Source organism: Vipera berus, assembly GCF_964194415.1.
Source record: "Vipera berus genome assembly, chromosome: 16".
Lineage (NCBI taxonomy): Eukaryota > Metazoa > Chordata > Lepidosauria > Squamata > Viperidae > Vipera > Vipera berus.
In genome coordinates this window covers 3426953-3497729 of record NC_138219.1, presented here as the reverse complement: position 1 = coordinate 3497729, position 70777 = coordinate 3426953, and the positions used below count along the sequence as shown (strand labels likewise).

Here is a 70777-nt window from a genome sequence, read left to right as displayed (position 1 = left end):
AATCACGGTCTGGTCTGGCACCGCAACCAAACAGGTCAGGCGCAGACTTCAACAGATAGTTAGGGCTGCTGAAACCCGGCTGGGGTCTGGGCGACGTAGCGCGGGGAACGCTCCCCGGGAGCCCACGGGTGTGTGAAGGGCCATTTGCAGATCTCCTTTTCTCCAAACGCTTTCTGCTTCCCTCCTTCACCCTTCTCTCGCCCTTTCTCCAAAGTCCAAATTCCCGCTGCTTCCCTTGCTCGCCTTCCCAAAGTCCAACCCCGTGCAGACTACTTTCGCCCTGCTCGCCCTTTCTCCAAAGTCCAAAGTCACGACGCTTCGCTTGCTCGCTCGCCCTTTCTCCAAACTCACGGCGCTTGCTCACTGTCCCGACTGCACCGTTGCTTCCACGTGCTCTCGCTCTCTCTCTCTCCCGCCAAAACCTGCTCCTTTTATAGGTTCCCCTCTTCCCGCCCAGCTCTCACGACTGCTCCCAGACCTCTGGTTAGGTTCCCTGCCCTCTCCGGCTCCCACTAGTCAGGTGCGCATGGAGAGGGGGAGGGGAACAGCCCCACCCCACATCCCTCTGGGGCGATGGTGCCCGTGCCCACACAAAGGGGTCTACCTGCCACCAGTGGCACGCATGCCATAGGTTTGCCACCACAGCCATAGGTGGTACCTGGCTCAATAGCAGTAACTATGAGAGGGATCCCGGAGTCCTAGCAAACGGCAATTTATTTTTTTTATTCCATTTATATCCCGCCCTTCTCCGAAGACTCAGGGCGGCTTACAAGCTTAGCAGTAGCCTTCATTCTATGTATATGCCTGCTTGTTAGGGCTTTCACACACAATGTTCTGTGAGAGACTTGAGGAGGCCATTATCATTTTGTGCTCACCGAGAGGAACCTTGGACAGGGGGCAAAATGGCGGGGTCAGCCTGGGGGCTTGCAAGGAAAGAGCCAGTTGGGAAACTTGTCTTTGCCATCTACAGAGAGGGACAATGGGGATACTGGAGTAAGGAAAGAACGGGTGTTGTAACCCTGCTGAAGGATGGATGCTTAGGTTTGGGGGGTGGCCTGACATGATAGCTGAGTTCCAATATTTGAAGGGCTGCCACAAAGAAGAAGGGGTCAGCTTATTCCTCAAAGCACCTGAAGGCAGGACAAGAAACAACGGATGGAAACTAATCAAGATGAGAAGCAACCTGGAACTAAGGAGAGATTTCCTGACAGAATTCCTGGGCCAGCATGAGGGAACTATGGCCCCTTCATGACTGGTGGACTTCAACTCCCAGAATTCCTGAGCCAGCATGGCTCAGCTTGGAAACCTCTCCCTTTCCCCTCAGTGTGGCTGGCTCAGGAATTCTGGGAGTTGAAGTCCACAAGTCATAAAGTGGCCTAGGCTTGGCCAAGGTTAGGCAACCTTGGCTCTTTTATGACTCATGGACTTCAACTCCCAGAATTCCTGAGCCAGCATGGCTCAGCTTGGAAACCTCTCCCTTTCCCCTCAGCATGGCTGGCTGAGGAATTCTGGGAGTTGAAGTCCGTGAGTCATAAAAGAGCCAAGGTTGCCTACCCCTGGTCTAGGCCAACCTTGGCTCTTTTTATGACTTGTGGACTTCAACTCCCAGAATTCCTCAGCCAGCATGGGGGAACTATGGCCCCTTCATGACTTGGGGACTTCAACTCCCAGAATTCCTCAGCCAGCACGGCTCAGCTTGGAAACCTCTCCCTTTCCCCTCAGCGTGGCTGGCTCAGGAATTCTGGGAGTTGAAGTCCACCAGTCATAAAAGACCCCAGCTTGCCTAGCCCTGGTCTAGCGAAACCATACCCACCCCATTGCCGGCAATGGCAAAAAAGTCCCGATATGTTGCGACACGTCATGTGACCATGTTTGACACCCCTGAACTACAAGATCCCTTCCAACTCTTAAAATATTGTCTAAAATCTAATAAAATTAAAAGGAAAAAAATTCCTCTTTTTTTGAATGCCACACAACCCAGGGAGAAACCTAAAGTCACAAGGGAAAAAGGCGAGAGCAGGTTAAATTGAGAGGTCCTCCGAATTGAGCTACAGGGAGTCCTCGACTTACGACCACCACTGAGCCCAAAACGTCTGCTGTTGAGTGAGACATTTGTTAAGTGGGCTTTGCCCCATTTTATGACCTTTCTTGCCCCAGTTGTCAAGTGAATCACTGCAGTTGTTAAGTTAGTAACCTGGTTGTTAAGAGAATCTGGCTCCCCCACTGACTTTGCTTGTCAGAAGGTCACAAAAGGGGATCACGTGACCCCAAGGGACACTGCGACCGTCATAAATGAGTCAGTTGCCAAGCCTCCGAATTTTGATCAAATGACCACAGGGATGCTGCAGTGGTCGTAAGTGTGAAAAAAGGTCCTAAGTCACATTTTCCGGTGCCGTTGTAACTTCCAACGGTCTCTGAGTGAACTTTGCTCGTCAGAAGGCCGCAAGAGCTGATCACATAACAGCAAAGGACATAAATACGAACCAGTTGCCAAGCCATTGAATTGATCATAGGGGTGCTGCAAAGCAGGGGTCCCCAACCTGTGGGCCGTGGCCCACTAGTGGACCATGAGGAGTTTGCAACCGGGCTGCAGAAACGGCCAGCGGCCACACACGCATCCCCACTTGTGCAGGCAATGTGCGAGTACGCCTGTACGCTCCATTTGAGTGAGGAGGAGTTGCCCCTGCACGCCGCTTGCACCAATGGAGCTGTGTGCTTGCCAGCCACTCGTGTGGAACCATCCCCCCCTCCCCCTCCCGCACGGGTCCAAAAAAGCCGGAAATACTCAGGAAAGGTTATAACTATGAAAAACAGTCATAGGTCACATTTTTCAGTGGCACTGTAACTTTGAACGGTCATTAAACGAACTGTTGTAAGTCAAAGGCTACCTGCATTCCAACAATCAGGGCAGCTTACCCCCAAATAAAACAAGATGAAATTCAAATCAAAACCTAAAGCAAGTCAGCAAAACAATGAACAGTTAAAATTTACAGCTAAAAGCCTGCAAAAGAATGGAGACCAGAAGAGAGAGAGAGAGAGAGAGAGAGAAAGAGAGGGGGGAAGGAAGGAAGGAAGGAAGGAAGGAAGGAAGGAAGGAAGGAAGGAAGGAAAGAAAGAAAGAAAGAAAGAAAGAAAGAAAGAAAGAAAGAAAGAAAGAAAGAAAGAAAGAAAGAAAGAAAGAAAGAAAGAAAGAAAGAAAAGAATCACAAGGCCACGGCACGGGCAGATCCCACAGTGGGCAAGGAAAGAGAGGAAGGAAGGATGGAAGGAAGGAAAGAGGAAGGAAGGAAGGAAGGAAGGAAGGAAGGAAGGAAGGAAGGAAGGAAGGAAGAAGGAAGGAAGGATGGAAGGAAGGAAAGAGGAAGGAAGGAAGGAAGGAAAGAAGGAAGGAAAAGAAAGAAAGAAAGAAAGAAAGAAAGAAAGAAAGAAAGAAAGAAAGAAAGAAAGAAAGAAAGAAAGAAAGAAAGAAAGAAAGAAAGAAAGAAAGAAAGAAAGAAAGAAAAGAATCACCAGGCCACGGCACGGGCAGATCCCACAGTGGGCAAGGTGAACCTACCAAGAGCCGAGACTTAAAAAGTCAGCACCATCACAACATGTTCACACAACACCCTTAGCTTGCTTACTTCTTTCACCAAGTTATGGAATCTGCACCATTCATTGAATAATTTTGTGAGTACCAGGGGTAGGCAACCTTAGGTCTTTCATGACTCGTGGACTTCAACTCCCAGAATTCCTGAGCCAGCACAGCTCAGCTTGGAAACCTCTCCCTTTCCCCTCAGCATGGCTGACTCAGGAATCCTGGGAGTTGAAGTCCACGAGTCATAAAAGAGCCAAGGTGGCCTAACCCTGGTATAGGCAATCCTTGACTTACAACAGTTCACTTAGCGACCGTTCAAAAGTTATAACCGCACTGAAAATAGAGACTTATGACCCCTTTTCACTGTGGCAGCAACCCCCGCATAGTCACCTATTCAAAATTCAGATGCTTGGCAACTAGTTCACATTTATGACAGTCGCATTATCACGTGATCCGCTTCTGCGGCCTTCTGACTGGCCAAGTCAATGGGGAAGCCAGATTCACTTAACAACCAGGTTTTACTAACTTAACAAGTGCAGCGATTCCCTTAACAACTGGGGCCAGGAAGGTTGTCAAATGAGGGCAGAACTTACTTAAGAAATGTCTCACTTAGCAGCATAAATTTGGGGCTCAATTGTGATCATAAATAGAGGACTGCCTGTATTAAATCACAACAGTGATCCTATCTCGGCTTAGCCTGTAGAAGCCCTGCAGCCACTGGCTCTTAACCCAGCTTGACGAAGTGGATTGTGTGAACGCAGCCTTTCACGGGGTCAAAACTAAGAATCCTTCCGCTCCATTTTTTTAGACCCCCACCCTTCATATGCGGCCCCTCCCACCTCCTTTCCAGCCTGCCTCAGTCAACCCAGGCAATCATGTTGGCTGAGCACAATGGGCACTGTAGTTTAACTTCCACACATAAAAGAAGCCGGACGCCACAACTTCAACCGTAATTTCTGCCTATGAAAAAAAAACAAACCCAATTAATCCCGACTGCTGAAAACCTCCTTTCCATTCTCAGCCTCCACAGGCTTCCTACAAACTCAAAAGTTTGGGATAAAACGTTTACAAGCAAGGAAACAGAACAAAAAAAACATAATACAGAAAAAATACAAATACCGCCGATCCAGGAAGTTCTCGCAGAAATAAAACACTTGCGTTTGCTCTAATCCTCCATTGCCAGCCGTTCATCCACAACTACAGATAGTCCTCAATTTACGACCGCAACAGAGCCCAAAATCTCTTGTTAAGCGACACATTTGTTAAGTGAGTTTTGCCCCATTTTAGGACCTTTCTTGGCCCGGTCGTTAAGGGAACCGCTGCAGTTGTTAAATTAGTCGCACCGTTATTAAGCGAATCCGGTTTCTCCATTGACCCTGTTTGTCAGAAGGTCACGTGAGGTCGATGACATGACACGCACACACACACACCCCATCGGGGCACTGCGACCGTCATAAATACGAGTCCGTTGCCAAGCCTCTGAATTTTGATCAGTGGCCTTGGGGAGGCTGCAATAGGCGTTCATCCCATTTTTCTTGGACCTTTGAACGGTCACTAAACAACTATAACTGTCGTTAAGTCGAGGACTACCTGTCCTCCTGAAGCCAGGGGGGGGGAAAGCACTCTGTGCATGCTCAGGGGGCCGTGCACAAAGGCTAACAACTAAAGTATAGCCCCCCGGGTTTTTTTTTCCTCGTTTGCATCTTAGGGTACCACTCCGGCTCTGCTCTCAGAGGGAAACTCTGCCCATGCTCAGAAACTCCGCGCCTGCAACCATCTCCGGAGCCGGGAAGAGGAAGGAAGCCCGCGGGGCAGATGCCGGCCGGGGCTTCCAGCCTTCCCTCCGCGGAGAAGGGCAGCCCAGCCCAGCCCGCCTTACCTTTGCGCGGCTCCTGCGGCTTCCCCGGGCCGTTTGCCTTGCCGAGTTGGCGCCTCCAAAGCGGAGCGGAGCCCCGGGAACTTCCCCGGCCGCGGCTGCCTCCTTCCTCCTCCCGCCTCCGCTCCCTTCCTCTCCTGCGCCGCCGCCGCCCCGCCGGACACCCAATAAATTATCCCGCGCCCGGTTAACCCTTCGCGCTTGGCCGGGAAGTTGCACGCGGCGGAGGGCGGCGCGTTCCCACGTGCCTGGCGGAATCCTGGTTTGCTCGGCAAGTTCAAGTGGCTGGCTTCGCATCACACACACATACACACACGCACGCACGCAAGAACGCACACAGACAAATGCCTTGGTTTACGAAGCACCCAGCTCCAGGGACAGTCCAAAATATGGGTAGTCCTTGACTTACAACAGTTCATTTAGTGACCGTCGGAAGTTACAACGGCCGGGGGGGGGGGGAAGGAATCTTATTTATTTATTTTATTTTATTTTAATTCCATTTATATCCCGCCCTTCTCCGAAGACTCAGGGCGGCTTACAAGCTTAGCAGTAGCCTTCATTCTATGTATATGCCTGCTTATTAGGGCTTTCACACACACCCCCAAGCGGCATTATTACAAAGTCAGCTTAATTGCCCCCAACAATCTGACCGTTTTTTCACACACACACACACACACACACACACACACACACACACACACACACACACACACACACACACACACGACCCGTTGCAGCGTCCCCACGGTCACCTGTTCAGACGCTTGGTCAACTGACTCACGTTTATGACTCTTGCAGTGGCCCAGGATCGCGTGATCCAATTTTGCAACTTTCCCACCGGCGAAGCCGGATTCGCTGAACAACCAGGTTGCTAACTTATCAGCTGCAGCGATTCGCTTAACGACGTGTGGCGAGAACGGTCGTAAAATGGGGCAAACCTCACTGAACGAATGTCTCTCCCTTAGCAGCGTAAATCGATTGGGATCGATTGTAGTCGTAAATCGAGGAACTACCTGTAGACTCGTTTCCAGTTCAGAGTCTCCAGAAAAGGGTGGGAACTAGGATCAGGAAGCCTTCAGATTGTTTTGGCCGTACTGTGGTGTGAATAGGGTGTATAAGGGTGTCATGTGAACACGGATGCTGTGTTTTCTACTAGAGTTCAGGGTTAGCGGAGTCTTCTGAACGCGGAACACGGAGCTGTAGTTTAGCCCAGCTTGACTTCACAAAGTAACTTTACAAAACATGGACTTCAACTCCCAGAATTCTCCACCCACCTTGCCGAATGTTGGAATTCCATGTCCACGGCATAAGCTGGCTGGGGAATTCTGGGAGTTGAAGTTCACACATAGGAAGGCTGCAAGGGTTCAGGACACCGGCTTAATGAGTTGCGCAAAACACACACAAACACACCCAACCCTTCCCAGGTACTTGAAGGTTTCTCAAGCCACACTTTCCACCGAGATCATAAGAGGACATTTTTCAGGCTTAAGGGAATCGCAGCCCTGCTCAGCTGTGGCCTTGGGCCATTGTTTTGTCTGTCTGTGTGTGTGTGTGTGTGTGTGTGTGTGTGTGATCCAGCACCTTCATCTGCTTGCTGAATTAACTCATACAGGTAATTCTCATGTTACGATCACAACTGAGGCCAAAATTTACGTTGCTAAGTGAAACATTTGCTAAGTGAGTTTTCCCCCATTTCACGACTTTTTCTTGCCACGGTTGTTGTTAAGTGAACCACTACTGCATTTGTCCAGTTAGTAACCTGGTTGTTAAGTGAATCTGGCTTCCCGCTGGCTTCGCTTGGGAGATCACGCTGCAACCGTCATAAATATGAGTCAGTGGCCAAGTGTCTGAATTTTGATCAGGTGACCCCCACCCTACAGAAGAAGACAGAAGAACAAAGTGCTCCTGAGCATGTGCGGATTGCTATCCCTAACTGATTAGCCTCTGATACAGATGGAAGCATATAGGCCTGAAATTAAGACTCGTCTTCTCTTTGTTGAGAAGAGGAAAGCCGGAAGAGAAGAAATTCTGGGGAAATTCTCAGGAAATTAAATTCAGAAAAGCAATTAAGATAATTAAAAGCCTGGAGACTAAAACATATGAAGAACGGTGGCAGGATTTGGATTTCTGCTCTGTGCTATTCAGCGTATGGCAACATCCCAATGCCATTCTTGAGCAGCAAATATGAAACGATTTACTCCAGAGTAAACAGCCTGCCACTCACATAGTCGGGGTCTTTTAACATTAGCGATCAAGCAGCTGTTCATCTCACTACAGGTAAGGCCTCAACTTGCCACCACAATGGAGCTCAACATTTCCGCTGCTGAGCGAGACGGTGCTCAGGTGAGTTTAGCCCCAATTTTACAACCCTTCCTGCCGCCGCCGTTGTTAACTAAATCATTGTTCTGAAGTTAGTAACACGGCCGTTAAGCAAAGTCAGCCTAGACTAGAGAAAAGAAGGGCCAGGGGGGACATGATAGCAGTCTTCCAATACATGAGGGGCTGCCCCAAAGAAAAGGGGGATCAATTTATTTTCCAAAGCCCCTGAAGGCAGGACAAGAAGCAACGGATGGAAACTAATCCAGGAGAGAAGCAACCTGGAACTAAGGAGAAACTTCCTAACAGTGAGGACAATTAACCAGTGGAACGGCTCGCCACCAGAAGTTGTGGGTGCCCCATCACTGGAGGCTTTGAAGAAGAGACTAAACAGCCACTTGTCTGCAATGGTGTAAGGTATCCTGGTTGAGCAGGGGGCTGGACTAGAAGACCTCCGAGGTCCCTTCCAGCTCTATTCTGATTCACTCATTCTCCTATAATATCCTATATTCCAGAAATGGATAAAAATGGGATTGCAGCCCTGGAGGCTTTGGCCTTGCCTCTTCAGAAGCACCAGGAGGTCCCAGGCCAGGGGGAGCAACTAGGGCCCCTTTTACGACCTGAGGACTTCAACTCCCAGAATTCCTGAGCCAGCCTGTGCTAGACTGAGGTTTGCCTGCAAGAGGTTAAATCAGAGCACGGATCTGGGAGTGATAAGACAGGTGAGGTCCGGGACACGCCCAGATAAGGACTGCAACCATCGTCCTGTGCACACAGACACACGCCACATTTCATGCCAACTCACACGCACGTGTGTGGAGACAGGGTGGAGGCTGGGTGGACGTGGGCTAAGGAGGTTACACGCAAACCTGCCTCCAGAAGCGATGAATGCTCCAACACTGGAAGGTTTTAAGAAGAGACTGGACAGCCATTTGTCTGAAATGGTGTAGGCTTTCCTGCCTTAGCAGGGGGTTGGACTAGATGACCTCCAAGGTCCCTTCCAACTTCTTCTTCTTCTTCTTCTTCTTCTTCTTCTTCTTCTTCTTCTTCTTCTTATTCTTCTTCTTCTTCTTCTTCTTCTTCTTCTTCTTCTTCTTCTTCTTATTATTATTATTATTATTATTATTATTATTATTATTATTATTAAAGAATCCTTCTACCATTTCCCAAATGCAAAGATCCTGGGTTTGGCTTCACGGAACACCGTAAGCCACTGCTAGCTTAAGCCAGATTTGTTTAACGGGTGTCTGTTATGTTTGTTTGCCTTCTTTTACGTTTTTATTTTTTGTTGTTACAGATAGTCCTCGATTTATGACCGTTCGTTTAGCATCCATTCAAATTCGTAATGGCGCTGAAAACAGTCTTTGCGATTAAGATCACTGCGGCATCCCTGTGGTCACCACAATCAAAATTTGGGTGCTTGGCAACTGGGCGTGTATTTATGATACAAGTAGTCCTTGACTTAAGACCAGTCCCAAATTTCTGTCGTTAAGTGAGACATTTGTTAAGTGAGTTTTGCCCCGTTTTATGGCTTTTCTTGCCACAGCGGTTAAGTGAATCCCTGCAGCTAATAAGTCAGCAACCCGTTCGTTAAGTGAATCACTGCAGTTGATCAGTTAGTAATCTGGTTGTTAAGTGAATCCGGCTTCCCCACTGACTATGTCGCTAAAGGGGATCATGTGATCTTGGGATGTAGCGCCGATCATAAATATGAGTTGCCAAGCGCCTGAATTTTAATCGTGTGATTGCTGCAAAGGTTGTAACTGTGAAACATGGTCGTTAGTCACTTTTTTCAGTGCCGCTGTAACTTTGAATGGTCACTAAATGAACTGTTGTAAGTTGAGGACTAGCTGTGGTTGCAGTATCCCAGGATCATGTGATCCCCATTTGAAGCCTTCCCAGCTGGCTTCCAACAAACGGAAGCTGGATTCCCTTAAGGGATTTGCTTAGCAACTACTAAAACAATAGCCCTTTAGACTTATATACCGCTTCACTGGGCTTTACCGCCTTCTCTAAGCGGTTTATAGAGTCAGCCACTTGCCCCCCCCCCAATAATCCGGGTCCTCATTTTATCCACCTTGGAAGGACGGAAGACTGAGTCAACCTTGAACTATGGCAAAAGGTCATAAAACCGGGCATTACTCACGTAACCCTGGAAATTCTGATCTCAGCGGTGGTCAAAAATGGAGGGCTACCTTTTGTGATATGGTTTCAATCAATCAATCAGTATAGAGCTGGGAGGGACCTTGGAGGTCTTCTAGTCCAGCCCGCTGCTCGAGCAGGAGAGCCTATATACCATTTCAGACAAGCCTTTTCTTAAAATGTGAGGAAGCACCCATAACGTCTGGTGGCAAGCTGTTCCACTGGTGAATTGTTCTCTCGCTGTCAGGAAATTTCTCCTTAGTTATAATAGTAATAAGTTGGAAGGGACCTTGGAGGTCATCTAGTCTAACCCCCTGCTCGGGCAGGAAACCCTATACCATTTCAGCCAAATGGCTGTCCGGTCTCTTCTTAAAAACTTCCACCAGTGTTGGAGCCTTCACCACTTCCGGAGGCAAGGAGTTCCACTGGTGAATTGTTCTCACTGTCAGGAAGTTTCTCCTTAGTTCCAGGTTGCTTCTCTCCTTGGTTAGTTTCTTGGTTTGCTTCTTCTCCAGCCTTCGGGCGCTTCGGAGAATAGCTTGACCGCCTCTTCTTTGGGGCAGCCCCTGAGATACTGGAACGCTGCTATCATGTCTGCCCCCCTCGTCCTTCTCTTCATTAGACTAGACCAGGGGTAGGCAACCTTGGCTCTTTTATGACTCGTGGACTTCAACTCCCAGAATTCCTGAGCCAGCCATGCTGGCTCAGGAATTCTGGGAGTTGAAGTCCACGAGTCATAAAAGAGCCAAGGTTGCCTATCCCTGGACTAGACCAGTGATGGTCTCTAGAGACCTTTTAGAGACCGAGTGCCCAAACTGCAACCCAAACCCCACTTATCTATCCTGGGGGGGGATTAGGGGGCTGGGTGGGCGTGGCCACACCGAGTGGGCGTGGCTATGATAGTCATGCCAGGGTGGGTGTGGCCACCTCGATGATGTCGCTGCTGGGGAGGGCTGCCTGTGGGGGCCGGGCTGGCGGGTGGAGCGGTGGCCAGGGGGGGGCTCATCCTGCAGGGTCAGGCGAGGTGGGGGCTGGGGCAGGGGCTGGTTGCAGACAAAGGGGGGCTCCAGTGAGGAGGAGGAGGAAGAGGAAGAGGCTTTAAGCAAGCTTCGCAACCGGAGTGGGGATCCCTCCACCCCGAAAAACAAACGTGCTTCGTGGGTAACCTCAAAGCAGGGCAGAAGTGACCAAAAACCTGCTGCAACCACCCAGCAGATGGGGTTGGGGGGGGGGATAAAAACCAAACAGCCCCCCCACACACATACACCCCAATGTTCAACAGAAATGTTCACGTCTCGGACAGGGGGAAAGAGTGCGGGCAGGCGGGCGTCTTGCTCAACTGATGGCTGTGGGTGGGGGGAAGGGGACAGCGACACCCCCTCCCAAATGCTGCCCTCTCCCGAAACCAGGATGAAAAGTCCAAAAAGCCACAAGGGGAAAAGAAAAAGAAAAAGTTAAAACAGAAGAGCGTCTCCCGATGGTTTTCTTCCCCAACTTCCTTCTAGCTGCAGGTTAAATTCGTTAAAAGGCCACAAAAGAAAAAATGAAACAAAACTTGGCTTTCTCTCCTTTCTTAATTCAGAAGGAAGGAACGGGAGGATGTGTGTGTGTGTGTGTGTGTGTGGGGAGGGGTTGTTTGTTTCAAAGGAAGGGGCTTGGCGAGCGCGGCCGGAGAACGGCAATGGCGCAAGGCTCCTGGCTATGTTGGCGGGCGTTGGGGGGGGGGGCGCGTTCTCTTTAAAAGAGCAAAATGGGGCAAAAAAAAAAGTAAAAATCCCCCACTCACCCCACCTCCCAGGAACACAATAACAGTGTCTTGGATTTTACAGGTTGTTGGAAAAGCACTTCGTTCATTTTACCAGATGCTGAAAACAGCAGAGAAAATCCGAAGCGAGAACGCCTCTTTGAGCAGAGGCAAGTGATGTATAAAATCTGGACGAAGAATGGTCAATAAAGCATTCTCGGTTGTCTATTTTATCTTTCCCGATAACCAACGTCTTCTCTTCCCTTGGCAAAACCCGTGGGTCCCACGCCATTCCACGTACCTGCAAGAAAGCAGCTGCAATCCGAGTAACTCTAAACTCGGGGCTTTTCCAGTCACCTAGCAAGGTGTCAAAAACTTGACCACACACACACACACACACGCAAAAAAAGGAAAAAAGTGATAAAGTACAGTAGTCCTCGCCTTACAACAGTTCGCTTAGTGACTGTTTGAAGTGACAAGGGCGCTTAAAAAAAGTGACTTAAGACCATTTTTTACACTTTTGGCACACGCTCACCTCCCGCTGCTGCCACAAGGTTGGGCAACCTCCCTCTAAACCAGGGGTCTTCAAACTTGGCCCTTTGATGACTTGTGGACTTCAACTCCCAGAATTCCTCAGCCAGGCACGCGAGTAATTCTGGGAGTTAAAGTCCTCAAGTCATAAAAGGGCCAGGTTTGAAGACCCCTGACATAATGTGAGGGGGAAATAATGCTAACTCAGAAAGAGCTAAACCAGTGTTTCTCAACCTCGGCCATTTTAAGAGCTGTGGACTTCAACTCCCAGAATTCCCCAGCCAGCGATGCTTTGTCCCCAACCTGCTCTTCTACCTTGTGGCATCGCATAATGCAGGGGGTCCTCAAACTTGGCCCTTTTATGACTTGTGGACTTCAACTCAAAGAATTCCTGAGCCAGGAATTAGAGTTAAGAGTTATCTGGGGAATTCTGGGAGTTGAAGTCCACAAGTCATAAAAGGGCCAAGTTTGAAGACCCCCTGCTCTAAACGGATGCAAAGGACCAGCGGCGGTCTTGCAAGGAGTGTAAATCCTTCCATTCCCCCCGCCACCCAGGCGGAGCGGAAGAAGCTTCTTGGAGGAGAAGCAAAATGTCTTCCAAGAAAAACAAAGGAAGTCCAGTTGCCTCCTGGGGAAGGGGAAAAAAAAAAGCATCTTTGGGACAATCAGGAGCCGGAGGACGAAGAATCTCCATAGACACAAGCCTGGGAGTTTTTCTTACCTTTCCGGTACAAAGCAAACCGTCTCCGGACAGATCCCACCAAGGTGTCGGGGCGCTGGCCACATCTTCCTGGAAGACGGGGTTCCTCATTTCAAAGACCGAGAACATGGAGAGGGGGGTGAAGAATTGGGGGACGCCCCTCCCAAGAGTGCAGGGTCCCTTCCTGGAGGGCAGAGAAGCCGGCCAGCCTTCAAGGCAGGGTGTGGGGTAAATAAACAGCTGCCCAGCCGTGAAGACCAAGCCAGGCTGAGGGGGTGAGGAATCCTGGAAAAATATGTGCCGAGGGAACAAAAGCCGCCGTGTGTGTCCATTCGACGTCCTACGAGGCACTTTTTTTTTTCTGTTGGCACCGCAGAATTCCCGGTCTTGCGTGGGCAGCAGCTTTGAACCTTAGGCTGCCTTCGCTGCCACCTGCCTAACTGAGAAAGCTGTTCCTGGGAAGAGAGGCCTAGTGGGTAGATGGAGAAAGGAGAGGCAGAAAATGCAGGGCCATTTTCTAGAACAAAACGGAATAGAATAGAATAGAATAGAATAGAATAGAATAGAATAGAATAGAATAGAATAGAATAGAATAGAATAGAATAAATAATGGAATGAAGAATAGAATAGAATAGAAAATGGAATGAAGAATAGAACAGAAGAGAACAGAATAGAATAGAATAGAATAGAATAGAATAGAATAGAATAGAATAGAATAGAATAGAATAGAATAGAATAGATAATGGAATGAAGAATAGAATAGAATAGAATAGAATAGAATAGAATAGAATAGAATAGAATAGAATAGAATAGAATAGAACAGAATAGAATAGATAATGGAATGAAGAATAGAATAGAATAGAATAGAATAGAATAGAATAGAATAGAATAGAATAGAATAGAATAGAATAGAATAGAATAGAATAAGAATAAGAATAAAAATAGAATAGAATAAATAATGGAATGAAGAATAGAACAGAATAGAATAGAATAAATAATGGAATGAAGAATGGAATAGAATAAATAATGGAATGAAGAATAGAATAGAATAGAATAGAATAGAATAGAATAGAATAGAATAGAATAGAATAGAATAGAAAATTAATAGAATAGAATAGAATAGAATAGAATAGAATAGAATAGAATAGAATAGAATAAGAATAAGAATAAGAATAAAAATAGAATAGAATAAATAATGGAATGAAGAATAGAACAGAATGGAATAGAATAAATAATGGAATGAAGAATAGAATAGAATAGAATAGAATAGAATTGAATAGAATAGAATAGAATAAGAATAAAAATAGAATAGAATAAATAATGGAATGAAGAATAGAATAGAATAGAATAGAATAGAATAGAATAGAATAGAATAGAATAGAAAATGAATAGAATAGAATAGAATAGAATAGAATAGAATAGAATAGAATAGAATAGAATAAGAATAAGAATAGAATAGAATAAATAATGGAATGAAGAATAGAACAGAATGGAATAGAATAAATAATGGAATGAAGAATAGAATAGAATAGAATAGAATAGAATAGAATAGAATAGAATAGAATAAGAATAAAAATAGAATAGAATAAATAATGGAATGAAGAATAGAATAGAATAGAATAGAATAGAATAGAATAGAATAGAATAGAATAGAATAGAATAGAATAGAATAGAATAGAATAGAGCTGGAAGGGACCTTGGAGGTCTTCTAGTCCAGCCCCCTGCACAAGCAGGAGAACTATACCATCTCAGACAGGTGATTGTCTTTGATCCTTGCTGATCTCATCCATGTTGTTTTTTTGACAACAATCACAGAAAAGGTGTGGCTGTTGCATAGCCTTTGCAGGATCAGCTCAGGTCAGCTGCGGCTACAACCGCATTCAGGAATTTTTCTCAGTGACAATAAGGAAGTAGCTTTGCCTTGCCGTCCTTCCCATTTTTACCAGTCTGGCTTCTGCGCTAGGATTTCCTGGTGGCCTCTTATCCATATCTTAACCAGATGTGACCCTATGTATTTTTTTTCCAAGATCAGCCACAATTAGAGGAAGAAGAAGAAGAAGAGGCTAAAGGGCATGTCTAAAAGGGCATGACAGCATTCATGGTGCATAATTCAATTCTGCAGGTCTCCAAACAAGAGAGACATGGACTTCAACAGGTAATTAGAACTGCAGGAAAAAAAACAATGGCTACCAGCCTGCTTTCCATTGAGGAGCTGGATACTGCACGATCGTACTTTTCCCATGTCACCCTTCCAAGATAGACGCTTATTATTAAGGGTGCCTGCCCTGAGCTCTCCGTTTGGGATCCCAAGAAATCCTTATTCTGAGCAAGAGAGCCGTAGACGAAAGCTCCCTTCTGGAGGAATTATTTCTTTCTATCCTCGTGCTGGACTGGACTGCGAGGCGATCAAACCGGTCAGTCCTAGAGGAGATCCACCCTGACTACTCTTTAGAAGGCCAGATCCTGAAGTTGAAACTCCAATACTTTGGCCACCTAAGGAGAAGGAAGGACTCAATGGAGAAGAGCCTCACGCTGGGAAAGGTTGAGGGCAAGAGAAGAAGGGGACGACAGAGAAGGAGGTGGCTGGATGGAGTCACTGAAGCGGGAGGTGTGAGCCTAAATGGACTCCAGAAGATGGTAGAGGACAGGAAGGCCTGGAGGAACATGGTCCGTGGGGTCGCGATGAGTCGGACACGACTTTGCAACTAACAACAACAGGGTGGAATTGAGGCCTTTGAACTCTGGTGCTGGAGAAGACTCCTGCGAGTCCCTTGGACTGCAAGGCGATCAAACCGGTCAATTCAATTCCTGAATGCGATCCACCCTGACTGCTCTTTAGAAGGCCAGATCCTGAAGCTAAAACTCCAATACTTTGGCCACCTAAGGAGAAGGAAGGACTCACTGGAGAAGAGCCTGCTGACACCTTCCCACCATTTCTTAGCCAGGACTTCCCTCTGCTGTCTGTATCAAGACGGTGCCGCCAATCACGAATAAAATAAAATAAAAAAACCTCAAAGAAAACAAAGAGAAAAAAAGAGAAAAAAAAAGGAAAACCCAAGAAATTCCAGTTGTCCCTTGAAAAAACACCTTTGGGACAATCTCTCCCCTTGTTTTCACAGAGGCCGCTGAGCTCTCTTGTAAACTGAGTTCTGGCATGGAGGGAAAGGGGCCAGGATATGTGTGTGGGTAGCAATAGCCACAGCACTTAGACTAATACGGGCAGTCCTCGACTTCCAACGGTTTGTTTAGTGACCGTTCGAAGTTACAACAACCCTGAAAAAAGCTGACTTATTACCGTTTTTCACACTTAGCGACCGTTTCAGCATCCCCAACGGTCACGTGATCAGAATTCAGATGCTTGGCAACTGACTCGTATTTATGACAGTTGCGATGTCCTCAGGGCGGTGTCTTGCAAAGGGGTGGGGGTAGGGTTTAGGTAACGGAATCAAAACCTACCTTTAGCCAAAAGTGCTTCGCTTGAAAGTTTTAGTATTTTTCTTCCAAATAATGTGAGATTAGGCACTGATTTATTGTTGAATATCCATCCCATCGAGTCCTGTAACTTATAGTTTTTTTTAATTACAGAAAGAAGACCAATTGGGCGGTAGTTGGCAGGATCTTGTCTGTCTCCTTTTTTTTTATATGTTGGGAGAGTAATCGAATCAGGACAGATTTTAGGGATTATCAAGAGGAATTTACAGCAGTGGGGCAAACGCTGATGGACTGATCTTCAAGAGTTCTGGAGGAATTAAATCTTGCACCAAGAGCATTTGGTTTGTACTTTACGTGTGCATGCAATTAATTTTTACATCTCTGCATCAGTTATTGGCAGCCGTTCTGGAATACCGCAAAGTACTCTAATATCAGAATATTTGAAATAATTTTTATTTATAGCCTTAATATAAAATCATTTCGGTGCCTCCAATTAATTGCTAATTTTATCAGGGTTCTTCCTGTTATGCACGTACGGATTATTCCACACGTAGGTATTAACTATGGTGCTGGAGAAGACTCCTGTGAGTCCCTTGGACTGCATGGCGATCAAACCGGTCAGTCCTAGAGGAGATCCACCTGGACTGCTCTTTAGAAGGCCAGATCCTGAAGCTGAAACTCAAATCCTTTGGCCACCTAAGGAGGAGGAAAGACTCACTGGAGAAGAGCCTAATGCTGGGAAAGGTTGAGGGCAAGAGAAGAAGGGGACGACGGAGAAGGAGATGGATGGATGGAGTCACTGAAGCAGGAGGTGTGAGCCTAAATGGACTCCAGAAGATGGTAGAGGACAGGAAGGCCTGGAGGAACGTGGTCCATGGGGTCGCGATGGGTTGGACACAACTTCGCAACTAACAACAACAGGGTGGAATCGAGGCCTTTGAGCTATGGTGCTGGAGAAGACTCCTGCGAGTCCCATGGACTGCAAGGCGATCAAACCGGTCAGTCCTAGAGGAGATCCACCCTGACTGCTCTTTAGAAGGCCAGATCCTGAAGCTGAAACTCAAATCCTTTGGCCACCTAAGGAGGAGGAAGGACTCACTGGAGAAGAGCCTCATGCTGGGAAAGATTGAGGACAAGAGAAGAAGGGGACGACAGAGAATGAGGTGGCTGGATGGAGTCACTGAAGCAGTGGGCGTGAGCCTAAATGGACTCCAGAAGATGGTAGAGGACAGGAAGTCCTGGAGAAATGTGGTCCATGGGGTCGGGAGGGGTCGGACACGACTTTGCAACTAACAACAACCAGTGCTTTTTTTGTAAAAGAAAAAGGTGCCGGAATTCACACATGTCATACAACCCGCCTTGCCTACCCTACAAGGTTCCATCCCAAAAAGGTGCCAGAACTCCATTCTGGGCGTTCTATGAGAAAAAATAGCCCTGACAACAACAACAAGGTAATTAATGCTCTGCTGTCCTTTAAATTTGGTGACCTGGTGTGGTCAGTAAACAAAATGAATCAATCTGGATAGCTGTTTGCTGACGAAGGTAATCAAGCAGAATAGAGCTGGAAGGGATCTTGGAGGTCTTCTAGTCCAACCCCCTGCCTCAAGTAGGAGATTCTCTACTATTCCGGACAAATGGCTGTCCAATCTCTTTCTTAAAAGCCTCCAGTGTTGGAGCATCCACAACATCTGAAGGAAAGCAAGTTCCGCTGTTTCGTTGTCCTCACCGTCAGGAAATTTCTCCTTCATTCCAGGCTGCTTCTCTCCTTGGTTAGTTTCCATCCGTTGCTTCTCGTCCTGCCTTCTGGCGCTTCTGACGTTTTTTCTCTCTGAAGAGGCTGGCTTTCTGCATCTCTCTCCCTGCAGACTGCTTCTCCTGGCTCAAAGGAACAAAAAAAAAAGAAATACACCAGTGGTAATCAAGAGGGCTATGCTCTGTTTTAAAGGAGTAACTTGATCGAAGATCCGCTTCAAAGGCTGGCTGCTGCGGTGATGGAACTGCAGGGGGCAGAACCGGTGAATTTAAAAAAAACCCCTTTTTTGTGTGCGAGAAAGTTTTTTTAGCAGCCTGGATCTGCAACTTCCTGCTTGTGGCTGCCACAGGAACCAGCTGGAGGAGTGGTTTTTAAAAAGGCCTTCTGCCTTGGGCAACAGAGAGAGAGAGAGATGGCTTCTTCTGTGCAGGCTAAGGGGAGAAAAGCAGGTGGGGGGCCTGCAACTCGGGGCAAGCCTTTAAACGCACGCTACCTGGGTCTCCCGTAGGCTTCTTGGCAGAGGCCAACTGGAGCCAAGAGGGGGAAAAAAAGCGACTTTAAAGAGAACAGGGTAAGTGAAAGCAGCCCAGGCCAATCCATTGTCCTCCAAAGAAAGCTATTTTCGCAGAAGGAAGTGGTTTAGAGGCACAAATTCTGCACAGCTGGTTTGGCAGCAGCCTCCAGTCTGGGGAACGGTGACCGGTGCCCTCCTGGTTTTGCAGGATTCTTCGGGGCTGGGGTTTGCCCGAAGGGGGGGGGGCGGTCAGCTCCCCTTTTAAGTTTCCCATAATACAAATTGGGGGGTTTTTTTGGGGGGGGGAGGAAGGGCTTCAAGTCAATCCTGACTCCTGCACGAAGCCTGTGCTTAGCCTGGCCTCTCCCATTGTGTGGCTGAAAGAGGCTTGGCCCCAAATCCTCCGGCCCGCTTTGTGCCTAAAAACAGGATTAAAATTCACAGGTAGCCTGGTGCCTTTAACCCAGGACTTCCGAAAGCTGGGGAAATGACCCCAAATTGGCTAAAAGTGTGTTTTTTTTTCCTTTAGGTAACCACACACAAACCCAGTAGCTACCTCAACTGGGACATCACAACGAAGAGGGGGGCAACCTGTTCTCCCCAGGACCTGAATGCAGGGCAAGAAGTAATGGGGTATTTAAAAGAGAAATCCAGCCTTGAAGTAAGGAGAAATTTCCTGACAGAACAATTAACCAGTGGAACTACTTGCCTCCAGAGGTTGTGGGTGCTCCGTCACGGGAGGTTGTTAAGAAGAGACTGGAAACCCATTGGTCCCAAATGGTATAGGGCAGGGGTAGGCAACCTCGGCTCTTTTATGACTCGTGGACTTCAACTCCCAGAATTCCTGAGCCAGCATGGCTCAGCTTGGAAACCTCTCCCTTTCCCCTCAGCGTGGCTGGCTCAGGAATTCTGGGAGTTGAAGTCCACGAGTCATAAAGCGGCCAAGGCCAGAGGTAGGCAACCGTAGCCCCTTCATGACTCGTGGACTTCAACTCCCAGAATTCCTGAGCCAGCATGGCTCAGCTTGGAAACCTCTTCCTTTCCCCTCAGCATGGCTGGCTCAGGAATTCTGGGAGTTGAAGTCCACGAGTCATAAAAGAGCCGAGGTTGCCTACCCCTGGTATAGGGTCTCCTGCTCGGGCAGGGGGTGGGACTAGAAGACCTCCAAGGTCCCTTCCAAATAATTCTGTTATTTAAAATAAGGACTTCCTTACAAGCAGTCAGGTGAAAGTTTGAGAAGCACTGCTTTAACTGCTGCACCAGTGTTTTTCATAGCCACTGGAAGCTATGTGGACTTCAATTCCCAGAATTCCCCAGCATGCGGACTAGAGAATTCTGGGAGTTGAAGTCCACACATCTTAAGAGTGCCTGAGGTTGAGGAAGCGGTAAGGGAGAAGGGCGGTATATAAATAAAATTATTATTATTATTATTATTAAAAATGGTTTAGCCAAGTTGTGGCACAGTTGTGGCTGCAAAAGCATTAAATCAATGCTTCTCACCTTGGCAACTTGCAATGTGGACTTCAGTTCCCAGAATTCCGTAGCCTACATGCTGGCTGGGGAAATTGGGGAGTGGATTCACAGACCTTCAAGTTGCTAAGTTTGAGAAAGGCTGCACTGTCTTAATGCTTGCATGATGTGCATTTACTTGGTAGGTCTGAGAAGCTGTTATTCCAGGTCTGATCGGCCTGGAGAAGGAGGCATTAAGGGCTTGTGGGAGTGTCAATATGCTTGTTTGCAGTGCCGCTGCTGTTGTGAAATGCAACACCAATTCCTCTGCCATAGAAGGGGTCCCCAAGAGCACACCTACCTGTCTTATATATGGAGCTATTTTGCCCACGTTTCTTTTCACTTCCTGCAGCTAAACCAAAGTCATCCTTGTTAGGACATAAAATATAGAATATCAGAATTGGAAGGGGCCTTGGAGGTCTTGGAGTCCAACCTCCTGCTCAAGCAGGAGACCCTATGTCCATTTCAGACAGGTGGCTGTCCGGTCTCTTCTTAAAAACCTCCAGTGATGGAGCAGCCCACAGCTTCTGGTGGCAAGCTGTTCCACTGGTTAATTGTTCTCACTGTCAGGAAGTTTCTCCTTAGTTCCAGGTTGGATTGCTTTTTTTGACAAGCTTCCTCCCATGGATTCTTGTCCTGCCCTCAGGTCCTTTGGTAAATAGGTTGTTCCTCTCTTCTTTGTGATGTTCCTATTGAAATAGCTACTGGGTTTGTGTGTTGTCATCTAAAGAAAAAAAACTTTGACCCAATTTGGGGTAATTTCCCCAGGTTTCAGAAGAATTGGGTTAATAGCACCAGGCTAGGTTGCTTCTTTCCTTGATTAGTTTCTATCTGTAGTTTCTTGTCTTGCCTTCGGGTGCTTTGGAAAATAAATGGAATCCCCCCCTCTTTGGGGCAGCCCCTCAAATACTGGACAACTGCTATCCTGTCCCCCCTGGTCCTTCTTTTCATTAAACTGGAGATACCCAATTCCTGCAACCGTTCTTCATATGTTTTAGCCTCCAGAGCCCTAATAATCTTTGTTGTTCTACTCTGCACTTTTTTTTAATTTTAATTTTATTTTTATTCCATTTATATCCCGCCCTTCTCCGAAGACTCAGGGCGGCTTACAAGCTTAGCAGTAGCCTTCATTCTATGTATATGCCTGCTTGTTAGGGCTTTCACACACACCCCAAGCGGCATTATTACAAAGTCAGCTTAATTGCCCCCAACAATCTGGGTCCTCATTTTACCTACCTGGGAAGGATGGAAGGCTGAGTCAACCTTGAGCCTGGTGGGACTCGAACCTGCACTAATTGCAGGCAGCTGGTGTTACTTAAGGAGGCATTAGCCCACTGCTCCACCAAGGCTCCACCAAGACTCCCAGAGTCTCAACATCTTTTTTTTTTAATAGTGCGGTGACCAAAACTGGATGCCGTATTTCAAGTGTGGTCTTACTAAGGCTTTATAAAGCAGTACTAATACTTTGCGTGATTTTGATTCTATTATTCCATTTGCCTCTATTAATGCAGCCTAGGACTGCCTTGGCTTTTTTTGGCAGCTGCAACACAGGGCTGGCTCATGTCGAAGTGGCTGTCCACTACTAGGATTCCAAGATCCCTCTCACAGTTGCTACTATTAAGCCAGTTTTCATCTAACCTGTATCTGTACATTTAGTTTTTCTTTCCCAAGTGTAAGGCCTTACTTTTCTCTACATTGAATTTTGTCGGATAGGGCCCCGTGTTCAAGTTAGTGTTGTCGTTCTGGCTTCACACCCTGCACTGTACCCCAGGGGCAAACCAATTGGATTAAAGGGTTTGCAAAAATCTGAACCGTCAGTAGGTGGCACCAAAGAGATAGTAAACACCCCCCCCCAAAAAAAAATTACAGAAAACTGATTGCTGCCACTAGAGATTTTATTTTATCCAGATCTGTTTTATACAATCCATGAATCCTGGCGTAGCATTGCTCCATCTGCCGTCCCTTCATGCCACCAAGGGCTGACTTGCAGCTGAATGACATTCTGTGGTTTGCTTGGTTGCATATATCACACACCCAAAAAATCACAGAATTAAGCAGGGTTTGCAACTGGCTCTGCTGGGGATGGCAGATTTACGCACAAATGTGGGCACTGCCGTTGCAAAAGCCGTGTGCCGCCCAGGAAAACGGATGTGGCCGTGCTGATGAGGAAAGTAAGCTCATTGGCAAGACGGCACCTCCCACGAAGTAAACAGGGCCAAGATTGCACGACTCATTTAGCGGCCATTTCTCCCAGGACAGGTCATCCTTGACTGACGAACACGACGGAGCCCAAAATTTTATCTTATTCAGTGAGAAATTTCTTAAGTGAGTTTCGCCCCATTTGGCGACTTTCCTTGCCACGTTCGTTAAGCGAATCACTGCAAGGTGTTAAATTAGTAAACCGGTGGTTCAGCGAATCTGGCACCCCCATTGACTTTGCCTGTCGGAAGGTCGCAAAAGGGGAATCGCGTGGTCCCGGGACGCTGCCACCGTCATAAACGTGAGTCGGTTGCCGAGCATCTGAATTCTGAATCACGTGGCCGTGGAGGATGCTGCGAGCGTGGAAAATGGTCGTTAAGTCACTTTTTTCAGTGCTGTTGTAACTTCGAATGGTCACTAAACAAAGCGCTGTAAGTCGAGGACTACCTGTATATGGAACCGCAGGCCACCCGATCCTATTTGAAATGGTTTGTTTCTGGTATCTCTTGTGGAAACGTGATTTGAATTATTGTAGGCTTCCATTGAGGGACGAAAAATCCTTGGAGCCAACTTTGCCCTCTGAACAACGGGGCTAGTTTGGCAGGGATGCTGTTGGCATTGGACGTCAGCCCATTTCCCCTCCTTGACCACCGAGGCAGCGGCATCGACCAGCTGAAACCAGGGCTGGCAAGAATTCCAGCTTTGCAGGGAGTTATTCCTGTTTATCTTCTGAATTTCTGGGCTGACCAAGGAATTTGCTCCACAGGAAGTGTAAACTGTGGTTTTGGATCTGTTAATCTACCATCTCTTGCCTGCTGGAATGAGATCATGACTTGTTTTTCAGGCTCGGCGTAAACAGTTGTAATTTTTTTTAAATTTCTATGATGTAACGTGTGCGCATTAGAAGAGCTGAATAGAGAAATTGGTACCCAAACTCACCAATGATGATTACGGTTGCAGATTATTTTATTCATTATAAGAAGGTTGAGGATGTTCCGTGAATCCGCTCCTCAAATGTTGGCTTGTTTAACCACAATTTATTCACTAAGTTACGTTGGGGCTGACATAGCTTATCTACATAGATCCTTGAGGGTCGATTTTGCATACACGTAGTCCTCAACGTACGACCACAACTGAGCCAAAATTTCTGTCGTTAAGGGAGACCTTTGTTAAGTGAGTTTTGCCCTACTTAATGCCTTATCTTGCCACAGTTGTTCAGTGAATCACTGCAGTTAAGTTAGTAACACAGTTGTCAAATGAATCTGGATTTCCTATTAGCGTTGCTTGTCAGATCACGAAAGGCAATCACAGGATCCTAGGACGCGGCAACCGTCATAAGTATGAGTCAGTTGCCGAGTGTCTGAATTTTGATCACGTGACCCTGGAGATGCTACAACGGTCATTAAGTGTGAAAAAATGGTCACCTTTTGAACTTTGAACGGTCACTCGAGGACAACCTGTACTTGGAAATTTCCCAGCTAACCTTTTTGCCAGATTCTCACACTAAAACATGATGTGCCTTATTTTGTATGGCAGAGTCCCAGCTCCTTGTCTAGGCATGTTAGCATGTTTATTGGCATGTTTATTGACTGAGCATCGCACGTTAAGTGAACCCAAGTCGGTTTAGCGCATTGTGTGAACCCAGCAACCTGTTTTCTGCTGCTGCAATCCAGCAATGCAATACTAAATTGCATTAATAGAGGGATTCAATCAACATTGTGTGAGCTACTAATACCACTCTACAAAGCCTTGGTAAGACCACACTAGAATACTGCAACCAGTTTTGGTCACCACACTATAAAAAGATATTGAGACTTTAGAAAAAAATCATAGAAGAGCAACAAAGATGATTAGGGGACTGGAGGCTAAAACATACGAAGAACGGTTACAGGAAAGAAGAACCTGGGGGGACATGATAGCAGTCTTCCAATATTTGAGGTGCTGCCACAAAGAGGAGGAGGTCAACTTATTCTCCAAAGCACCCGAAGGCAAGACAAGACAACTACTGATAGAAACTAATTAAGGTGAGATTCAACCTGGAAATAAGGAGAAATTTCCTGACAGTGAGCACAACCAACCAGTGGAACAGAAGTTGCCTTCAGAAGTTGTGGGAGCTTCATCAATGGACGCTTTCAAGAAGAGACTGGACTGCCATCTGTCAGAAATGGTGTAGGCAGGGTCTCTGCCTTGGGCTGGGGGTTGGACTAGATGACCTTAAAGGTCCCTTTCCAATACCGTTAGAGAGCGATCCAATCTGGAACTAAGTATTCTATTCTATTCCATTCCATTCCATTCCATTCCATTCCATTCCATTCCATTCCATTCCATTCCATTCTATTCTATTCAGTCTATCATTATTCTATTATATTCTATGCCGTAATTCTATTGTATTGTATTGTATTGTATTGTATTGTATTGTATTCTATTCTATTGTATTCTATTCTATTGTATTGTATTCTATTCTATTCTATTCTAGTCTAGTCTACTCTAGTCTAGTCTACTCTAGTCTAGTCTACTCTAGTCTAGTCTAGTCTAGTCTATATTATATTCTATTGTATTCTAGTCTAGTCTATTTTAGTCTAGTCTAGTCTAGTCTATATTCTATTCTATTCTGTTCTATTTTCTTATTCTATATTCTATTCTATTCTGTTCTGTTCTGTTCTATTCTATTCTATTCTATTCTATTCTATTCTATTCTATTCTATTCCATTCCATTCCATTCCATTCCATTCCATTCCATTCCATTCCATTCCATTCTATTCTATTCTATTCTATTCTATTCTATTCTATTCTATTCTATTCTATTCTATTCTATTCTATTCTATCCTATTCTAATTCTATTCTATTCGGATTTTCTGTCTTTTAGACTTTCTATTATTTCTATTCTCCCTCCGTCCGCCTGGGCGCGCGGTTGGCACTTTGGCCCCGCTCCCTAAGCGCCGGCCTGCGGTTCCCTACGGGCGCTTCCCAGGCCCCGCCCTCCCCTCCCCCGCCCTGCGCGGGGGCGTGGCCGGCCCGCCGTGGCTATTGTCTGGCGGGCGGCGGGCGTCGCGCGCCTCCTCGGCGGGCCAGACTTTCTCCCCGGCCCCTGGCGAGGGGCGACGATGCCTCAAGATGGCGGAGGCGGCTGAGCTGAAGGTAGGCGGAGGTGGCGGGGGGGGGGGAACGAGAGGGGCGGGACTACAAGGCCTATCATCCTCGGGGAGCGGGGGTTGGGTGGTCCCATCCCTCCCCAGGAGGGGCAGCGGGGGAGGGGGGCGGATGAGGGATGGCAGGAGAGTCTTTGGGGAGGGGGCTGCGAAGGTCCCGGGAGGGGCAGGATTTTTTTTTGGGGGGGGCGTTGTTGGGGGAGGGGGATCCGATGGGGCGGGGGGGCGAAGGGGGCGCAAGAGGGGGCGTTATGGGGATGGGGGGAGTGACTTTTGCCAGGGGGGGTGAGTTGTTGCGGGTGTGTGTGTGTGTGTGTGTGTGTGTGTGTGTGTGAGAGAGAGAGAGAGAGATCTGGGCTGGGGGTGCGAGAGGGGCCGACAGAGACCTCCCCACCCCTTTCAGGGGTCCGACCCCAGGAGTTGAGGGGCTGAAGCGGGGTGCCGGGGTGGCCGTGCAGGGAGAGCCTTGGTGGGATAAGCGAATAGCAGAGCTGGAAGGGACCTTGGAGGTCATCTAGTCCAACCCCTTGGCCAGGCAGGAAACCCTACACCATTTCAGACAATAGAGTAGAATAGAATAGAGCTGGAAGGGACCTTGGAGGTCATCTAGTCCAACCCCCTGGCCAGGCAGGAAACCCTACACCATTTCAGACGAATAGAGTAGAATAGAATAGAATAGAATAGAATAGAATAGAATAGAATAGAATAGAATAGAATAGACCTTGGAGGTCATCTAGTCCAACCCCCTGGTCAGGCAGGAAACCCTACATCATTTCAGACAATAGAGTAGAATAGAATAGAGCTAGAAGGGACCTTGGAGGTCATCTAGTCCAACCCCCTGGCCAGGCAGGAAACCCTACACCATTTTAGACGAATAGAATAGAATAGAATAGAATAGAATAGAATAGAATAGAATAGAGTAGGAAGGGACCTTGGAGGTCATCTAGTCCAGCCCCCTGCTCAAGCAAGAGACCCCATACCATTTCAGACAGGCGGCCTGCCCAGTCTTCTCTTACAAGCCTCCTCCAGTGACGGAACACCCACAACTTCTGGATGTTCGTTCCACTGGTTGAGTGTCCTCACTGTTAGGAAGTTTCTCCATCCTGCGACGATATCTACAAAACCATCAAACATCCACCTCTGCCTATCCCAGGTCCTTGGCAAGGACTCGGTAGGTAGACAAAAATGCCAAATCCAATCTGAACATCTGGCTGACTGTGCGACGATCAATAATAATAATAATAAATGATAATAAAGTTGGAAGGGAAGTAAACATATTTTTTAAAAAATAGAATACAGAATACAGAACAACAGAGTTGGAAGGGACCTTGGAGGTCATGTAGTCCAACCCCCTCCTCAGGCAGGAAACCCTATACCATTTCAGACAAATGGCTGTCCGGTCTCTTCTTAAAAACTTCCACCAGTGTTGGAGCCTTCACCGCTTCCGGAGGCAGGTGGTTCCACTGGTTAATTGTTCTCACTGTCAGGAAGTTTCTCCTTAGTTCCGGGATGCAGGATTAGTTCTGGATGCAGGATTCCAGGTGTGGCCTTAGCAAGGCATCATAAAGTGGTATTAGCACTTCACGTGATCTTAATTCTGTCCCTCTGTTAACGTGCTCTAGGATCGCATTGGCTTTTTTGGCTGCTGCCGCACGTGGCTGGCAACTAAGCCACAAACCTAATCAGTATGTTGGTTTTTCTTGCCTAAGTGTGAGACTTTCCTTATGTTGAATTTCATTTTGTGAAATAGGGCCCAGTCTTCAGATCTGAAAAGGTATGGATGGGGTCTCTTGCTTGAGCAAGACAGTTGTTCAATGAGTTGTACCCCAGTTTACAACTTTTTTTGGCCATGATCGCTAAGCAAACCACTTCACTGCTTAAGTGAATGTCATTAAGTGAGTCTGGCTTCCCCCACTGAACATTGCTTGTCTGACGCTCACTGCGGTTGTTAAGTTAGCAACACGGTTGTTAGGTGGATCTGGCTCCCCCACCGATTTTGCTGGTCAGAAGGTCGCAAGTGGGGATCATATGACACACACACACACACACCCGGGGACGCGGCGACCATCATAAATATGAACCAGTTGACAAGCATGTGCATTTTGATCCGCAGACGTGAGGTGCTGCAAAAGTGGTAACTGAAAAATGACCCTAAGTCACTGTTTTCCGCCCCGTTGGAACTGAACGGTCGCTAAATGAAGTGTTGTAAGTCGAGGACTACCTGTACTGCGTCCAGCTCTGGTTGCCACGATACAAAAAAAAAAAAAAAAGATGCTGAGGTCCTCCTGGAAAGAGGGCAGAGAAGAGCAACGAAGATAAATAGGGGCTGGAGGCTAAATTGTAGGATCAACGTTAAGGCAGACATGTCAAACCCGTGATTTATTTATTTTTATTTTTTTATTTTAATTCCATTTATATCCCGCCCTTCTCCGAAGACTCAGGGCGGCTTACAAGCTTAGCAGTAGCCTTCATTCTATGTATATTTATTTTATTTATTTATTTTAATTCCATTTATACCCCGCCCTTCTCCGAAGACTCAGGGCGGCTTACAAGCTTAGCAGTAGCCTTCATTCTATGTATATTTATTTTATTTATTTATTTTAATTCCATTTATATCCCGCCCTTCTCCGAAGACTCAGGGCGGCTTACAATCTAAAGCACATATCAATGTGCTTAGCAGTAGCCTTCATTCTATGTATATGCCTGCTTATTAGGGCTTTCACACACACACCCCAAGCGGCATTATTACAAAGTCAGCTTATTGCGCCCAACAATCTGGGTCCTCATTTTACCTACCTGGGAAGGATGGAAGGCTGAGTCAACGTTGAGCCTGGTGGGACTCGAACCTGCACTAATTGCAGGCAGCTGGTGTTACACGACGTATGTTGTGATGTTGCACGACGTATCGGAGCTTTCCCCCCCATTGCCGGCAATGGGGTGGGCGCGCTTTCTTTGCGACGCGTCCGGCCCTCGGGCCTGCAGTTTGACACCCCTAACGTATGGGAACTAATTTTGTCTAACCCGTTGGAAGGGAAGGATTGGAGGGGGCGGACATGATTGGAGTCTTCCAATAGTTGAGGGACTGTAACAACGAAGAGGCGATTGACTCTAGAACAGAGGTCCCCCAATCTTTTGGGCACCGCCAGGGACCGGTTCCGTGGAGAGAGGTTTTTCCGCGGCCCGGAGGGGTTGTGGTTTTGTGTGCTGTCTGCATCCCACGGATGGGGCTTTGCTTCTTTGTGCGGACCGGTTGCTGGCACGCCGCGGCCCGGCACCGGTCCACAGACATGGGGTTGGAGACTCCTGCTCTTGGGCACCAGAGAGCAGGACCAGAAGCAACGGGTGGAAAGTGAGCAAAGAGAGATCCAATATAAAAATAAGGAGACATTTCCCTGACAGAGCAGTTAATCCCGAAGTTGTGGCTGCTCCTTTTAAGAAGAGAGTGGACAAGCCATTTGTCTGACACGGTCCGACATTGGTAAAGCAGGGGGTTGGACTAGATGACCTCTGAGGTCCCTTCCCATTACTGTTACAGAGCGGTCCAATCTAGAACTAAGTTAGAAATTCCCTGACATTGAGAGCCATCCGTGAGTGGAATCGCTATTTGTCAGCTGGAGGTTTCCAAGAAAGGAATTGGAGAGCCATTTGTCCCAGCTGGAATAAGGTCTGCTGCCTTTGACAGGGGTTGGACTAGAAGACCTCCAAGGTCCCTTCCAGCCTTTTGGTTGTGTGAAATACCTGTTGGTTTTGGTGATCTTCCACTAGCTCCCAAGGTTTGGATCCTTTTTTTTTAATTTTATAAAAGGACATTATTCTTCCCATGATTTAATTTTGGAGCCCAGTGAGCATTGCTTGAAAGAGGCGACAGGCGCCGCGTGGCTCATCCCTTCTCTAAAGCCACGGCCACGTATTGGGTGCTTCAATCGTTTTGCTTGATTTTGGCACAAGACACGGAGGGAGGGACAGCACAAGTTTGCCTCTGAATCGACTTTGAGCACAGGCGGTCCTCCAGGTACGACCGCAATTGAGCCCGACATTTCTGGCGCTAAGGGAAACACTTGCTAAGTGAGTTTTGCCCCGTTTTGCGACTTTCCACGGTTTGTTAAGCGAATCCCTGCAGTTGTTAAATGACTCACAGGGTCGTTAAGTGAATCCGGCTCCCCTCCCCACTCCCCCCCGTTGACTTTGCGCGTCAGAATGTCGCAAAAGGGGGTCAAGTGACAACGCCCCCCTCCCCCACCGGGGATACTGCGACCGTCATATAAATGCGGACCCAGTTGTCAAGCATCCAATTGTAAAAGCACACGACCGTGCGGGGATGCTGCAATGGTCGTAAGTGTGAAAAAGCATGGTAAATTCCTTTTTTTCCAGCCCCTTTGCCATTTCGAACGGCCGCTCAACGAACCGACGTAAGTTGAGGACCCCCTGTGTACCTCAAAGGAGACCTCTAAGCTTTGGGATTTGTTTTGGCGGGAGCAAATTCAGCCTGGCAAGGGCAGACTGGGCAGTGCGGTGAAAAGCCCCCCCAAAAAAACAAAAACGCCGAGCTTCCGACAGACATGCCAGGAGGATGGCGGCTGTGCGCAGGCTCCCCTATGTGGCGTTTGGTTGCCCACCCCCCTCTTAAAGGCTGGAATTTTCCAGGCTGGGTCCCCTGCCAGCCCCCCTCCCCCTTTTTTCTGCAAATCAGCCCTTGGTGAAGAGCTGGTGCTCCAGAGGGAGCGTCCCTTCGGCACACATGGCGGGGCTGCGGGAATCCTGTTTTCCCAAGACTTGGGTGGGTGGGCCACCCATAAGCGGGAATCCTGTTTTCCCAAGACTTGGGTGGGTGGGCCACCCATAAGCGGGAATCCTGTTTTCCCAAGACTTGGGTGGGTGGGCCACCCAAAAGCCGAGACACTGGGCCGGCTTCTCAATTTTTTCCTACTCTTTTCTCCCTTTGAAATTGGAAGGCTTCTTCCCAGCAGGCAGGATTCATCCCTGCTGGCCCCCTTCCTGTGTGTGTGTGTGTGTGTGTGTGTGTGTGTGTGTGTGTGTGTGTGTGTGTGTGTTGTTTGTTCTGCATTTCATTGGTGGGAGGTTTGCTCTAGCTGCCTTTTGGGAGGACCATGATGGAAAGGTGTGTGTGTGTGTGTGTGAGAGAGAGAGAGAGATTGGGCTTTAGAAACGGGGAAATTAGTTATCACAGACTGACATTTGTTTGCCTCCCCTGGGGGGGGGAGCTTAGAGAACGGCCCTGGAGAATGTGGTACAGGTAGTCCTCAGCTTACGACCACAGTCGAGCCCCCAATTTCTGTTGCTCAGTGGCTAAGACTTTTGCCCTCTTTTTAGGATCTTCCTTGCCCCACTTGTCTTCGATGGTGCTGTTCTAACTTTGAGCGGTCACTAAACGAACTCTTGTAAGTCAAAGCCCTCCAGTGAATTTTGCCCTCTTTTAGGACCTTCCTTGTTGTCGTAAGTTGTCGTAAGTCGCCTTTGATAGCGCCGTTGCGGCTTTGAATGGTCACTGAATGAGCTGTTGTAAGTCGAGGCCCTCAGGTTAAGAGTAATGGTGGGGTCAGCTGTACCATGATGGCTTATTCAGCAAAGTCGGTTTGAAAACGTTGCCTTGCAATTTCACGTCAGAACAGTAGGAGAGGATATTTGTCGCTCAGGGCTGAACTGGGTGTGTTGTTGTTGTTGCTGCTCTCTGAGCTGGGTGGTTTGTTGGCAGACGTTTCATGACCCAACTAGCTAACATCATCAGTGCTGGAAAGGAGCGGGATTTACTCTCTGTTTATATACAGCGGCTTGCCCTGTCGTTGTTGTGAGGTGTTAAACAGCACCTTCCAGCACGGAAGACGTTACCTAGTTGGGTCAAGAAATGTCTGCAATAGAACAACCAAGCTCAGAGAGCATCAAGGTCCCCCCCACGATTACATATCAATACAGGTAATCCTCAACCTACGACCACAATTAAGTGAATCTGGCTTCCCCCTTGACTTCGCTTGTCAGAAGGTCGCAAAAGGGGACCACATCATCCCGGGACACTGCAGCCGTCGTAAGTACGAACCAGTTGCCAAGCGTCCAAATTTTGATCTTGGCGACCACGGTGATGCTGCAACCGTGGTGAGTGTGAGAAACGGCCCTGAGTCCCTTTTTTTCAGTGCCGTTTTAACTATGAACGGTCACTTTGTAAGTTGAGGGTGCATCTTGATGGGTCAGAACAGGCTGGAGCTCCCTGTAATTCCATTTTATTTTTATGTCTTGGGACGCGGTGGCTCAGTGGGTTAGGACGCTGAGCTTGTCGATCAGAAGGTCGGCAGTTTGGCGGGTCGAATCCCGAGTGCCGCATAGCAGAATGAGCGCCTGTTACTCGTCCCAGCTTCTGCCAACCTAGCAGTTCGAAAGCACGTAAAAAATGCAAGTGGAAAAACAGGGACCACTCCGGTGGGAAGGTAACAGCGTTCCGTGCGCCTTTGGCGTCTAGTCATGCCGGCCACATGACCACGGAGACGTCCTCGGACAAGCGCTGGCTCTTCGGCTTTGAAACGGAGATGAGCACCGGCCCCTAGAGTCGGAAACGACTAGCACGCGTGTGCGGGGGAACCTTTACCTTTACATACATACATACATACATACATATAAAATAATTTTATTGGGTACTCCACAGTTTAACGTTTCCATCCGCGCTTGCCTTCCAGCACATGGTTATGAGCTTTCGAGTCTCGGAGCTGCAGGTGCTTCTGGGTTTTGCCGGGCGCAACAAGAGCGGGCGCAAGCATGAGTTGCTGACCAAGGCGCTGCAGTTGCTGAAGTCGGGCTGCAGCACCGCCGTCCAGATGAAAATCAAGGAGTTGTACCGGAGGCGTTTCCCCCGCAAGATCCTCACCCCTTCGGAGTTATCCATGCTCCACCTCCAGGCTGGGCAGCTGCCCTCGGCCACGGCTTTGACCCAGGGCGCCATGTGCCACCTGCCTTACGACAACGGCGCGGTGGCCTCCGGAATGCCCGCCGGCATGCTGCCTCCCGTGCCGATGCTGGGCTCCAAACACGAGGCCGACGTGCCTCACCTGTCACCCCCCGTCCACCCTGTCCATCCGGATGTGAAGATGCGGCGCTTGCCGTTCTACGACGTGTACGATGAACTCATCAAGCCCACCACCTTGGGTGAGTGCCTGGCCCGGCCAGGCTTGACATCTCCTGGTGGGCTTCTGAGGGCCACAAGGGGTGGGTGTGGGGACATCGCAGTAGAATTTGAGGAACGGTCTTTTTTAATAATAATAATAATCCCACCTTTATTATTTTTATCAATACCTCAAGGCAGCAAACTCCTAGTACAGGTGGTCCTCGGCTTACAACAGTTCATTTAGCGACTGCTCAAAGTTACAACGGCACTGAAAAAAAGGGACTTAGGGCCCTTTCTCACACTTAACGACCGTTGCAGCATCCCCAGGGTCACGTGATCAAAATTCAGATGCTTGCCGATTGCTTCGTATTTATGACCGTTTTCAGCGTCCCGGAGTCCTACTGTCCCCTTTTGCAACCTTCTGGCAAGCAGTGTCAGATTCCTTTTAACAGCCGAGTTCCTAACTTAGTGACCGCGGTGTTTCGCTTAACAGCCGTGGCAAAGAAGATTGTAAAAATGGGGGCCCGCTCGCTTAACAAATGTTTGGCTTTGCAACGAAAATTTGGGGCTGAGTTGTAGCCGTCCGTTGAGGACTTGTCGCAACGATCCCGCGAGATGGTTGGGCTGAGAAAGAGGGCGTGGCCCAGTGTCAACCGGCTGGCTTTTGTGGCTACGGCGGGACTAGAACTCGCAGCCTCCTGCTTGATTGGCCCAAAGTCGCCTGGCCGGCTTTCACGCCCGAGGGAGGACTGGAACTCGCCGTCTCCTGGTTTCTAAGCCAGCCCTTGAATCACGACGGTCTCTCTTTCTCTCTTGTTATTCAGTGTGCCCGTTTTTAAAGTTTTATTTTATTTTATTTATTTATTTTAATTCCATTTATATCCCGCCCTTCTCCGAAGACTCCTTTGCTTCTCATCTCGGGATTGGGGGGGGGGGTCATTCATTTTGGGCAGGCCTGGCCAGAGGGCTGCTCAGAGGAAGGGCTAGAATAGGAGGGGTCAAATTTTCGTTGGGAAGCCAAACATTTGTTAAGCGAGCAGGGCCCCATTTTTACGACCTTCCTTGCCACGGCTGTTAAGTGAAGCACCGCGGTGCCTTGCAGATGCAGGCAAACAAAGGGGTCGTCCAGGCCAGGGGAAAAAAAAATAAAATCCCAACAGAAGACGGCCATCTCCCATTGCAAAACGTGATCGTTCCCATGACTGGGAATTTAGTTAGTGGCAGGTCCAGCCTGCTTTTCTTCGCTTTTACAGGCTACGACACATTTTGATGGACTGCCCCAAAGAAGAGGGGTGTGGGGGGGTCACCCTTGGTGGAGCAGTGGGCTAATGCCTCCTTAAGTAACCCCAGCTGCCTGCCATTAGCGCAGGTTCGAGTCCCACCAGGCTCAAGGTTGACTCAGCCTTCCATCCTTCCCAGGTAGGTAAAATGAGGACCCAGATTGTTGGGGGCAATTAAGCTGACTTTGTAATAATGCCGCTTGGGGGTTGTGTGAAAGCCCTAATAAGCAGGCATATACATAGAATGAAGGCTACTGCTAAGCTTGTAAGCCGCCCTGAGTCTTCGGAGAAGGGCGGGATATAAATGGAATTAAAATTAAAAAAAAATAACCTATTCTCCAAAGCACCTGAAGGCAGGACAAGAAGCAACGGACGGTAACCCGCCACCTTATCCTGGGACACACCTTTTCGCCTTCATTTGCGAAATTCGGAGGCTCTGTTCCTGCCAACCCCACACACCTGTCGGTCGGATTTATTCCCCTCTGCCTTACGGTGTCATCCAAGAATTAGGATATTTTTTTTCTCGCGGCGTCACAGTCACTCTTGACTCTTTGCTTCCTCCAGAAACATCCTAAGAAAGCCTCACCAAGGAAATCCCGGGAAGACTTCAGGATATCAGCGGCCCCTTCCCCGCTGACAAGCAGACCGCCACGGGGTGGCTTGGTGTGTGTTGTCTGGAAGAGAGTTCTCCAACCAGAGGCTTATTTTTTTTTCCAGCCGCTCTTTCTCTCCCCCTCTCTTTCTTGGAGGACAGGTTAGGCAAGGCAGGTTAATCGGCTGGGTGTGGATAGGTCGTAGGTGGCCGGGCTTCTTTCAAGTGAAATTGAAGGCCTGGTTTTTCTTTTGGCCCAGCTTGCTGTGTTCTCTCCTTCCTTCCTTCCAAAACGGGACCACCGGCACCCGTGAGGAAGATCACGTAAGTCTTGGATTGAAATCAACATTGTTCTGCAGTTAGTTTGCCTGGCTTGTAAGCCGGTTTAGAAGGATTGCATGCTGAAAGACAAGACAATAAGTGGAGGGTGGAGGTTGGTCCTCCCAGCTTGCGGCTTGGTTTCCGAACGTTTTGCAACATCCTCCACGGAATTTAAAACGCTCCAGTGTCGATGCTCTTCTGCTTAGAAGCAGTTCCCATCAACAGACGCAGCGTCCTTCAACCAGCCTACGAACCTCTGAGAATTCAAATCAACCACACAACTAACCAGTAGCAGCACCAAACCACACAATTCTCCCCCCCCAACCAGGATTTCACTTCCCAATGACCCTCACTTGATGGGATCCATAACTGAATATATAAAAAAATGGCTCCTGGAATTGGATACGTCTAGTGAAAAGAAGGACTTAAGGATGACATGATATAGTGGGGTTCCAGTATTTGAGGGGCTGCCGCAAGGAAGAAGGGGGGTCAAGCTATTCTCCGAAGCACCCGAAGGCAGGGCAAGGAGCAACGGATGGGAACTAACCAAGGAGAGAAGCAACCTGGAACTAAGGAGGAATTTTCTGGCAGTGAGAACAAGTCAACAATCAACCAGTGGAACAGCTGGCCACCAGAAGTTGTAGGTGCTCCGACACTGGAGGTTTTTAAGAAGAGACTGGACAGCCGCTTGTCTGAAATGGTGTAGGGCCTCCTGCCTGAGCAGGGGGTTGGACTAGAAGACCTCCAAGGTCCCTTCCAGCTCTGTGGTGTTGTATTCTGCATAGTTCAGGGAGACAGCATAGCCATGCTCAAGTGCTGTGGAAGATGTGCAGGATTGCTTGGAGTCTGTCCGGCAGGCCAAGAAACCAGGGCTTTTAAGTCAAGAGGTCCCCGCCTCCAGTCCGTGGCCTGGTCCTGGTCCGTGGCCCTTTGGGGACCAGGCCGCACAAGCAGCAGGTGAGCGCACGAGCACAGAAAGGCTCCATTTGAACAAGCAGCAGGCGCGCATGCCAAACCATCCCCGCCGCCACCCCTGCTGTTGGTCCGCAGAAGGGGAAAGGTCAACCTTTTCACCCATTGTACCACTTTTAGGATATGGCAACATCCGAGGACCACCGGTTGCCTACCAAGGTGTCAAAAACTTGATGACCAAAAAAAAAAAAAGGAAAAAAGTGAAGTACAGGTATTCCTCAACTTACAACAGTTCGCTTAGTGACTGGAGTTACAACGCCACTGAAAAAAGTGCCCCCCGAGCCACAGCCGAGCAAGACACCTGCCTGCCCGCCCAGCGGCGCTCTTCCTCTGTCCGAGGTTTTCACTGTTGTGAGCATTTCTGTTGAGGATTGGCAGCAGGGGTGGGGTGGGGGTGTTTGGTTTTTATCCCCCCCCCTCTGCTGGGTGGTTGCAGCAGGTTTGGGTCACTTCACATGACCCTGGGACACTGTGACCGTCATCAATATGAACCAGTTGCCCAGCATCTGAATGTAAATCACAAGGCCCTGGAGATGCTGCAACATTCCAGCTGATCGGCGCTTCTTCTGGGCTCAGCTGGAGCGCCAGGATCAACGTTGAGGTCCAGCTGGATCCTGGCGCTGATCCTGGCGCTTTCGCTCAGCCCCGACAGCCCTGCAGCTCCAGCCGTCTCTCGCTCAGGCTTGTGCGATGCTGCCACCGGTTCAGCTCATTCCCCTCCTCCACCACTACTTTTCTAGGATGGTTGTGTACCACCTGCCCGGTGCCCATGTACCACAGGTGGTCCCCGTGCCACTGGTTGAAAAGCCCTGCTTTAAGTGACGAGGCAAGAAGAATGTCCTAGTTGTGAGGGGCGTTCAAGAATGGGTCAGACTTTCTGCGACCGAGGGAGCTCTTTCTCCCCCTGAAGGCTGGAGGACCATCTGTTGGGGTTGCAGGTCTCCAACCTTTCTCGGCTGGTGGACCGGAGGGAAAGGGAGGGGGAAGCATTTTACACACACGCATGTGCATGGACGCAAACAGGGCCGTGAGCACCCATGTGACACTTGCTAGCACCGCTCCATTTTTTGCTGTGCGGCACCTTTTGTTGGCTGCACGGTGCCCCGTTTGCGTAGCGGTGGCGCTAGCACGAGCAGGGGGTGAGTGCGCACATATATGTGTGCGCTCTGGCCAGCCTGTTCCGCCCCTGGTGGCCAGTAGCCCACTGCTGGCTGAGGAATTCTGGGAGTTGAAGTCATAAAAGGGCCACGTTTGAAGACCCCTGGTCTATCATTACCACCATTTTCATCACAGCAGCAAAAACGACCCCGGCGTGGTGTAATTCTGGGCATCCCTCCAAAATCCAGGGGGTGGCCGTGAATATTCTGTACTTCTCTTGTTGCAGCTTCGATGAACAGCCAGAGGTTTGAGGAAGCTCATTTCACCTTTGCTCTCACGCCTCAGCAGGTGCAACAGATTCTCACTTCGAGGTAAGGGGTGTGTGTGTGTGTTTTTTTCCCCCCTCTGCTAAAATAAATCTCTCTTGTTATTTATTTTAAAATGTTTACGTGCCCCTGATTGAGAAAAAATCTCAAGGCAGCCTACAGTAAAATATAGCAGGCGATAACTTGCAGCACGTCAAGCGTTGCACTAAAACTTAAGCATGTGGAATAAAATATATAAAATAACCCAAAAAAGTCATGGCTGACGTTTAAAAATGACCCGTCCCAACGATGCTTTTTCACGAGACAACTGGACTTCCTTGTTTTTCTTTGAGGACATTTCGCTTCTCATCCGAGAAGCTTCTTCAGCTCTGACCGGATGGTGGGGAATGGAGTCCAGTCAGAGCTGAAGAAGCTTCTTGGATGAGAAGCGAAATGTCTTCAAAGAAAAACAAGGAAGTCCAGTTGTCTCGTGAAAAAGCATCTTTGGGACAACCGTGACCTGAATGATGGAGAATCTCCGCAGACATTTAAAAATGATAGCAGGCTCGGTTGTCATAAGTCGAGGGCTACGAGTATATGTATGAGCATGTGTGTGTATCTCTTTTCTCTGAACACACTGGCACATATAAAAAAAAAATCTGATGCCCGCTCTCTAAAGAATCTATGTGTGTCTGTGTTCTGTGTGCCTCTGTGTGTATTTTTCCCCCAAAGCGGATAGGGTATTAGAATATTTTCTTTTTTAATGTGTGCCAGTGTGTTCGCAGAAAAAAGGGCAATAAAGGTTAGCTCAGCATGGCCGGCTCAGGAATTCTGGGAGTTGAAGTCCACCAGTCATAAAAGAGCCAAGGTTGCCTAGCCCTGGCCCAGGGTGAGGTTTCCTCCTAGAACAAGGGTAGGCAACCTCAGCTCTTTTATGACTGGTGGACTTCAACTCCCACAATTCCTCAGCCAGCATGGGGGAACTATGGCCCCTTCATGTCTCGTGGACTTCAACTCCCACAATTCCTCAGCCAGCATGGCTCAGCATGGCAACCTCTCCCTTTCCCCTCAGCATGGCTGGCTCAGGAATTCTGGGAGTTGAAGTCCATGGATCTTAAAGCGGCCTAGGCCAGGGGTAGGCAACCTTGGCTCTTTTTTGACTTGTGGACTTCAGTTCCCAGAATTCCTGAGCCGGCATGTCTCAGCTTGGAAACCTCTCCCTTTCCCCTCAGTGTGGCTGGCTCAGGAATTCTGGGAGTTGAAGTCCACGAGTCATAAAAAGAGCCAAGGTGGCCTACCCCTGCCCTAGAAGAAGTGGCCTGCTGTTTCATCGGCACAACTGCCTTTTAAAGGAACAACACCTAGGGCAGCGTTTCTCGACCTTGACAACTTTTAAGATGTCTGGATTTCAACTCCCAGAATTCCCCAGGCAGCATGGGAGTTGAAGTCCACACATCTTAGGAGTGGCCAAAGTTGAGAAACATCGTTGTGTGGACCCCTTCACTTTGGCTCGTTTCATTATTTTTCCAGACTATAGTTTGGAATTTCAAACAACAGTCACAGGGAGGAATTAAGATCCTCTCCCATGCTCTTTGAGTCAACCCACCTGCTTTTTCTGATGGACAGAATGTCACCCACATTCTGTGATGTCACAGAAGTTCATCCAGTGGGGCTACAGGGCTAATTGTTACGTATGCGTATAGGCACGGGAATTCCAAAATCCGCTCTGTTATTTTTCCAGACAAATTTAAGCCTTTTTTTTCTTGTCTTTCCCCCCCCCTCCCCTCCAGAGATATCTTGCCTGGTGCCAAATGTGATTATACTGTACAGGTACAGTTGAGGTAAGAAAAGCTTAGCTTAACAGAATGTTTGAAAAGCAGCAAAATATTTGCCATATCCATAGTGGCAGCAGAGACCTCCGACTCATCAGCCACCCAGGGACCTTGGAGGTCTTCTAGTCCAACCCCCTGCCCAAGTTAGGAAACCCTCTATCACTTCAGACAAATGGCTGTCCAGTATTTTCTTGGAAACCTCCAGTGATGGAGCAGCCAGCCACAACATCTGGAGGCCAGTCGTTCCGCTGGTTTATTGGTTCTCGCTGTCAGGAAATTCCTGACTCATTTCTAGGTTGGATCCCTCTTTTAATGAGCTTCCATCTGCTACTACTTCTCTAGCCACACAAGGCAGAGCAAGCAGCTGTATTTCAAACCTTCCGTGTGATATATATGCAAGGGAGCCACTCTTGCTTAAACGTAGTTGGATTTCTATTGTGGCTATAGATTGTCAAGTTTGAGCCTTGGTGGAGCAGTGGGCTAATGCCTCCTTAAGTAACACCAGCTGCCTGCAATTAGTGCAGGTTCGCATCCCACCAGGCTCAAGGTTGACTCAGCCTTCCATCCTTCCCAGGTAGGTAAAATGAGGACCCAGATTGTTGGGGGCAATAAGCTGACTTTGTAATAATGCCGCTTGGGGGGGCCGAAAGCCCTAATAAGCAGGCATAGACATAGAATGAAGGCTACTGCTAAGCACATTGGTTTGTGCTTAAATTGTAAGCCGCCCTGAGTCTTCGGAGAAGGGCGGGATATAAATGGGATTAAAATAAAAAAATTAAAAATAAAAGTTTGCCGTTTTCCACGTTTGTCAGATTTTAGTCTCCCCGGTCTGCCATTGTTCGCAAGCATATCTCTTTGTGCATTGCGCTAGGCTTATCGTGCTGTTACTGGTCAATGCCACCTTAACGGATTTCAGCTGGAGAATCTGGGATTCTTAGGGTGTTTCCCTCCCCCCCCCTTTTGACCCTTCTGGTGTTTATATCTTTACAGGTTTTGTTTATGTGAAACCAGCTGCCCGCAAGAAGATTATTTCCCTCCCAATTTGTTCGTTAAAATCAATGGGAAGCTTTGTCCTTTGCCCGTGAGTAGACCTCTCCTCAACCTCTGAATGGTTCGTCTAGAACAGGGGTCTTCAAACTTGGCCCTTTTATGACTTGTGGACTTCAACACCCAGAATTCCTCAGCCAGACACGCTGGCTGAGGAATTCTGGGAGTTGAAGTCCACAAGTCATAAAAGGGCCAAGTTTGAAGACCCCTGGTCGAGGTGATTCAGGCAGCCCCCTCCCCCCAACTCAGGGGCTCCACGTTTGGATTCAACCTGCCCCAAGACAGCTGGGAATCGGCGGCCTTCCTCGGAGGGCAGGCTTTCTCCGCTGTGGCTGGGGAAGAGAGATTGTCCAGGTAGCCCCTTTTATATGGTCAGGGGTAGACCACCTTGGCTCTTTTATGACTCATGGACTTCAACTCCCAGAGTTCCTGAGCCAGCGTGGGGGAACAATGGCCCCCTCATGACTCCTGGACTTCAACTCCCAGAGTTCCTGAGTCAGCACGTCTCAGCATGGAAACCTCTCCCTTTCCCCTCAGCATGGCTGGCTCAGGAATACTGGGAGTTGAAGTCCACAAGTCATAAAGGAGCCATAGTTCCCCCATGCCGGCTCAGGAATTCTGGGAGTTGAAGTCCACCAGGCATAAAAGAACCATGGTTGCCTACCCCTGGCCCAGTGTGAGGTTTCCTCCTAGAACAGGGGTAGGCAACCTCAGCTCTTTTATGACTTGTGGACTTCAGCTCCCAGAATTCCTGAGCCAGCATGGCTCAGCTTGGAAACCTCTCCCTTTCCCCTCAGCGTGGTTGGCTCAGGAATTCTGGGAGTTGAAGTCCGCCAGTCATGAAGGTGCCATAGGTCCCCCATGCTGGCTCAGGAATTCTGGGAGTTGAAGTCCACGAGCCATGAAGGGGCCAAGGTGGCCTATCCCTGTAATTAGGGGATTCTATGGGCCTGGGTTTTCTCTCCCACCTACAACTCAACCCAAAACTTCCATTGCTTACATTTCTTAAGTGAGTTTTGTCCCATTTTACAACTTCTCTCACCACAGTTGTTAAGTGAATCCCTGCAGCTGTTAAGTCAGCAACCCGGTTGTTAAGTGAATCCGGCTTCACCCCATGGACTTTGCCTGTCAGAAGGTCACCAAAGGGGATCACGTGATTCCTCGGGACCCTGCGGCCGTCCTAAATACGAGTCAGTTGTCAAACGTCTGAATCTTGATCATGTGATCTTGGGGAAGCTGCAGTGGTCGTCCACGCGGAAGTCGCTTTTTTCAGTGCCGTTATAACTTCCAACAGTCGCTAAACAAACTGTTATAAGTCGAGGACTATCTAGATAGGTGAGAACAGGCTGGAGCTGAACACCACGAGTGGGAAATCTTTTCCCTTTTGAAGCCCCCTTCTCCACTCTGGATGGGCAGGTCCTGCCCTTGAAGGCGCATATTGATGGTGCTTTTAGGCACGTGATCCCAAATTTCTGTAAACATCATCCTTCGATTTTTTTTTTATAATTCATTTCCACGAATTATACACTTATACATAAATTATACATTTGCATCAGTTGCTTGTCTTCCCACAAGTCTCTGGGGAATATCTGAACGTGGCTCATGGTGGCACATCACGCCAAGCCAAAGTCTGGTCTGATTACGGCTTGATGTAGGGTTGAATCCGTCCCATGTTGGTTTGTCGAGCAAACCGTGGTTTAAGAAAACAAACCTCCCACCATCCTGTGTATCGTAACGGTGGTCGGGGTGCCGGAAGGCCTGATTGCAGATCCTCTCTTCTGCCCATGCAGGGCTACTTGCCTCCCACCAAAAACGGAGCGGAGCCCAAGCGGCCGAGTCGACCGATCAACATCACGCCCCTGGTGCGCCTTTCGGCCACGGTCCCCAATACCATTGTGGTCAACTGGTCGTCGGAATTTGGCAGGGTAAGAGGGGAGCGGGAGGGCCAGCCGTTGGAGGCAGCGAGATATCCGGCCTGTGAAAGCCAGCAGTGGGGGCACTCACAAAATGCCGTGACTTACCACAGTTCATACGGAATAATACAGAATAGAATAGAATAGAATAGAATAAATAGAATAGAATAATAGGATAGGATAGGATAGGATAGGATAGGATAGAATAAGGAATAGAATAGAATAGAGTAAGGAATAGAATAGAATAAGAAATAAAAAGAATAGAATAAGAAATAGAATAGAATAAGAAATGAATAGAATAGATTAAGAAATAGAATAGAATAAGAAATGAATAGAATAGAATAAGAAATAGAATAGAATAGAATAAGAAATGAATAGAATAGAATAGAATAGAATAGAATAGAATAGAATAGAATAAGAAATAGAATAGGAATAGAATGGAACTGGTGCCTAATAGGTTTTTTGGGGGGGTCCCTCTGGCTTCAATCATACCTAGCTGAAGAACTCTTGGAGTTGAAGTCCACAGATCTGAAAGTTGCTCAGGTGGAGAAGAAACACTGGCTTAATTTGCAACATCACAGTTACACTGGCAGGAGCCTTAAAGGGAGCAAAGAGTAGACCATTCCCCCTTGTTATTGTGAGTTACCCCCGGTTGCTTAAGATAAGTAACCATAGAAATCCTTTAAATCGGGTCCCCCAACCCTGGGCCGTTAATGGTCCTTGAGCTGTAACAGAACCGGTCCACAGAAGTGGTTGGCGGGCGTGAGCGTGCGCACATCCCCAGTTGCACCAGCAGTGGGCAAAGCCACTTTCCCGCCAAGGGCGTGAAACCATCTCCTCTCCCCACCTCCTCTGGCAAGGCCACAAAGTTGTGAAAGACTTTGTATTTTGGATTACTCCTTGGACTGTTGCTATTGTTTATGACCTGGACTGTTTATTTTTGACTGTGCATTTTTGTTTTTACACCACCTCAAAGTAAAATACTTTTTGCTTTTACAACTCAGTGTACTCCTGTGTGTGACTCTTGCTGCTCTCAGTACCCTTCCTTGTCTGTGCAACTCTTTGGTAGCACAAGGAGACCCTGCACAACAAATTCCTTAACAGAAATGTTGGGGAACTCTGCTTGAAATGAATAAAGAAACTAGCCAACACATGAGAATCAGAACGAAGCCTCTTGCGTGAATGAATAAATGTATTTATAAATGTAAGTCAGAGCCGAGCTTCTTAAGTGTATTTCTTGATGTCCAGGACATAATCCTGCTTTTGCTCTCTCCAGAACTACTCCCTGTCTGTTTACCTGGTGAAGCAGCTGACTTCGGTGACCTTGCTGCAGAAGCTGAGAGCCAAGGGCATCCGGAACCCAGACCACTCCCGGGCCCTAAGTGAGTCTCCGATCCCTCTGAGGGCTGTCCCAACATTGAGCGCTAAGTAAAAAAAAATGAAATTCAGTGGTGGAAAAAAATGTAAGGTCCTACATTTAGGCAAGAAAAAGCCACCTGCACAGGTATAGTATAGGTCAGGGGTAGGCAACCTCGGCTCTTTTATGACTCATGGACTTCAACTCCCAGAATTCCTGAGTCAGCATAGCTGACTCAGGAATTCTGGGAGTTGAAGTCCATGAGTCATAAAAGAGCCGAGGTTTCCTACCCTTGGTATAGGTGGTCCCTAGTCCAATAGTACCGTAGTCACCGTAGTCGACAATCCCTTCAACAGGAGCCAGCCGTGTGTGGCAGCTGCCAAAAGAGCCAACACAGTTCTAGGCTGCATCAACAGAGGGATAGAATCAGGTTCACGTGAACTGTTAGTAAAGGTAAAGGTAAAGGTAAAGGTTCCCCCGCACATGCGTGCTAGTCGTTTCTAACTCTAGGGGCCGGAGCTCATCTCCGTTTCAAAGCCGAAGAGCCAGCGCTTGTCCGAGGACGTCTCCGCGGTCACGTGGCCGGCATGACTAGACGCCAAAGGCGCACGGAACGCCGTTACCTTCCCACCGGAGTGGTCCCTATTTTTCTACTTGCACTTTTACGTGCTTTCGAACTGCTAGGTTGGCAGAAGCTGGGACGAGTAACAGGCGCTCACTCTGCTACGCGGCACTCGGGTTTCGACCCGCCAAACTGCCGACCTTCTGATCGACAAGCTCAGCGTCCTAACCCACTTGCGTCCCTTTCCCCACCGCATCCCTGTTAGTACCTCTTTCTAATGCTTTGGTAAAACCACACCTGGAATCCAGTTTTGCTCACCACATTATAAAAAAGATGTTGAGACTCTGGAAAGAGTGCAGGGAAGAGCAATAAAGATGATTAGGGGGCTGGAGGCCAAAACATACGAAGAACGGTTGCTGGAATTGGGAGTGTCTAGTTTAATGAAGAGAAGGACGAAGGGAGGACATGATAGCCGTGTTCCAATATCTCAGGGGCTGCCCCAAAGAAGAGGGAGTCAAGCTATTCTCCAAAGCACCTGAAAGCAGGACAAGAAGCAACGGATGGAAACTCATCAAGGAGAGAAGCAACCTGGAACTAAGGAGAAACTTCCTGACAGTGAGGACAATTAACCAGTGGAACCACTTGCCTCTAGAACCTGTGGGTGCTCCATCACTGGAGGGTTTTAAGAACACATTGGACAACCATCTATCTGAAATGGTATATAGGGTTTCCTGCCTGAGCAAGGGGTTGGACTAGAAGACCTCAAAAGCCCCTTCCAGTTCTGTTATTCTGTATTCTGTGTGATTTGTACCGTTGCAGAAATGGGTATAGAGGAGCCACTGCCAGGTATTCCACCCGTGGCGTGGCAGTTTGTACTTTCCCAGCTTTCCCCCCCCACCCTCCCAGTCAGGCATTTTGTTCCGTGTTTCTTTCAGGCGCATTTTGAATTTGAACGCAGCGGGAATTCGAAACGAGCCCTCGCAGCCTTGTTCAACTAGTGCAGGGGTCGGCAACCTCGGCTCTTTTATGACTCGTGGACTTCAACTCCCAGAATTCCTGAGCCAGCATAGCTGGCTCAGGAATTCTGGGAGTTGAAGTCCACGAGTCATAAAAGAGCCGAGGTTGCCTACCCCTGAACTAGTGCGTGCTGAATGCTAGAGTTCTAAAGCTAGAAATACTTTGCCAAGGAAACTTATTTTAAAACATTAAAAAAAAAATAACTCCGGGGCAGCGAATGGGAGCAACATTGGACGGCAGCAGATGTTACTTACCTTTAAGCCAAAATAAGATTATAAGAGTTCTAAGTTCTAAGTTCCCTTTTTTCTCTCCCGGGGGAACCTTTGAAGTGTTTGGTTCCATCAGGAGATTCAGAATTTCCCACCTGTGACTTGGAATAAGATTGGGATACCAGGTTTACTTTTGGTTTATGTGCACCTTCCCCCCCCCCCCGCCCGGCTTCAATTTCTGTGCAAAACGGTCCCCCAGGATCCACTGATTTATTTACTTTCGCAATCCATAGGAACCGGCCTGCATTTTCTGCCACTTCCTGTTGTCCATCTCGTTCAGCAGGGCCAGGCCCTGAGCTTCAACTGCCGTGATCGCTGCAAAGCAGCCCACACACGTGCAACTACATACAAGTAGTCCTCTACTTACAACAGTTGGTTTAACGACCGTGGAAAAAAGTGACTTAGGACCGTTTTTCATAGTTGCGACCTTTGTAGCGTCCCCATGATCGTGCCATCAGAATTCAGGTGCTTGGCAACTAACTCATATTGATGACCGTTGCAGCGTCCCGGGGTCACGTGATCCCATTTTGCGGCCTTTTGACCAACAAAGTCAATGGGGAAAGCCAGATTCACTTAACAACCGTGTTACTGGCTTAGCAGCTGCAGTGATTCGCTTCCCAACTGTGGTAAGGCGGGTGGTAAAATGAGGCAAAACTCGCCTAACAAAAGTCTCAGTAATGTCCGTAAGTCAAGGACTATGTGTGTATATCCTTCTAACATATTTTATTGTGGTTTTTTTTAATCTAAGTGAAATGTTAGTAGTATATGTCGTAAGTCCATGTATGTTACACCATACGGTAAATAACTCTCTTCCATGAATTATTTGTGCTTGGGATTAAAAAAAGCTTTTTTTTTTCTCCTTGCAGTCAAAGAGAAGCTGACAGCCGATCCTGACAGCGAGATCGCCACCACGAGTTTACGAGTGTCGCTCATGTGTCCGGTAATGTCTACTAGCAGCGCTTGTCCGAAATGGTATAGGGTTTCCTGCCTGAGCAGGGGGTTGGACTAGATGACCTCCAAGGTCCCTTCCAGCTCTATCCTATTCTAAATGTTGTAGGGTTTCCTGCCTGAGCAGGGGGTTGGACTAAATGACCTCCAGGGTCCCTTCCAACTCTATTCTATTCTATTCTATTCTATTCTATTCTATTCTATTCTATTCTATTCTATTCTATTCTATTCTATTCTATTCTATTCTATTCTATTGTCTGAAATGGTGTAGAGTTTCCTGCCTGAGCAGGGGGTTGGATTAGATGACCTCCAAGGTCCCTTCCAGCTCTATTCTATTCTATTGTCCGAAATGGTATAGGGATTCCTGCCTGAGCAGGGGGTTGGACTAGATGACCTCCAAGGTCCCTTCCCACTTTATTATTATTATTACTGTTAAGTCTTTTTATGGTTTGGGGGGAAAAAGGCAATTTGCTTACTACCGAGAGAAACCCCATAAAATGTATTTACGGTTGGATGGTTTTCCACCCCAGAAACACGTATATAGGCGGTTGTCTATTTAAAACCCTAGTGAAGCCTTCCCATCACGGTTGTGGCTTGACGCAATTTTATAGTCCTTTTGTGCTGGCTGTTAGTACACAGCCGTCATAAAACCACTGCCGCAGTTGTTAAGCAAACACCGCGGTCATTAAAAGGAATCAATGACAGCTTTGCGAAATGCTGGGAGTGAACATAGGAAGTCCTCGGCTTATGACCACAATCGAGGCGCACCCCCCCCCCCAGATTTACGCTGTGAAGCGAGACATTTTGTTAAAAGCGAGTTTTGCCCCGTTTTACCACTTGACTTGCTGTACTTGTTACGTGAGTCGCTACGGTTGTTAAAATTAATAACACGGTCGTGAAGCAGATCGGGCTTCCCCTGATGACTTTGCTTGTCAGGGGTGTGTGTCACATCACACACACACACACACACCACTGAAACCGTCATAAATACGAGTCGGTTGCCAAATGTCCAAATTTTGATCATGTGACCGGGTGTGTGTGTGTTGCTGCTGCAATGGTTGTAACTCTGACAAATGGTCATCCATCACTGTAACTTTGTAAGGATTCCTGATAGTGGGTTTTAACTGCACTTGTAGAACGCAGTCGCAGGAATTGCAGGCAAGCTACAAATTGTGTGACTTGTCCCTGGAGTGTGCTGGAGGCCCCAGTGCAGGGCTAGGCAACCTTGGCTCTTTTTATGACTGGTGGACTTCAACTCCCAGAATTCCTGAGCCAGCCACGCTGAGGGGAAAGGGAGAGGTTTTCAAGCTGAGCCATGCTGGCTGAGGAATTCTGGGAGTTGAAGTCCGCGAGTCATGAAGGAGCCATAGTTCCCCCATGCTGGCTCAGGAATTCTGGGAGTTGAAGTCCACAAGTCATAAAAGAGGCCAAGGTTGCCTACCCCTGGCCTAGGCCACTATATGACTGGTGGACTTCAACTCCCAGAATTCCTGAGCCAGCCATGCTGAGGGGAAAGGGAGAGGTTTCCAAGCTGAGCCGTGCTGGCTGAGGAATTCTGGGAGTTGAAGTCCACGAGTCATGAAGGGGCCATAGTTCCCCCACGCTGGCTGAGGAATTCTGGGAGTTGAAGTCCACGAGTCATAAAAGAGGCCAAGGTTGCCTACTCCTGCCCCAGTGTTTGAGGGATGGCGAAGCACGGGCGAGGAGGATGCCATGTTGGGAGGGGGGGGGTTCCTCCACCGCAGGGGTGTGGGTCCTCTCCAAGCCACTCACCCTCCCCATCCCTTTCCTCCCCCCCCGCCAGCTGGGCAAGATGCGGCTGATCGTTCCCTGTCGTGCCTTTACCTGCACCCACCTCCAGTGCTTCGACGCGGCCCTCTACCTGCAGATGAACGAGAAGAAGGCCACCTGGACGTGTCCCGTCTGTGACAAGAAGGCTCCCTACGAGGGCTTGATCATTGACGGGTAAGGCTGGGCAGGCCGGGGGTGGGGTGGGGGGCTCCCTGTTCTCCTGCTGCCTCTGGGCCCTTTCAGGAGAGCCTTGGGGGAGGGGGCCGTCTGGAGATCACCAAGCTGCTCCTGAATCCGAACAGAGCTGGAAGGGACCTTGGAGGTCTTCTAGTCCAGCCCCCTTCCTCAAGCGGGAGATCCTGTATTGTTTCAGACAAGTGGCTATCTCCGGTCTCTTCTTAAAAGCCTCCAGTGACGGAGCACCCACAACTTCTGGAGGCAGGTTGTTCCACTGGTTAATTGTTCTCACTGTCAGGAAGTTTCTCCTTAGTTCCAGGTTGCTTCTCTCCTTGGTCAGTTTCCATCCATTGCTTCTCGTCCTGCTTTCAGGCGCTTTGGAGGATAGCTTGACTCCCTTTTCTTTGGGGCAGCCCCTCAAATACTGGAACTCTGCTATCATGTCAATCCTGGTCCTTCTTTTCATTAAACCAGACAATAGTCCATTCCTGCAACCATTTTTTAAAAAAATATATTTTAGTCTCCAGGCCTTTAATCATGTTCGTTGCTCTTCTTCGTACTTTTTTCCAAAGTCTCAACATCTTGTTTTGTAATGTGGTGACCAGAACTGGATGCAGCATTCCCAAGATTTCAGACCCCTTTTAACTGACAGGCCTAGGGGATGTCTTGCAACCCGTGAAATTTGGGGGCGGGGGGTTGGCTTCAAAACTAGGGGAGACATGATAGCAGTGATCCAGTATCTAAGGGGCTGCCACAAAGAAGAGGGGGGCAGGTTGTGCACCAAAGCACCAGAGGGAAGGATGAGAATCAACGGTTGAAAACTGATCAAGGAGAGAAGCCACCTGGAACTAAGGAGAAACTTCCTGACAGTGAGGACAATTAATCAGTGGAACTCCTTGCCTAAAGAAATCGTGGGCAATCCATCACTGGAGATTTTTAAGAAGAGACTGGACATCCACCTGTCTGAGATGGTATAGGTTTTCCTGCTTGAGCAGGGGGCTGGACTAGAAGACCTCCGAGGTCCCTTCCAGCTCTATTATTCTATTCTAAATTCGAAAAAGACTGAAGGAGACGGGGCGATTATCGTGTAATACACAAACAGAAATACCTGCGCTTGGTGACTTGACATGAAATACCTGCACTTGGTGACTGAGTTCTGAAGCCTTAAACCAGACATGTCAAACACAAGGCCCGGGGGCCGGATCCGGCCCGTGAAGTGGTTTCATGCGGCCCGCGAAGCCATCCTGGAAACAGTGAGAGAACGGCTCCCACTGCCTTGGACCCGGCCCAGAGACTCTCCTTCTGCCAGAGAGCCCCAGATCTGTCCCACTCCTGCCCAGGCCCCCATAGGCACCCTTGATGCCAACGATGTAGAGCTGGCCACACCCACCCAGCAGGCCATAGGCACTCTAGCCACGCCCACCCAGTAGGCCACGCCCACCCTGGCCATACCCACCCGGCCCCTTGAGGGCAACCGCAGTGCTGATGCGGCCCTCAATGAAATTGAGTTTGACACCCCTGCCTTAAACCATGGCTTGCATATAACTCCCAACACCTTGCAAGAGTTTTTCCAAGCATGGGCCCAAAAGCGGGCGGAAAGATGATAGATGCAAGGTGGCAAGAGTTCTTTAAACTCCCCTGAGCGACGCTGCCTTGCTGGTGGGGACGTAAGTCTGGAGACCCAGTGGGACCCCTGCTCAAGGGGGGTCTCTGAGAAGCTTCAACGGCTCGGTTCCTGTCCAGTGCTCTCCGTCAACTGTCCCTCCTCCTGAACTGCTCCCCTCCTCAGGCTGTTCATGGAGATCCTGAACTCCGTTACGGACTGCGATGAGATCCAGTTCATGGAAGACGGTTCCTGGTGCCCTATGAAGCCCAAGAAGGAGAACCAGGAGGTTTGCCAGCCGTCTGCTTACAATGGCCTGGAAGGTAGGTGAAGACCCGGCTTTGACGCGCTGGCCATGGCTCTTGGGCATGAAAGGAGGGCCCTGGCTGGTCTGTGTGTGTGTGTTTGTGTGTGCGCGCGCTGTGGTGCCAGGAGCAGAGAGGGGTCCTTGGTGCAAGAGGTGAAGTAGGTGGAGGCTTGGCTTTGATGCGCTGGCCATGGCTCTTGGGCATGAAAGGAGGGCCCTGGCCGATGTGTGTGCATGTGTGTGTTTGTGTGTGTGCGCGCTGTGGTGCCAGGAGCAGAGGGGGGTCCTTGGTGCAAGAGGTGAAGTAGGTGGAGGCTCGACTTTGACGCGCTGGCCATGGCTCTTGGGCATGAAAGGAGGGCCCTGGCTGGTGTGTGTGTGTGTGTTTGTGTGTGTGCGCGCGCTGTGGTGCCAGGAGCAGAGAGGGGTCCTTGGTGCAAGAGGTGAAGTAGGTGGAGGCTCGGCTTTGACGCGCTGGCCATGGCTCTTGGGCATGAAAGGAGGGCCCTGGCTGGTGTGTGTGTTTGTGTGTGCGTGCGCTGTGGTGCCAGGAGCAGAGAGGGGTCCTTGGTGCAAGAGGTGAAGTAGGTGGAGGCTCGGCTTTGACGCGCTGGCCATGGCTCTTGGGCATGAAAGGAGGGCCCTGGCGGGTGTGTGTGCATGTGTGTGTGTGTGTGTGTGTGTGTGTGTGTGCGCGTGCGCTGTGGTGCCAGGAGCAGAGAGGGGTCCTTGGTGCAAGAGGTGAAGTAGGTGGAGGCTCGGCTTTGACGCGCTGGCCATGGCTCTTGGGCATGAAAGGAGGGCCCTGGCTGGTGTGTGTGTGTGTGTGTGTGTGTGTGTGCTGTGTTGCCAGGAACAGAGAGGGATCCTCGGTGCAAGAGGTCCCAAATCTGGGAGCTTCTCTGCAGCCGTTTGCCCCCCTTCTGCACACGGAGGCTCCTCTGGGGTGTCTCAGTGGCTGATGACTTAGCATCGTGGCGTCCCGGGGATTGTGCCACGCACAAGGTCTGGCTGTGTGAAGCCAGTTTCTGAGCGTTGCCATTGTTGTGTTGCTTGCAGCCTCCCTCTACACAGTAAGTTCAGATGGAAAGCCGCTGCCCGAAAGCAAGAAGAAGGTGGAGGTGATTGACCTGACCCTGGACAGCTCTTCGGACGACGAGGACCCCCCTGCCAAGAAAGTGTGTTCTCTCGCCATTGCGGCCATCCCGCCAGCAGCGGGACCAAAAGGGTAGGGGTTGTGGTCTCAGAGGCCTTTCCTTCCTCTGGCTTGGCCGATTTCTCTGAGCCGGACCTGGTGATGGGCAGACTCTTAGGATATAGAATCCTAGGCCTGGAAGGGATCTCGGAGTTGGTCTAGTCCAACCCGCCGCCCGAGGCAGGGGTCCTTACTTCATCTGGGACAAAGGGCAGTGCAGTCTTTTCTGCAAAGCCTCCAGTGACGTAGCATCCACAACTTCTGGAGGCAAGCTATTCCTTTGAGGGGTAGGCAACCTTGGCTCTTTTGTGACTGTTGTTGTTGTTGTTGTTAGCTGCGAAGTCGTGTCCGACCCATCGCGACCCTATGGACAACATTCCTCCAGGCCTTCCTGTCCTCTACCATCTTCTGGAGTCCATTTAAGCTCGCGCCTACTGCTTCAGTGACTCCATCCAGCCACCTCATTCTCTGTCGTCCCCTTCTTCTATTGCCCTCGATCTTTCCCAGCATTAGGCTCTTCTCCAGTGAGTCCTTCCTTCTCATTAGGTGGCCAAAGTACTTGAGTTTTAGCTTCAGAATCTGGCCTTCTAAAGAGCAGTCAGGATTGATCTCCTCTAGGACTGACCGGTTTGATCGCCTTGCAGTCCAAGGGACTCGCAGGAGTCTTCTCCAGCACCAGAGTTCAAAGGCCTCAATTCTTTGGCGCTCAGCCTTTCTTATGGTCCAACTTTCACTGCCATACATTGCAACTGGGAAGACCATAGCCTTGACTATACGCACTTTTGTTGACAGGGTGATGTCTCTGCTTTTTAGTGTGCTGTCTAGATTTGCCATGGCTTTCCTCCCCAGGAGCAAGCGTCTTTTAATTTCTTGGCTACAGTCCCCGTCTGCAGTGATCTTGGAGCCCAGGAAAATAAAATCTGTCACTACCTCCATTTCTTCCCCATCTATTTGCCAGGAATTGAGAGGGCCAGATGCCATGATCTTGGTTTTCTTAATGTTAAGTTTCAACCCAAGTTTTGCACTCTCCTTCTTCACCCGCAACAAGAGGCTCTTTAGTTCTTCTTCACTTTCTGCCATTAGAGTGGTATCATCTGCGTATCTTAGGTTGTTGATATTTCTTCCGGCAATCTTAATTCCAACTTTTGATTCATCTAGCCCTGCCTTTCTCATGATGTGCTCTGCATATAAGTTAAATAGGCAGGGCGACAGTATACAGCCTTGCCGGACTCCTTTCCCAATTTTGAACCAATCAGTGGTTCCGTGTCCAGTTCTCACTGTTGCTTCTTGACCCGCATATAGGTTTCTCAAGAGACAAATAAGATGGTCTGGTACTCCCATCTCTTTAAGAACTTGCCACAGTTTGTTGTGATCCACACAATCAAAGGCTTTAGCATAGTCAATGAAGCAGAAGTAGATGTTTTTCTGGAACTCCCTAGCTTTCTCCATGATCCAGCGTATGTTGGCAATTTGATCTCTAGTTCCTCTGCCTCTTCGAAATCCTGCCTGTACTTCTGGTAGTTCTCGATCCACATACTGCTGAAGTCTAGCTTGTAGGATTTTAAGCATGACTTTACTAGCATGAGAAATGAGTGCAATGGTGCGATAGTTTGAACATTCTTTGGCACTGCCTTTCTTTGGAATTGGAATGTAAACTGATCTTTTCCAATCCTGTGGCCACTGTTGAGTTTTCCAAATTTGCTGGCAAATTGAGTGTAGCACTTTTACTGCATTGTCTTTTAAGATTTTGAATAGCTCAGCTGGAATACTGTCACTTCCACTAGCTTTGTTGTTGCTCAGTTTTTCTAAGGCCCACTTCACTTCACATTCTAGGATGTCTGGCTCGAGGTCAGTGACCACCTCATTGTGATTATCAGGGACGTTAAGCTCATTCTTGTATAGTTCTTCTGTGTAATTTTGCCACCTCTTCTTAATCTCTTCTGCCTCTGTTAGGTCCCTGCCATGTTGGTCCTTTATCATGCCCATTTTTGCATTAAACGTTCCCTTCATTTCTCCAATTTTCTTGAAAAGATCTCTGGTCCTCCCTATTCTATTGTTTTCTTCTATTTCTTTGCACTGTTCATTTAAGAAGGCATTCTTATCTCTTCTAGCTATTCTCTGGAATTCTGCATTCAATTGGGCGTATCTTTCTTTTTCTCCCTTGCCTTTCGCTTCCCTCCTTTCCTCAGCTATTTGCAAAGCTTCCTCAGACAGCCATTTTGCTTTCTTGCATTTCTTTTTCTTTGGGATGGTTTTGGTTGCTACCTCTTGTACAATGTTGCGAACCTCTGTCCATAGTTCTTCAGGCACTCTGTCTATCAGATCTAATACCTTAAATCTATTTGTCACCTCTACTGTATATTCAACAGGGATATGATTTAATTCATACCTGACTGGCCTAGTGCTTTTCCCTACTTTCTTCAGTTTAAGCCTAAACTTTGCAAGGAGAAGCTCATGGTCTGAGCCACAGTCAGCTCCTGGTCTTGTTTTTACTGACTGTATAGAGCTTCTCCATCTTTGGCTGCAGAGCATATAGTCAATCTGATTTCTGTGTTGACCATCTGGTGATGTCCATGTGTAGAGCCGTCTCTTGGGTTGTTGGAAAAGAGTGTTTGCTATGACCATCGCGTTCTCTTGACAGAATTCTATCAGCCTGTGCCCTGCTTCATTTTGCACTCCAAGGCCAAACTTGCCTGTTATTCCAGTTATCTTTTGGCTTCCTACTTTAGCATTCCAATCCCCCATGATGATAAGAACATCATTTTTTGGTGTTAGTTCTATAAGGTGCTGTAGTGCTTCATAGAACTGGTCAATTTCATCCTCTTCAGCACTGGTGGTTGGGGCATAGACTTGGACTACTGTGATATTGAATGGTTTGCCTTGGATTCGAACTGAGATCATTCTGTCATTTTGAGGATTGTATCCCAGTATTGCTTTTCCTACTCTTTTATTGACTATGAAGGCTACTCCATTTCTTCTGAAGGATTCTTGCCCACAGTAGTATACCTGATGGTCATCTGAATTAAATTCACCCATTCCTGTCCATTTTAGTTCGCTGATACCTAAGATGTCAATGTTCAGTCTTGTCATCTCTTGTTTGACCACGTCCAGCTTTCCTTGATTCATGGATCTTACATTCCAGGTTCCTATGGAGAAAAAATCTTTACAGCATTGGACTTTCCTTTCACCACCAGACACATCCACAGCTGAGCGTCCTTTCGGCTTTGGCCCAGTCGCTTCATTCTTTCTGGCGCTACTAGTACTAGCCCTCTGCTCTTCCCCAGTAGCATATTGGACGCCTTCCGACCTGAGGGGCTCATCTTCCAGCGTCATATCGTTTTGCCTTTTGGTACTGTCCATAGGGTTTTCATGGCAAAGATACTGGAGTGGGTTGCCATTTCCTTCTCCAGTGGATCACGTTTTGTCAGAACTCTCTGCTATGACCTGTCCGTCTTGGGTGGCCCTGCACGGCATAGCTCATAGCTTCATTGAATTACGCAAGCCCCTTCGCCACGACAAGGCAGTAATCCATGAAGGGGCTTTTGTGACTGGTGGACTTCAACTCCCAGAATTCCTCAGCCAGCATGGGGGAACTATGCCCCTTCATGATTCGTGGACTTCAACTCCCAGAATTCCTCAGCCAGCATGGGGGAACTATGGCCCCTTCATGACTCGTGGACTTCAACTCCCAGAATTGCTGAGCCAGCATGGCTCAGCTTGGAAACCTCTCCCTTTCCCCTCAGCATGGCTGGCTCAGGAATTCTGGGAGTTGAAGTCCACAACTCATAAAGCGGCCTAGGCCTAGGCCAGGGGTAGGCAACCTTGGCCCTTTTATGACTGGTGGACTTCAACTCCCAGAATTCCTGAGCCAGCATGGGGGAACTCTGGCCCCTTCATGACTGGTGGACTTCAACTCCCAGAATTCCTGAGCCAGCATGGCTCAGCTTGGAAACCTCTCCCTTTCCCCTCAGCGTGGCTGGCTCAGGAATTCTGGGAGTTGAAGTCCATGAGTCATAAAAGAGCCAAGGTTGCCTACCCCTGTGTAACTAGAAAAACTTCCCTTTTTAGCTTTTCTTTCTTTCTGGCTCTTTTTCTGGGAGGTCCAGGAAGGTGAAACAGATTAGCTTGTGTTCATAACGGCTCACGATTGTGTGTTTAAGGTTGGTGTGTGTGTGTGTGTGTGTGTGTGTGTGTGTGTTGAAGAGTTAAATGAACTTCCTTGGATTAATTCATCAGGTGAATGTATTTATTCTGGGAGAGAGATAAATTGCCTCTCAGCCCTTCTGAACAGGGGCCTGGGTCTTCTGCCCCTCAATCTTGCCGACTTTCACTGGCCCCCTCTTGTCTTCCCCCCCCCTTTTCCCATCCTTACGTATGAAGTGGCCTTGATCCGTCAAATCTTAATATAAAGTGGATTAATGTTTAAAGCCTGGATGTGCAGCTGCACGGCACAGTTGAGCTTCTTTTGGGATAATAATATCCTGCGGAATTTAATCTTTGGAATGTAATCTTCTCTGGAAGACCCCAGGCCCTTTCTGTGTGTGGCGGGGGGGGGGGGAGGGGGGTTGACAAGCAATTTATCTTTCTCTGGTAATTCTTCGGGATATTATCAGACCAGAGTTGCTGAAAACTGCCCAAATTCCAAAATTCGATGAAAAAAACCCCCAAAAGTAGAACTCCCCAGCTCCTCTTCCCACCGGCTTGTGACCCTCAACCCCCCCCCAGAAGAAACAGAATTGGCCCCCAAAGGCTGCCGCAAATGTTCCTTTTCTCCCTGAGAACCCAACGGTCTTCCAGCCCTGCTAACCTTTCCTTTCCTTTCAGGGTTTTAAACGCAGACCACCAGCCCTCCTCGGTGCTGCGGAGCCCGCCAATGGCTGCGGTGGGCAGCGATTACCTCTCCGGCCTCCCCTTGTCCGACTACCACCCTTCTTATCCAGTCCCTTCAGACATTCAAGGTGAGCAGGGCCAGCTGGCTCCCAGCGTGGGCTCTCTTCCCTAAACTGGGGAGAACTGGAGAAGGAAAGGTGTCTGCAAGGTCCCTCAGCCTCAGCATTCCCCCCCACCCCCCCGGGAAGGACGACTCTTGAATCCGGCCTCCTTGCCGAAGGATTCTGTTCTATACTATGTTTCTATTCTATTCTATTATTCTATTCTATTCTGTATTTCTATACTATATTTCTATTCCTATTCCTATTCCTATTCTATTCTATTCTGTATTTCTATTCTATTCTATTCCTATTCTATTCTATTCTGTATTTCTATTCTATTCTATTCTATTCTATTCTATTCTATTCTATTCTATTCTATTCTATTCTATTCTATTCTATTCTATTCTATTCTATTCTATTCATTTCTATATTTCTATTCTATTCTGTTCCGTTCTGTATTTCTGTTCTATTATTATTCTATTCTGCTCTGTATTTCTATTCTATTCTATTATTCTATTCTATTCTGTATTTCTATTCTATTCTATTCTAATTCTATTATTCTATTCTATTCTAATTCTATTATTCTATTCTATTCTATTCTATTCTATTCTATTCTATTTTCTATTCTATTCTATTTTCTATTCTATTCTATTCTATTCTATTCTAATTCTATTATTCTATTCTATTCTGTATTTCTATATTTCTATTTCTATTCCTATTCTATTCTATTCTGTATTTCTATTCTATTCTATTCTAATTCTATTATTCTATTCTATTCTAATTCTATTATTCTATTCTATTCTATTCTGTATTTCTATTCTATTCTATTCTATTCTATTCTATTCTATTCTAATTCTATTATTCTATTCTATTATTCTATTCTATTCTATTCTATTATTTTCTATTCTATTCTATTTTCTATTCTATTCTATTCTATTCTATTCTATTCTATTCTATTCTATTCTATTCTATTCTATTCTAATTCTATTATTCTATTCTATTCTGTATTTCTATATTTCTATTCCTATTCCTATTCTATTCTATTCTGTATTTCTATTCTATTCTATTCTATTCTATTCTATTCTATTCTATTCTATTCTATTCTATTCTAATTCTATTATTCTATTCTATTCTATTCTATTCTATTCTATTCTATTCTATTCTATTCTATTCTATTCTATTCTAATTCTATTATTCTATTCTATTCTGTATTTCTATATTTCTATTCCTATTCCTATTCTATTCTATTCTATTCTGTATTTCTATTCTATTCTATTCTATTCTATTCTATTCTATTCTGTTCTGTTCTGTTCTATTCTATTCTATTCTATTCTATTCTAATTCTATTATTCTATTCTATTATTCTATTCTATTCTATTCTATTCTATTCTAATTCTATTATTCTATTCTATTCTATTCTATTCTGTTCTATTCTGTTCTATTCTAATTCTATTATTCTATTCTAATCTAATCTGTATTTCTATACTATATTTCTATTCTATTCTATTCTATTCTATTCTATTCTATTCTATTCTATTCTATTCTATTCTATTCTATTCTATTCCTTGGTGGTGGCAAGAAAAGATGAGCCGGATCCGAAATTCCTGCACGAAAACGTTAGGCTAATTCCCAAACCCCTCCCCAACGCCCCAGTCCACCGGGAGCCAACTTGGTGGTGCAAAGGAGTGGTGGGAACTCCCAGCCGAAGAGAGGAGCCAAACCAGATGGCCCTAAGGGCTTCTTTCCCCCCCACCCCAATTCCCAGGCAGATATAAGTAGAAACAATACAGAACCATCTTAGATTCTTCCAAAGCACACACACACACACACACACCCGGCTCCCTTCCGAATATCAGGGTTCCCATAGGGACCTGACAGAATCTAAGGTGAAGCTCACCTGTCTTAGTGGTATTGTGGCTTCTCGGTCTTGGATGGGTTTCAGCTTCTCGTGTGAACACAGCCCTGAAAGGGGCCAAGGCCCTTGTCTGGTTAGCAAGCCCTGATACTGCACCTCTGTCCTGTGGATGTTAGCCGCCTCTGAAGAACCCTAGTGCCATCCATCTCCCTTAAGTTAGTTAGCAGAGAAGGGCCCCGGGATCATTGTTTTTCCAAAAGTATACAGGTTTAGTCTAGTCTAGTCTAGTCTAGTCTAGTCTAGAATAGAATAGAATAGAATAGAATAGAATAGAATAGAATAGAATAGAATAGAATAGAATAGAATAGAATAGAATAGAATAGAATAGAATAGAATAGAATAGAATTATAGAATAGAAATACAGAATAGAATAATAGAATTAGAATAGAATAATAGAATTAGAATAGAACAGAATAGAAATACAGAATAGAATAATAGAATTAGAATAGAATAGAAAATAGAATAGAATAGAATAGAATAGAAATATAGTATAGAACAGAAATACAGAATAGAATAGAATAATAGAATTAGAATAGAATAGAAATGCAGAATAGAATAATAGAATTAGAATAGAATAGAATAGAAATATAGTATACAATAGAATAGAAATACAGAATAGAATAGAATAGAATAGAATAGAATAGAATAGAATTATAGAATAGAAATACAGAATAGAATAATAGAATTAGAATAGAATAATAGAATTAGAATAGAACAGAATAGAAATACAGAATAGAATAATAGAATTAGAATAGAATAGAAAATAGAATAGAATAGAATAGAATAGAAATATAGTATAGAACAGAAATACAGAATAGAATAGAATAATAGAATTAGAATAGAATAGAAATGCAGAATAGAATAATAGAATTAGAATAGAATAGAATAGAAATATAGTATACAATAGAATAGAAATACAGAATAGAATAGAATAGAATAGAATAGAATAGAATAGAATAGAATAGAATAGAATAGCTGGAAGGGACTTTGGAGGTCTTGAAGGGACTTTGGAGGTCTTCTAGTCCAGCCCCCTGCTCAAGCAGGAGAACTTATACCATCTCAGACAAGTGACCGTCTACCTCTTCTTAAAAACGATGGAGCATCCATGATTTCTGGTGGCAAGCCATTCCACTGGTTAATTGTCCTCACTGTCAGGAAGTTTCCTGGTTGCTTCTCTCTTTGGTCAGTTTCCAACCATTGTTTCTCGTCCTGCCCTCTGGTGCTTTGGAGAATGACCGCAATTGAACCCAGAATTTTATGTTGCTAAGTGAGAAATTAGTTAAGTGAGTTTTGCTCCATTTTGCAACTTGCCTTGCCGCAGTTGGTAAGGGTATCACTGCAGTTGTTAAATTAGTAACCCGGTTCTGAAGTGAATCTGCCTTACTCCCCTTGACTTTGCTTATCAGAGGTTTTCAAAAGCTGATCTGATCACGTGACCGCGGCACACTGCGACAGTCATAAATATGAGTCAGTCGCCCAACATCTCAATTTTGATCACGTGATCATGGGGATCCTGGAAAGGTCAGAACTGAAAAACAGTCATAAGTCTCTCTTTTTTTTGCTGCCATTGTTGAATGGTCACTAAACGAACTGTTGTAAGTCGAGGACTCCCTGTCTTTTTAAAATCTTTGCCTTCCTTCCAGTACATTCATTTTAGCATTAAGTTACTTTCCCCCTTTCCATTTCTCTAGGTCTGGATTTGTTTTCCTTCCTTCAGAATGAAAATCAGGTATGTTTTTCTCTCTTGTCTTCCGTCTCCCAACCACCCATTCATGAAATCCACAGCGTGGCCATTAAAATGGAAGGTGTCTTTTTCTGTGCGTTTAATTGCCTTGGTAACCCAGCAAGCTTACTTTTACAGCTCTTCAAGCCTTTTCAGACTTGCAAGACTCAGAGTCCAGAATAGCAGTTGCATAGGACAGGATAGAATAGGATGGAATAGATTAGAATAGAGAATGGGAATAGAACAGAAAATAGAATAGAATAGAAAATAGAATAGAATAATAGAATAGAATAGAACAGAAAACAGAATAGAATAAAAAATAGAATACAATAGAGAATGGGAATAGAATACAACAGAAAATAATAGAATAGAATAGAAATAGAAATAGAATTAGAATAGAATAGAATAGAATAGATTAGATATTGGAATAGAATAGAATAGAAATAGAATAGAATAGAATAGAATAGATTAGATATTGGAATAGAATAGAATAGAAATAGAATAGAATAGAAATAGAATAGAAATAGAAATAGAAATAGAATAGAATAGAATAGATTAGATTAGATATTGGAATAGAATAAAATAGAAATAGAATAGAATAGAAATAGAATAGAATAGAATAGATTAGATATTGGAATAGAATAGAAAGAATAGAATAGAATAGAATAGAATAGAATAGAATAGAATAGAATAGAATAGAATAGAATAGAATAGAATAGAATAGATATTGGAATAGAATAGAAATAAAATAGAATAGAATAGAATAGAATAGAATAGAATAGAATAGAATAGAATAGAATAGAATAGAATAGAATAGAATAGAATAAGCACTTTGACTTCTATACCGCTTCACAGTGCTTTACCGCCCTCTCTAAGCAGTTTACAGGGTCGGCCTATTTCCCCCAACCATCTGGGTCCTCATTTTACCGACCTCGGAAGGATGGAAGGCTGAGTCAACCTAGAGCCAGTCAGGATCGAACTGCCTAACTGCTGGCGGTGGGCAGTCGACAGACGAAGCCTGCAGTGCTGCATTCTAAGCACTGTGCCACCATGGCTGTATACCAAAGTTGAAACGGCAGGCAGCAGAAGATTGGCCTGTGATCACAGCTAGTCCTCAACTTACGACCACAATTGAGCCCCAAATTCCTGCTGTTAAGCGAGAGACATTTGTTAAGCCATTTTTGCCCCCTTTTACGACCTTTCTTGCCACAGCCGTTAAGTGAATCCCTGCAGTTGAGAAGTTAGCGACACGGTTGTTTAAACGAACCCGGCTTCCCCCTTGACTTGTGGCCCCGGGACACGGCAACCGTGATAAATACGAGCCCGCTGCCAAGCGTCCTGAAGTTTGACCTTGCGACCAACGGTCGTAAGTTTGAAAAACGGTCCCAAGTCCCTTTTCCCAGGGCCCTTGCAACTTTGCACGGTCCCTAAACAAACTCTGGTAAGTTGAGGACGACCTGTAGCTCCTTCAGCCCCAGGACTCGGGGTGCGCAGCGAGTGTGCCAAGGGCAAAAGACAAAAATGCTCGTCCTTGTTAACCACGCGTCTTTTCCTCTTGCAGCATTACGGGCCCTCCGTGATCACCTCTTTAGACGAGCAGGACTCGCTCAGCCATTTTTTCCAGTACCGGGGGCCCTCCCCGCACTTCATGAGCCCCCTGGCTCCGATCGTGGTGGGCTCCCACAGTGGGGTCGGCTCCCCCACCGGCAGCCGCATGAACAGCATGGTCTCTTCGCCCACGGCCAGCTTGCGGGAGAGCCACGGTGCCATGGGAAGCAGCCCGGCTCTGCCAGGGTGTCGGCCAGACATCATCTCTCTGGACTAAAGCGGCGGCGGGGGGGGGGGGGGGAACGACACCCTCTGGGACTCCCTTCCCCTCTGGAAGAAGGAAGACATTTTGGCAACTGAGGCAACGCGTCAGCAGCTGAGAAGAGGAGAGGAGAGAAGGCAGAGGGTTTTCACTCAGTGCCCGCTGTCGTCCTAGAGTGAGCCTGGGAAATCGTGGCAGTTTTAAAGCTGGAAACTTTCCTGGAAGCTAAGCTTCCAGTCCTTGTGGATTGCCCAGGGCTCCGTCTCTGAAACCCAGTTTAAGGTGGGCAGGGTGGGACGAGTGCAGCGGATGGGAGCCTGGGGGGGGGGCATTTGAAAGTCTGCATGGCTCGAACCCGGAACAAGCAGTTAGGACCACCCTGGGTCAAGCTTGGCCCAGGTTCCTTGGATCGGGAGCCCGCTGACCAAATCTGAAGGCTGCGTTGAGCTCCACGTTGTGAAGATTTGAAGGTTAAAGCATTTTGAATCGGGAACATTTGGCTCCTCCTTGGATTAAAACAAGCATTATTATTTTATTTTTTTTTGGAAGGATGCTGGCTAGACCAATTGAGGCCAATAGGAACGTTTGTATTTTCAGAGCTCTGTTGTGGGGAAAGAGCACAGTTTTTTTCCCCCCAACCAGTTTTTTTTTTCTTCTCTAACTCCCATAGTGTATTTTCTCTACTTATAAAAGACCAACAGCCTCTTCAGAGGGTTGAAGGTGTGACAAGGGAATTCTGAGTTTTAGAAAATTCCACTGCTTTCTGTTGCTCCCCACCTGTTTTTTTTTATATACACGTCATTACGATTTAGCCTCGGCTGCGTTCTCACATTCGGCTACGCCTTGGTGGAGGTTTTTGGTTCTCAGTGATGCAGGATGTCGCCTAGTATGAAACAGGCAGTCGGGGTTTGCCCAACCGATCATGGTTATAACAAATGCTGTTTGTTATTATATATATATATATATATACACAAAGCTGGTGATGGTCAGGAGGCACCGGGGCTGTCTAACCATGGCATGGCCAGTCTTCCAATAACACTGAGTTGGGATCCCGCTACTTTTTGCGGGGCGCCAGTGGGCTCTGTTCCAAAGAAGTGGGAACAAAGCCTAATTTGAATTTGGTTGACCGCTTTCGTTTTTAAAAAGTTAAATTTAGCCCTGCCCACGTGAATGTTTTTCTTTCTCTCGCAACTTGGGGTTCAACCCCTGAGGATCCAGGCTGCGCTATCCGTGGGCACCGTCCCTTCGTCCAAGAGGAGAAGACCTCGTCACGTAAAGCTTGCAAGAAACAATCTGCCTGCGACTTCTCTTCGAGGAATCCTTGGGGGGAATTCCCGTAGGCATCCAGAGAGAGCTGCCCTTTTGGAGAAGGCAGAACACCCCTCGCCTTCCCTTTGGGGAAGGGTCTGCCCTCTTTGCTCATCCGTGCCCCCCCCCTCTTCCGTTTTGGAAATCTCTACGCAGAGACGGGATGCTCGCCTTGTCCTGGGGCGAAAAAGTTGCCGGGGAGATCTCGCCGGAGACGTTGGAGCTGTGAGGTGCGAAGTTTGAATCCCAACTTCGGTGAAGCACGACTGCCACCCCCCACCCCCAGAACAGAAGGCAATTCTTCTCGGACACTCCTAGCTTCAGATTTTTCTAGAATCCAACCAGAGCTGCCATCGGGCCACCGTAGAGAGCCCTGGGAACGCGCCGGGTGGACTTTTTAGGATTTCCGTTGGGGCACCTGGCACTGCCTGCCTGGAGTGGACTTGCAGGGGTGGGCGGGGCGGGCGGGAATACCCTTTGAAGCTGGCTTTCCATACCTCTGGGGTGGGCTCAGGTGCCAAGGGCTGCCTTCCAAAATCCCACCATCCGGTGGCCGTTACTGGTGGTTTTCTGGGGATTGCCCGGTCTGTAGGCTCTTGCTGTTACGATGTATTTTTTTACACTTTAAATCTTGTATTTTCACCCCTCTTAAAAGTATTTCCAGCCAATCCTGTACAGAGAACAAAAGATCGATCTATCTATCTATATAATCTATATATATATCTATATTACGATGATCTATATTTTCTGTTTTTGTACATAATGCAACTCCAAAGATCTTTTCTCTGCATTTTTTTTTCCTCCTTCCTTTCCTGAGGACTAAATGAAGGTTGCGTCATACTTTGCACACGTGGAAGCGAGCGTGAGGGGCAGTGCATTGTCCGTTGCACGGCTAATTTATATATTTATGTATGTGTTCTGAGGTGTGTGTGTGTGTTTTTCAGTTCGAAGCTTTCTTGAGTCCAACTGTTCAGCCGCCTCTTCCCACCTCTACAGCCAGCCAGGTGTTTGAGCCAGAACTGCCCCGACGGAGTCAGCGGGGGTCAAGTCCGGTCTGAGACGGAATGAAGGAAACTTTGTAATTTTGCAATTTCCCCCCCCCCCCCCCTTCAAGGCATTTGCTTTCTGCATTATTTCCCAAAGCCTCAGTGGAGAAGGCCGGATTCCTATTTGAAGCGGGCTGTGGGTTAATTTTAATACTGCTTGTGACCCGCATCTCATCGTGGTGTGGCTTTCGTTCAAGTCTTTCCCAATCAAAGGGAAGGTTTTTTTTTTCCCCGGGACAGCCAAAGTTTTCCTAGATGTGCCCAGGAAGGGGGGGGGGGTCTATGACAACTTCCCGTGGACGCCACGGGACAAAGAATAACACACTAATATCGAAGAAACGGTGGAACAGAATCATTAAAGGAAAGACGCCAAAGGAGGGACAGAGTGAAATTTATTTAAAACAAATTAAGAACAAAAAAACCCCTTCCTTTTGGACATTCACAGAATGACAAAAATGGAAATATTTTTTTAAAAATTTATTTGAAATAATTAAGTGGGATTGTTAAATTCTCCTGCAGTGAGTTGTCTCCAGGAAGGAGACTCGGCTAGGGCAGCGGAGGCCGAGACCCCGTTTGCAGCCGGTGGCTGGCTGGGCAGGTGGGGAAGAGGCTGACTTGCCAACCTTTTAGTGGACCCTTTTATTCTGGGCTTATTTATTCTGCCATATCCTTGTTTTTATCAGCTCGGAGCCATGGTGTATATGCCTTTGTATAGAAACATATAATAATAAAAAAAAAGTTGCAAAGAGCTGTGGTCCCATGTCATTAAGGGTCTCTCATCTTGGCTGTGTGGTTGGCTTTCCCCCCCCCCCCAGCCTTGTAAATATAAGTTGGGGAGGGTGTGTGTGTGTGAAGTGGTTGGCACAATCCCAGTTCCTAACGAAGGTAATTTTCTTTCCGTTTACGCCGATTTCCATTTAGGGCAACCAAATTATTTTAGTGGGGCCGAGTGGATTTTTCCATCTTCATTTCCTTTCCCCCCCCCACACACACACACACATCATAGTCTTGTTTACTACCACCACTTTGTTTTTTTTTTGTTATGTATTTTTTTTTTACAGTTTGTAACATTTTATTAGATTGGAATAAAATACAAAAGTAAATAGTAGAACATTGCAAGGAGGAAAAAAGGGAGGGAAAGTGACGGGGAAAAAGGAAAAAAAAAAGGCATTGACTTCCGAATTCCTCTGTTGCAGGAGAATAAAGCATTATCATCAAACCTCGCCTTTTTTTTTTTTACTTTTTCACAATAGTATAAACTAGCCTGCTTACTACCACCGCTTTATGGCTAAACGCCTTTGTTCACCTGCAGGCACGCTGGCCACGCGGCACTTCCAATTGCAGAGATAATATAAGGGGACTCGCGATGGTACATAAAATATTTGCTTGCAAACAATCTCGGGCAGAGGGTATCAGATCTAACATCCCCCCCCAAAAAACCCTCCATTTAATTTCTGAGATAAGGGAGGCATGGCGGATAAAAAGACGTCTTCCGCCTATGATTATTAATAGACGGCCCATGAGCATTACTCACGAACAAGATGCCTGCTCTAGCTTTCAGCACTAAACCGCTTTAATTTCTGACTTTTCTAGTGAACAAACACTGACCTTTCTTCCCACGGTGACTGGTTCCCTCGATCCTCTTCTAGGAGTGCCTTCCCTGCTTCCAGAATGGTGTTAAATCACAATTTATTAAATGGTTTGTGCCAAGTGGCTCCCAGAAACTCTGGGCGATTTATAGAAAGCAATCAAGAGTAGAGCTGGAAGGGACCTTTTGAGGTCTTCTAGTCCAGCCCTCTGCTCAAGCAGGAGACCCTAACCTTAGAATTGGCTGGAGTAAAAAAGGTCTATGTGAGCTTAAATGGACTCCAGAAGATGGTAGAGGACAGGAAGGCCTGGAGGAACGTTGTCCCTGGGGGTCGCGATGGGTCGAACACGACTTTGCAGCTAACCACCACAACAAAAGATCTATATATGACTTATAGCCGCAACGACTTGATTCAACCGACAGATGGCGCAGCGATCCATAATTTGAGCATTTCAAAAACATTTTATGGCTGACCAGATTTATTTATTTATTTATTTGATTTGTATACCGCCCTTCTCCCTAAGGACTCAGATGTTTTCACGACTGATTCTTTTTGATACTTGTTAAATGTTCGTTTTCTACTTAAAGGACTCTGATGTTCCAAGAAGGTTTGGGGGCAGTGGTGGGATTCAGCCGGTTTGCACTACTTCGGCAGAACCGGTAGCAATTTTTTTGTTGCCCGGGCCCAGAATGGACTTCCAGAAGCGGCATCCACACACAGAACCGGTTGTTCACATATTTGAATCCCACCACTGGGTTTTTTTGGGGGAAAAGTATTAATTCGGGAAAATCAATATTGGTAGCTGTATTTCTTCTCTGGATGTTTATTTTCTTACTATGCCTAGTTTATCTTTTGTTTCATTTTTTATTTTATTTTAGCAATAGCTATAGCACTTGGACGCGGTGGCTCAGTGGGTTAGGACGCTGAGCTTGTCGATCAGAAGGTCGGCAGTTTGGCGGGTTGAATCCCGAGTGGAACAGAGTGAGTGCCTGTTACTCGTCCCAGCTTCTGCCAACCTAGCAGTTCGAAAGCATGTTAAAATGCAAGTAGAAAAACAGGGACCGCTACGGTGGGAAGGTAACAGCGTTCTGTGCGCCTTTGGCGTCTAGTCATGCCAGCCACATGACCACGGAGACGTCCTCGGACAAGCGCTGGCTCTTTGGCTTTGCAACGGAGATGAGCACCGGCCCCTAGAGTTGGAAACGACTAGCACGCATATGCGGGGGAACCTTTACCTTTACTATAACACTTAGACTTATATACCACTTCATAGTACTTGATAGCCTCTCTAAGTGATTTTACAGAGCATATGGCCCCCATCAGTTTGGGTCCTCATTTTACCGGTATTTTATTTTATTTTATTTTTTATTTTATTTTATTATTGTGAATTGGTTTGCCGCCCATTCTCTGTGGGCGCGCCAGAATTGTGGAACCGTTTGCCGGTTGAGCTCCGGATGACGCCTGACCTTTGCTCCTTCCGACGCGATCTGAAGACCTACTTGTTCGAACAAGCCGGCCTGGCCTGATGGGTGTTGGGTTTAGATTTTAATATTGTTTTAATGTATTTTAATTCATTGTTCTTAGCTTCTGGGCACCTGTTTAATCTCTTTTAATGTTTGTATTCTTGTATTTTTATATGTTTGCCCTGTTCACCGCCCTGAGTCCTTCGGGAGAAGGGCGGTATACAAATAAAATTATTATTATTATTATTATTATTTTAACTGGGTGGGGGTTTATAATGTTAAAAAAGGATAAAACTATAAAACGTGTATATCATTTAAATGAAAGACTATAAAAGTACAAATTATCAACTTTAACGAAAAGATGGAGAGGGAGGGAGGGAGGGAGGAGTGGGGCTGGGGGCGGTTTGGTGGGACCTGTTCTTTATCAGCCCCTTCCCATCTGACGCCCCTCTATGAAAGCCCCGGGTCAATTGGCAATGCCACGTTTTGGGCTCTTATGGAAAGTCAGGGGGGGGGGGCAAGGTGTTCCACGGGGCAGGAGCACGCTATAACTATGACTATAAATTAAACATTAAAAAGGAGCAAGGAGTGAAATAAGACTCACAGTGTCATCCACGACATTTACAGTACAAAATGAAAACATGGCGAGTATTTAAAAGACTGGGGAACAAAACAATATTCACTTGATGGCAAAAAATCAAGGAGAGAAGCAACCCAGAACTTAAGGAGAAATTTCCTGACAGTGAGGATAATTAACCAGTGGAACAACTTGCCTCCAGAAGCTGAGGGTTGCTGCATCACGGGAGGCTTTTAGGAAGAAATTGGATAACCGTTTGTCTGAAACGGGGTCTTCTGCTGAGCAGGGGGTTGGACTAGAAGACCTCCAAGGTCCCTCCCAATTCTTGTTATTCTGCTCTGTTATTCTGAACTCCTGTGGCACAATCGCCTTTGGCAAAGATCTTGCAGGCCGATCGTCCGTCCTCGACACGTTTGCATTCCAGTCTGCAGACGGTGTGTGCAGAGCTGAGACGGCCTTCCGGTTTCCCAGGCTTGCCTTCCAAATCAAGTTTCTAGATCTTAAGGCCTTAGGAAATCTTGGAGGCCGAAGAAAGGCTTCCACGAAACTGCCTCTGGTCAGGGGCGAGGATGCCAAAGGTCAAACAAAAGATGCTGCAGGTGAAAATTCTCTTGTGCGTTTGTGCCTGCGTGGTTCAAGCAGAGATGGAAAGAAAGAAAAAGAGATGTTAAACTCAGGCCAAATCCAGGAACCGGTGTGAGACTTAAATCCAGCAATCCAATCTTAAGTTGCTAGTCCCTGGCAATAGGGAGTCAACCCATTCACCAAAGCACCCGAAGGCAGGACAAGAAGCAACGGATGGAAAGTAATCCAGGAGAGAAGCAACCTGGAACTAAGGAGAAACTTCCTAACAGTGAGGACAATTAACTTCCCTCCAGAGGTTGTGGGTGCTCCAACATTGGAAGTTTTTAAGGAGAGACTGGACAGCCCTTTGTCTGAAATGGTACAGGGTTTCCTGCCTGAGCAGGGGGTTGGACTAGATGACCTCCGCGGTCCCTTCCAGCTCCATCCTTCTGCTATCCAAGCAAAGCAGCCACAGTAGTGATAGCTAGCTCCCGAAAAAGAGGCAGAGAGAGAGAGGGAGGTAAGAAGCTGCAGGAAAGTTCCGTTCTTGCGCTGGAGACATTCGCAAATCTTTCCTTCCCCTCCTGCGGCAGGCTTTGCGCAGCTGTGAATGGTGGCTTTGTCTCTTGAATGCCGGTGGTGGTTACATCTGGGCGACCTGAATGCCAGGACGGGAGAGCCGAAAGAGGAGGAGGAGGAGAAGGGGGGAGGCTCCGAAGCCGTTTCTCTTTCAAGTCAGGTGACGAGGGAGATTAGCCGGGATGAGCGTCTGGGGCATGTCCGGGCCTGGCTGAGCAAGGAAACAGGTGTGCGGGAGGCACACCTGGCAGGACCGGGCAGCTCAAGTGCGCCCTCCCAGCCACACGGATCGGGATCTCCAACCGGCTGCAGCTCTGGGCCAGTCCCGGCGTTCCCGTCCCGGCGTTCCCATCTCACCTGGGTGAGCCTCTCCTGCTAGAGATGGAGTGACCCGGTCTGTGGACCTCCAGTCAGAGCGACAGCCTCAGCCTTTCGGGGAAGCTGGAAGGAAGCTGCAACCATGAAGAAAATGTTCTCCTGTTCCAGCCATCCAGTGGCGGTGAGTAACGACGGCTGCGTTCACCGGATCTCCCTCTGACGGGTGGCGCAGGTGATCCTCCAGTAATTAAACTTGATAGGCCTGTAATTATACTTCTGAAAAGCAGCAAAAGTGTCGCACCTGCAGGCGATAGGAACTTGAGTTTTATCTCTTGCTTTGAATCAAGCTGCTAGTCCTTAAGGTGGCAAAGAAAAGCTTGGGAAACCAGAATCAGTGCCAAGGCCTCGGAGGAGCCGTATGTTTTGCAGCATTGAGGAGGGGAATTTTAAGTGCTTTCCTTAACTTCTTAGGGACTAGCAACCACTGCTCTGTCTTGGTTGGGATCTCTGTTCCTAAGGGTAAGTGACTTTATTCCTAGTCAAGTTGTAGTTTTCAACTTTACTTTATGGCAATAGCAGTAGCATTTAGACTTATACAGGTAGTCCTCGACTTATGACAAGGCCCAAATTTATATTGCTAAGTGAGACATTTGTTAAGTGAGTTTTGCCCCATTTTATGACTTTTCTTGCCACAGTTGTTAAGTGAATTATTGCAGCTGTTAAGTTAGTATAACACAGTTGTTAAGTGAATCTGGCTTCTCCGTTGACTTTGCTTGTCAGAAGGTCGCAAAAGGGGTTCGTGTGACCCCAGGACGCTGCCACCGTCATACATATGAGCCAGTTGCCAAGTGTCTGAATTTTGATCACCTGACCACAGGGATGCTACAAAGGTCATAATTGTGGGAAAAGGTCATAAGTCACTTTTTTCACGGCCGTTGTAACTTTGAATGGTCACTAATTGAACTGTTGTAAATTGAGCACTACCTGTTTAACGCTTTGCAGTGCTTTACAGCCCTCTATGAATGGTTTACAGAGTCACCATATGGTCCCCAACAATCTGGGTCCTCATTTTACCGACCTTGGAAGGATGGAAAGCTGAGTCAACCTTGAGCCGGTCAGGATTGAATAGAGTAGAGTAGAGTAGAGTAGAGTAGAGTAGAGTAGAGTAAATAGAATAGAATTAATAGAATAGAATAGAATAAAAATATTAGAGTAGAAAGAATAGAATAGAATAGAATAGAATAGAATAGAATAGAATAGAATAGAATAGAATAGAATAGAATAGGACCTTGGAGGTCATCTAGTCCAACCTTCAGAGAAGAGACATCAGTGTCCAAAACGGATGGGATTTGAGGAAGGGTCTCAATCTCAACCCTCCCCAGTTTTCTTCAGGATAATGGCAGAGAGTGGAATTGCAAGATTCCAAAGCTGCAGCCTGTTAATAAAAGTACAGGGAGTCCTCAACTTACAACAGTTCATTTAATGACAGTTTGAGGTTACAATGGCACTGAAAAAAAGTGACTTAGGACCATTTTTCACACTTACGACCGTTCCAGCAGCCCCATGGTCACCTGACCAAAATCCACACGCTTGGCAACTGACATATTTGTGACGGTCGTGGCATCCCGGGGTCACGTGATCCCCTTTTTGTGACCTTCCGACAAGCAAAGTCAATGGGGGAAGCCAGATTCGCTTAACAACTGTGTTGCTAATTTAACGACTGCAACGATTCCCTTAACAAATGTGGCCAGAAAGGTTACAAAATAGGGCAAAACTCACTTAACAAATGTTCCACTTAGCAACATAGATTTTGGACTC

The 70777-nt window shown here is 47.2% G+C and overlaps 2 protein-coding genes across 3 annotated transcripts in view; both read left to right on the top strand.

Moving 5' to 3' along the window:
- The first annotated feature begins 18215 nt into the window (after positions 1-18215).
- On the top strand, positions 18216-65083 carry PIAS3 (protein inhibitor of activated STAT 3). Of its 2 annotated transcripts, none has more exons than XM_081340329.1 (14): positions 18216-18642; positions 32126-32591; positions 37100-37184; positions 38909-38959; positions 39941-40031; positions 41788-41922; positions 43187-43292; positions 45982-46055; positions 47868-48028; positions 49821-49957; positions 51001-51169; positions 55961-56094; positions 59674-59711; positions 61267-65083. In XM_081340329.1, exons 2-14 carry the CDS (start codon positions 32129-32131, stop codon positions 61528-61530), a joined length of 1908 nt encoding a protein of 635 aa, XP_081196455.1. In that variant the 5' UTR covers positions 18216-18642; positions 32126-32128; the 3' UTR covers positions 61531-65083. The 2 variants fall into 2 exon arrangements, with proteins under 2 accessions (XP_081196455.1, XP_081196454.1); XM_081340328.1 differs by lacking the exon at positions 18216-18642 and adding an exon at positions 25372-25431.
- A 4018-nt stretch (positions 65084-69101) lies between these two features.
- Positions 69102-70777, top strand: part of ANKRD35 (ankyrin repeat domain 35) — a gene marked incomplete at its 5' end in the record, with an annotated part of 43117 nt that continues 41441 nt past the window's right edge. The window contains one exon of the mRNA XM_081340320.1: positions 69102-69140. Within this exon, the coding sequence (XP_081196446.1) occupies positions 69102-69140 (39 nt within the window). The remainder of the gene's footprint in view (positions 69141-70777) is intronic.

What these genes read in the sequence shown, in the direction of transcription:
- PIAS3 (XM_081340328.1), top strand. Translation starts at nt 25,408, where the DNA reads ATGGCGGAGGCGGCTGAGCTGAAG. An exon ending in CATCAAGCCCACCACCTTGG is followed by an intron (nt 32,592 to 37,099) that starts GTGAGTGCCTGG and finishes CTCTTGTTGCAG; the next exon opens with CTTCGATGAACAGCCAGAGG. An exon ending in GGTCGTCGGAATTTGGCAGG is followed by an intron (nt 41,923 to 43,186) that starts GTAAGAGGGGAG and finishes TGCTCTCTCCAG; the next exon opens with AACTACTCCCTGTCTGTTTA.